Source organism: Phragmites australis, chromosome 6 (genome assembly GCF_958298935.1).
Source record: "Phragmites australis chromosome 6, lpPhrAust1.1, whole genome shotgun sequence".
Classification (NCBI taxonomy): Eukaryota; Viridiplantae; Streptophyta; class Magnoliopsida; order Poales; family Poaceae; genus Phragmites; species Phragmites australis.
The window spans coordinates 23,998,467-24,069,329 of record NC_084926.1 but is presented as its reverse complement, the minus strand read 5'-3'; the positions used below and the strand labels follow the sequence as shown (position 1 = coordinate 24,069,329).

Genomic DNA, 70,863 nt, shown 5'->3' with positions numbered 1-70,863 from the left:
CCGATGGTTCGGCTTGCCGTGGTCCGGTTGGCCCATAACACAGCGGGTAGCTCATCGATCCAACCTTTCCCATGCTTTGCGAGCACATCGTAGGTCCAGGTCTTGAGCCCCTTCAGTATCTCAGAATTCGTGCACTTGACTTGTCCGTTGCTACGGGGATGAGCAACGAAGGCAAATCAAAGATTGATCCCGAGGTCCTCGCAGTATCCCCCGAATAGGGCACTTGTGAACTGGGTGCCATTGTCGATGATGACCTTGTTCGGGACACCGAAGCGACTTGTGATGCCGCGGATGAATTGGACTGTCGTGTTTTTGGTGATCTTGATCACTGAGACCACCTCCGGCCACTTGGTGAACTTGTCGATAGCGACATACAGGTACTCATAGCCCCCATTGCTCGGGGGAATGGACCCAAGATTTCCAGCCCCCAGACCGCGAAGGGCCAAGATAGGGGGATGGTACGAAGAGCCTGAGCTGGCTAGTGAATCTGCTTTGCATGAAACTGGCATGCCCTGCAGCGCCGAACCAGCTCGGAAGCGTCCAGGAGGGCTGTTGGCCAGTACAAACCTTACCAAAAGGCCTTCCCGACCAACGTGCGGAATGATGCATGGCCACTGCACTCACCCTCATGGATCTCAGTGAGGAGCTCACTGCCTTCTTCCCGGGTGATGCATTTCAGGAGGACACCATCCGTGCCGCGCCGGTAGAGATCCCCATCTACTAAGGCATAGCGTTTGGACTGTTGTGCAATCCTCTCTGCAGAGGCGTCGTCCTCGGGAAGGATGTTTTCTTTCAAGTACCCTCGGATCTTATCGATCCACGAGGGTTCCTGAGCACTACCGGCAAGTGCAGCGCACTCGTCGGGCGACGGCACCTTGACAGGATCTCCCACTGAAGGTGCGGCTTGGGTCCCCTCGACTAAGCTCAAGGGTTCCCCTTCATCTTGGTCGGCAGACAGGACGGATGGCCATGTGAGCCTTTCTTCAAAGGTTTCGGTTGGGACGAGCGCCCGAGCGGAAGCCAGGCGGGAGAGGTCATCGGCCACGGTGTTGTCGCGGCAGGGTATATGCCGCAGCTCCAGGCCTTCGAAGTGCCGCTCCAGCCTCCTGACTTCTGCCACGTACGCCGCCATCTACAGGTCCGCGCACTGGTATTCTTTGGATACTTGGTTGACTACCAGTTGGGAGTCACCTTTGACAAGCATCCGCCAGATCCCGAGACCCCCCGCTGCTCGGAGTCCAGCAATGAGGCCTTCGTATTCCGCCATGTTGTTTGTTGCTCGGAAATGCAGCTGCACGACATACTGGAGTACTTCACCTATCGGGGAGGTGAGCACCACTCCAGCCCCCACGCCCTTCAGCGTGAGGGAGTCGTCAAAGTGCATGACCCAGTACTCGGGTCCGTCTTGCCCAGGGTACGCGGACAATTCTTCGTTGTCGATCTCAGGGACCGGTGTCCACTCCGCCACAAAGTCAGACAGCATCTGGCTTTTGATCGCGTGGTGACTAATGAAGTGCAGATCGAATTCTGCGAGCTCGACCGCCCACTTGACGATACGCCTGGTACCTTCTTGGTTTCGCAGGATCGGACCAAGTGGGTATGTGGTCACCACCGAGACTTTGTGCACCTGGAAGTAGTGTCGCAGCTTCCTGGAAGCGATAAGCACTGCATAGAGCATCTTCTGTACTTGAGGGTATCTCGTCTTGGCATCCCGGAGGACTTCACTGATGAAGTACACCGGTCGCTGTATCCGGCGGCCCCCGAGCTCAACGCAGAGTTCGGAGCCTGCCGAGGTCCCGAGCTCAAGCCCCTGGTCGGGACTGGTCCCGCGTCCTGGAGGCTGCTCGGAGGCTGCCGGGAGCTCGGACCCAGCACTTTGCCCAGGGCACTCATCACGCTCCACCACAAGCACCATGCTCACGACCTGAGGAGTGGCCGATACGTAGAGCAATAGAGGTTCACCCTCGCTGGGGGCCACCAGTACGGGCGGCGACGTGAGGTACTTCTTTAAGTCCTGGAAGGCCTTCTCGGCCTCCAGCGGCCAGTCGAAGCGACCGGTCTTCTTTAGCAATTTGAAGAGTGGGAGCCCCCACTCCCCGAGCTTGGAGATGAAACGCCCCAAGGCTGCCATGCATCCAGCGAGACGCTGTACTTCTTTGAGCCGAGTTGGGGGACGCATCTACTCGATAGCCCGAATCTTCTCAGGATTGGCCTCGATTCCGTGACTGGAGACCAAGAAGCCGAGGAGTTTACCCGCGGGTACACCGAATACTCACTTCTCGGGGTTGAGCTTCAGGCGCGTGCTGTGGAGACTGTTGAACGTCTCAGCCAAGTCTTCTAGCAGGGTGGCCCGTTCTCAGGACTTGACCACGATGTCGTCGATATAAGCTTCAACGTTGCGACCAACATGCGTGTTAAGGGTAATGCGGATGGCCCGATGGAACGAAGATCCAGCGTTGCGCAAGCCAAAGCGCATAGACACATAGCAATAAGTCCCCACCGGGGAAATAAAAGATGTTTTTTCTTCATCTTGCTTAGCCATGCGAATTTGGTGATAGCCCGAATTTGCATCGAGAAAGCTCAAAAGATCGCACCCCGCAGTGGAATCAACAATCTGGTCTATGCGAGGTAGAGGGAAAGGATCTTTTGGGCATGCCTTATTAAGGTCATTGTAGTCGACGCACATCCTCAGCCTGCCATTGGCCTTGGGGACGACGACGGGGTTTGCCAGCTACTCTGGGTGGAGGACTTCTCAGACGAAGCTGGCGTCACGGAGTTTGTCGACTTGCTCCCGAATGAACTCCTGGCACTCAGGTGCCTGTCGGCGAACCTTCTGCCTCACGGGCTGTGCGTCTGGGCGCACGGCAAGGTGGTGCTCAATCACCTCCCTAGGGATCCCGGGCATATCCGATGGCTGCCATGCAAACACGTTGGTGTTAGCCCGGAGGAAGGCGAGGAGTGTGCTTTCCTATTTGGCGTCCAGGTCACCACTGATTCTGGTGACCTTGGACGAGTCTTCGCCCAGCGCGACCTCCTCCGTGGGGACGGAGGCATCGGCGGTGAGTCGTGACTTGGACGAAGGGGGTCCTGGACCCCCCGGGTGTTCTTCGACCTCGGCTCGGGTGAAGGCCAAGGCCAAGTACAGCTACTCGGCACAGGAGACGGTGCTGCCAATTTCGACGGGCATGGATATGGGGCCGGCCGGGCCCAACATCTTCACGGTGAGGTAGGCGTAGTGTGTTGCCACCATAAACCTAGCAAGCGCCGGGCACCCGAGGATCGCATTGTAGGGGAGAGGGACCTCTGCAATGTCGAAGACCACGTTCTCTGTCCGGAAGTTGTCCCGGCTCCCGAAGGTGACGGGTAACTCAACCTGCCCGAGGGGGAGGGTGTGCCCCGGCGTCACCCCATAGAAAGGGAGGGACGGCTTCAAACGCTTCGGACGCACCTGCAGCTTTTTGACCGCCTCTTGGGACAGGAGGTTCAGGCCTGCACCCCTGTCGATCAGCACTCGGCTGACCTTTACATTGCAGATGGTGGGGGATACCACCAGAGGCAGTCGCCCCACCCCCGCAGTGCTCGCGGGGTGGTCTACTTGACTAAAGGTAATCGGGGTCTCCGACCACTTGAGGGGCCTTATGGCCGCCGTGCTCGGGGTTGCCGAGCACACCTCACGCCGCATTGTTTTGACACAGCGGCGAGAGGAGGGCGTGCACTCACCCCCGTCGATGAAGGAAATGGTGTGCTCGGGCTCTTGAAACCCGAGCTCTTCGTTTTCGGGGGCACCTTTGTTGTCGTCACCCTTGCGACGCTCCTCGCGCTCCTTCTGGAGCCGCTCCGCGAGACCCTTCACCGACTGGCACTCAGTGAGGTCGTGCCAGTCGGTCTGGCGGATTTCGCACCATTTCCCTACCTCTAGCCTCGCGGGAGCGGGCTTTTTATCGACAGCCGCTCGGCGTGCCGGCCTGCGTGCGGCGCCTTCCGCCGACAGGATGACGGTAGCGTCGTGTTTTTCCTCTTCTTCTTTTCCCACTTATCGGAGTGGGAAGGACCTGTTTTGTCGGCTGCGGGTTGCTTGGGGCGCGAACCGTGCCACGCCCGAGCTTCTGCCGCCTTAGCGCACTTGTCGTCCACCGTGAAAAGCTCCGCGGTGGCCTCGACCTCGTGCGTGCCTAGCTTCTCGAGCATCCGCTCATCACGGACGCCCTGCTGGAAGGCGACGATGATAGCGTGGGGGTGATCCGCAGGATGGTATTACGGACCTGGCTGAAGCGATGTATGAACCGCCTCAGTGTCTCTCCCTCCCACTGCTTGACGGCATGGAGGTCACACTTCAGGCCGGGGCGCGCGAAAGTGCCCTGAAAGTTTTCTACAAATTGCTGGCACAGATCATCCCAGGAGTAAATAGAGCCTAGGGGTAAGTTCATGAGCCAAGAGCGGGTAGAGCCCCTCAGGGCCACATGAAAGTAATTTACCATCACCTTTTCGTTCCCGCCCGCAGCTTGGACGGCGGTGGTGTAGATCTAGAGGAACTCAACAAGGTCGATGGAACCGTCATACTTCTCCAGTAGTTCAGGCCAGAACTTTGTGGGCCAGTTGACCCGGCGAAGCTCACCGATGAACACTCGGCAACCCGTGCCGTACACCTCGGCTCCAGCTATGCTCCTGGGGGGTGAACGCCGGCGCGCCGGGGAACCCCGACGGTCGTGGGCCGGCATAGAGGAAGCTTGGTCTTCCATCACCTCAGCCTCGCGACGGGACTCTTGGCGGCGCTCAAGGGTGACACGCGCATCCTCGATGGCCCTCCGCTCATTAATGTGCAAGCGGAGGTCTTGAGCTCCCGTCGTGATCAGGGGGGCGGCACTTCGTTTGGAGCCCCCCTGGCTGGCTCTGCTGCCACCCGAAGATGCTCCGACTTATGTTGTACCGTGAAGGGAGGTGGTACGGAAACTCTGGGCAAATACTTGCCGATGAGCCGTGCCCACCAAGTCGGCTACCACCCGTAGCCAACGGCCCTCTGGCGTTTCTCCCACTGCTGGACAGGCGGGTGCCTAAGGAGTGCTTGCACCGTAAGTAAGGCACACCCAGGGCTGGCATCACCAAAGTTGAGTTTGCGTCGTATCGGCGCTCGGCGTTGTCCGGATGCCGATCTTGCGGCAGGGACGATCGCTGCTTGCTGCTTGCTACGGGCCCAGTGCCATTGTCCCCGACGCAAGGGGGTACCGTACGAGCCGGCTATCGACGCCGCTGGGGACCAGCCGGAGCCAGGGCCCCCTGGGCCACGTTTTCCATCTCCTCGTTCGAGACCGAATCAACGTGCTGACAACGATGTCCACCTGCCATTTTTTCTGCAAAAAACGAGGTGGATTCAAGGATACAACCACCCTACCTGGCATGCCAGCTATCAGTGGATGAACACCGCGAGCGGGGATCCTGAGGGACCTCCTTTGAGATTCGGCCGGGGGGCTGGTCCTGGAACTACCTCGTATGTGAGATTAATGCGAGTGGGACTTAGGCGGGATGGATCGTCGTCGGCTAGTAGAAATGAATGCACCAAGGTTTAGACAGGTTCAGGCCGCACAAAGGCGTAACACCCTACTCATGTGTGTCCAATATGTTATCACTTATTTTCTCCTTTTCTTTCCTATCTTTCTCTTGACCTCTCCTTACTACTTCGGATGTCTAGATCCCCCCTTACTACTTCGGATGTCTAGATCTCCCCTTATTACTTTGGATGTCTCTTTACAAAGTGCTCCCCCCTTTTATCTACCGAGGGGGAGGCCATTCAGGAAATGCCCAGAACGAAGGCACAAGTTCCCGTAAACAATAAATGAAAAGTGACTATCATTGGTCTACAGTTGATGTTACAGAGGGTTGAAAATACATCCCTCGGACAGTTCCATTGGTCTTCGCGTCCCAGCTTTAGCAGACGCAGGGGCGCCCACCGGCCAGCCTCTGAGTACTCTCTCATGCTCGTTTGGTCAGAGTAGATCTGACACGATCTGATGCAACAGGGCGACAAGAGATAAGCCTCAAGCCCATCAAAGATATCTTCAAGCCGTCTTTCTTCATGGGCCCCATGAGGGGACATGCGATGGGACCCGCCGCATTAATTGTGCCCACGCCTTCGTACCAGGCGGCGGTAGGAACTGGCGTATTTAGTACAGCAGGCGTGGGGAAGAGTGGTTGGATGTGACCGTCCACGCTCCCCATTAAATGCAGCATCGGGCCTCCCACCAACCGACACCTCATCGTGGAGTCCCTGCGGGGTCCACTGGCATGGAGCTTGCCGGGTGCTCGGGGCTCTCTGGGTGCTCGAGGACCAACTGTTCTGGGCCCCGAGCACCCACTCCCGGACCTCGCTTCTCTCGGGTCATCTGGGCTCTCTGGATGCTCGGGGACCACCTGTTCTTGACCCCGAGCACCAACTCCCGGACCATGCTTCTCTCGGGTCCTCGAGGAGGTTGGCCCTGAGGGAAGGCACCCTGTGGCACCTGCGCTGTCCTGGCCTCGGGACTCGGGAACCCTCGGATCCCATATCACCGACAGCAGTGCAACAGAAAGAGAAAGAGACAAAATCTTAACTCTTATATAGACATATGTAATTAGAGTGTTCCTAATTTTGAAGCTACTCTTAATTAGCAGTCTATATTGTACGTGTACCCAATGAGGTGAGGGTCCTTGCATATGTATAGGGAGAAAACACTCCCACCTCTACTCCATTAGAAATATAGTACTAATAAAGGATGTGTCTCAACATAGGTCACCTCAACACAATATAGGCATTTGAGATTTATTATGAATTATTACATGGGTCGGCTCTAATAATTCTAACAATCTCCCACCAAATCTCAAAGTTCCATAGAGAATTGCCTATTTTCCACTGTTGTTTGATATATCTATGTTTCAGTGGAGACTGTTAAATTAAACATCCACCTAGAACATCAAGCTACACTCATTCACAACTTAAACAATGAATTATGCCTTGAATTGTAAATTTTGTGTAAACAAGTTTCACTTAAAGTCATAACTGATACTTGGCTGCCAGTAGGCTACCCTGCAGGTGGAGCATTAATTCCTACCCATGGTCTCTTCATGAGTTCACTAGAGATCATCTAAATCTCATAAACTACGGCCAAGACTCAGACTCATATAGGTGTGTTCTTTCAAAAATGCCCTGTAGGTCAGCATTTTCGCTACTTAAAGCCAACAGAACACATTAAGGCAATAGACAACCTACCTTATAGATCTCTAAGAGTATTGCATCTTCACTCAAGTGGGTCAAACAACAAAGGTACTCTCCTCTAGTTAGACCAACAGTTTGTTTTTTTCCAGGTCCTAATTCACGATATCTCTGATCATATAAGTTGGATTACCACAATGGCATAACTCACATGGGTCTCATACTCATCTCCTTCGATACATTATCCATCACATTCTATTATAGTCCCTTTGTAAAGGGATCGGTCAGGTTCTTAGCTGTTTGGATATAATTCAAGCTTATCACTCCGGAGTTTCTCAATTTCCTGACAGACTTCAATCGTCTCTTTACGTGCCTTGAGGACTTGTCATTATCTTTAGAATTGTTTACTTTGATAATAACTGTATGATTATCACAATTCATAAGGATAGACGGTACCAGTTTCTCAACCACAGATAAGTCCATCAACAACTCACGCAGTTATTCTGCCTCAACAGTGGCTGTGTCTAATGCAGTGAGTTCTGCTTCCATAGTTGACCTCATCAAAATGGTCTGTTTGCAAGACCTCCATGAGACAGTAGCACCACATAGAGTGAATATATATCCACTTGTGGCGTAAATCTCATCAGTATCAGATATCCAGTTTGAAACACTATAACCCTCTAGTACCGATGGGTACCCAGAATAGTGAAGAACATAACTCATTGTACCTAGCAAATAGCGCATAACTCGCTCAAGCGCACGCCAATATTCATCGCCCAGGTTCGAAGTAAACCGACTCAATTTGCTCCAAGCAAATGAGATGGCAAGCCTTGTAGCACTAGCTAAGTACATGAGTGATCTAAAAATCAGAGAATATCTCAGTTGGTCCCTGCCACTTTTCTTATTCTTTCAAAGTATCACACTGGGATCATAAGGTATTGGAGAAGGCTTGTTATCCTGGTAGCCAAAGTGGCTCAAGACCTTCTCAACATAATGAGATTGTGTAGGAGTAATCTCATTCTATCCTTTTATTAACTTGATGTTTAAGATTATATCAGCCTCACCTAGATCTTTCATATCAAATCTTTGAGATAAAAAAGACTTGACCTCGTTAACCATGTCAAGGTTTGTTTCAAATACTAGTATGTTATCAATATACAAGCACAATATAATTCTCTCACCCCCACATGGCGATAGTACACACATTTATTTGTCTCATTAATCGAAAAACCTGCAGATGTTGAAGCTTTGTCGAACTTCTCATGTCATTGCTTAGGAACTTATTTAAGACTATACAAGGACTTCAACAACTTACACACCATGCCTTCTTGACCTTTTACTACAAACCTATCAGGTTATTCCATATAAATTTTCCCGTCCAACTCTCCATTAAGGAAAGCTGCCTTAACGTCCATCTGATGAGCGATAAGACCATGTGAGGTAGCCAAGAAAAGTAGCACTCGGATAGTAGTCAATATCGTAATAGGTGAATAAGTGTCAAAGAACTCTTTGTCTTCATTTTAGGTATAACCCTTGATCACAACCCGATCCTTGTACTTTTCAATAGTACCGTCAGACCTAAGATTTTTCTTGAACACCCACTTGCAACCCACAAGTTTGCAACCATATGGTCGTTCTGTGACCTTTGAACTCCCATTTGCGAGGATGAAATCCATTTTGCTCCAAACAACCTCCTTCTAGTAGTCTACATCTGGAGATGCAAACGCTTCTAAAATAGACTTGAGAGTGTCATCCACAAGGTACACAATGAAATCATCACCAAAAGACTTTGCAGTATTTTGTCTCTTACTCCTCCTAGGAGCATCACTGTCATCCTCCTCAGGATCTTGCTCATGTGTTTGTTTAATAAACTCAAGAGGTGGAGTAGGTTCAGAAATTATCTCAAAAAATGGTCTAGACATGTTATGTAAATCTTTCATAGGAAATATGTGCTAAAAAATATTGTATCACGAGACTCCATCATTGTATCGACATGCACGTCAGGTACCTCAAATTTAACCACTAAAAACCTATAAAAAATGTTCCGACGAGCATATCCCAGAAAAACACAATCCACTGTTTTAGGTTCAAACTTGCACTTTTTAATTATTGGTACATTGACTTTCGCCAAGCATTCCCAAGTGCGCAAATAAGAAAGTGATGATTTTCTCCCTTCCCATTCTTCATATGGGGCTTTCTCCTTATCCTTCAGAGGAACTTTATTCATGACATGACACGAAGTCAACAGGGCCTCCCCTCACCATGCCTTAGATAATCTCATAGTGTTTAACATGGTATTAACTAAGTCAGTCAATGTGCGGTTCTCCATTTCGGTAACCCTGTTTGATTAGGGTGAATAGGGAGGGATCCTCTCCTGAATAATCCTATGTTTCTCATAGAATAAGTTGAAATTACTAGAGAAATATTCCCCACCATGATCCGACCTAATTCTTTTGATCTTTCTCTCTAGTTGATTCTCAACTTTTGTCTTATAGATTTTAAAGTGATATAGAGCCTCATCTTTTGTTTTCAACAAATAAACATAGCAGTATCTAGTTGCATCATCAATCAAAGTCATAATTTCCACCCTTCATCAACACACCATTCATTTCACATATATCTGAATGTATGAGTTCTAGATGTGCCAAATTTCTCTCCTCGACTGCCTTGTGGGGCTTACGAGGTTGTTTTGGTTGCATACAACTATGGCACTTAGAGCTTTTGATCATGAAAAAATTTGAAATTAAACTCATGCTAGAAAGTCTAGTTATAGAACCAAAATTCAAATGACATAACCGCGAATACCAAACACTAGCATCATCATTAACATTGTCACAAATATAGTTCATAGACTTATTGCTAAAATTAGAAAGGAAAAAATGGAACAAGCCTTCGCACTCATATCCTTTACTAATAAATTATCCATGCTTTTACACTACTACTTTATTGGACTCGAACACCACCTTAAACCCGTCTCTACAGAGACGCCAGTCGCTAACTAGATTCTTATTCATTGTAGGGACATGCTGCATGTTTCTCAGCTGCACAATCTTTCCAGAAGTGAACTTCAGATCTACTATGCCAACATCACGAACAGAAGCATGTGACCCATTCCCCATTAGGATAGAAGAATCATAGACGTCCTGATAAGAAGAGAACATTAAGATATCAGCACACACATGAATATTGGCCCTTGTATCAATTCACCAATTAGTAGATTGAAATACTGAAAATACTAAAGGTAAATTTTCATACCCTGCAGCTCCGTTTCCAGCTTCACCAATGGTCACAACATTAGCAATCTTTGAGATATGCTTTTGTGGAGCCTTTCTTCCCTTGTAATCTGGACAATCCTTGGTGAAATGTCCAATCTCACCGCACACAAAGCAAGACAGTTTTGTTATGTTCATATTCTTTTTCTTGAAGGTGGTAGTTTTATTTGGTTTATTATCTTTCCCTTTGTTCTTGTTATGGAAGGGATTTTGTACCATATTGACACTAGTCTATCCCTCGCCTCCTTTTAGACTTACATCTTTAGCCCGAGTTTTCTCCTCAACATCAAGAGACGCGATCAAACTCTCAATAGTAATATCTTACCTCTTGTGCTTTAGAACAGTGGTAAAGTTTCTCCACGAAGGAGCTAACTTGACAATGATGCCTCCAGCCACAAACTTATCGGGTACATCAATTTTGAGGAGTTTGAGTTCCCTCATGATGCACTCAACCTCATGAAACTACTCGACTACAGAGTGATTTTTAACCATCTTGTAGTCATGATACTACTCCATAATATATAGTTCTCTTCCTGCATCTGATGCACCGAATTTAGCATTCAGCGTATCCTACAGCTCCTTCGCGCTTTATATGTATATGTATACATCACAAAGACGGTCACAACAAAATAATAATCTATCCTACAAAGAGTGTATTGGCATCCATTAATGCCTTTTCATGCTCAGCAGTAAGGATTCATTCTGGCTTGCCATTAGCCACCTAGTAGACATTTATAGCCGTCAGCCACAGAGTGATCTTGACTTGCCATCTCTTAAAGTGCACACCAGAAAACTTGTTTGGCCTCAACACAACGACAAATACAGCCATAGATAAACCTAAGTGCCTACAATAAGGTTTTTGGATTGTTGAAAAATAAGACATTTTTAGGTTTAATTTAATCCATAAATAATTATGAGGAACCGTCCAAATAGTATTCTAATTAATCATCAGGAGGATCATTATTCATAGTCACAACCTCCACGATTAATCAGAATACCATCTCAGTAGTCTCAGCACGTGTTTTGTGCCCAAGATCGGAACACATGGCTTTCCATAATAAAGAGCAAGTAATTAAATCATATTACAAGTTCTTAACCATTTGCAAGTTTAACAATTTATAACAAAGAGATCTAGGAGGATACTAAAACTGATCAACTCCTAACCAAAAGAGAAATTACGCAGCGGAAAAAAAAGCTAAAGATAGCAAAATATGGGTGAAGCCATATGCCCTTAGGCTTCACCCCAAAAGCGCGACCTCCTAATAGTTGCCTACTCATTCACCGCTAGCATCGGTGGGCGTGAAGTAGCTAAACACTGCATCTTCCTCACTTACAAAACCTATAGAGCAGATGAGTATGAAGGTTCTCATAAGACTTAATCTATATAGGGTACGTATAAATAATTTGACTATAAGGATTATGCATTAGGCCATTAGCAAAGAAAAAGGCCATAAGGTTGATTAAAACATATACGCCCGCAATCTAAACACATATGTGTGAGCATCTAAACATAACAACAAAATAAATATACCTTGCAATAACCAACTGTACATAAATGTAACTGGAATCATTATGAACATATATGTAACACGAACCATCTCCACCATGACCAATATATCCAACCACAATCCACACCTGTGACTCTACGATGGTGCGCATGGATAGAAGGCATGCTCATGACCGAGAGAGCGGCAGTTCGAACTGTTTTTACACCCTGCAGGGGGAAACTCCTTTACCCACACGACACGAGGACTATTCAACTTGTTCCACCCGCTAAAGTGCACACAAGGGGGTACTCATGACAACCTTTCCCAATAAGTCCCAACCATTTGGATCGTGCATCGCTCGGTGTGAGGATATCTAGAACTACTCTCAGAGCAAACTAGATACCCATACAAGCCCGCCCACTCACACCATCTATGCTCATGTCCAAATAATCACAGCTACAAAGGTATTTGGCTCGCCTTACCATTAAATCAGCATGTGGTGAATACGGTAAGTGTTAAAGTCAACGGCAGCCAACGGTCAATGCTTAAACGATGCAAAGCGGTCTACGGGTCCGGGTTCCTCTCCCAAACTGCCCTAAGGATTTCTCCTAAGCAGAAAATAGTCCTAACACCGCCCACATCTCGCCTCATACTCACCACTCATCCAACCATCTCAACATCAAAAATGTATTCGTAAACCATAAGTTAGCCATATTCTCGCAAACAACGGCATCAACGTTGCTTGACTTCTACCGAGGACCTATGCATTGCTAAGCATGTCGAACAACTCTTAAGCTAGACATCAACAACATTACCGAGACGACAAGGATGAGGATAATCAACAACTTAAGGTAGAGGATATGCAATTCAACATTGGTTCTACAAGAATAAGCCCAACACTTGACTCGCTAAACATGCGACACACATAAGCATAATTTATCAATTTTAGACTTCATTCAATTGAACAAAGGGTGCAATATGCTTAGAAGGTTGCCATGCTGCTCTGTCGGTTGCCTGATACTACCCGAACAGAACTCACAGAAGTGAGGTAGACCAATGTCATTTTCGCTTGCTTGAACTGTTGGATCGACGCTCTCTAAAACAAACATGGGTGCAATATATAAATAAATGAACAATGCAAAAAGGATGCAATATGCATGCTCAAGTAATAGTGGAGCGCTACGACTCAAAAACATCTACAAAGGATCACTAAAGGATTGGGGATTCAAAATTTGAAACCCCGGATAAGCTAACTTAGCCTCACCTTAGCTTTCACAGGCTGGCAGTCAGATCGACCTTGGGATGATGGTCAGACTAGTAGCCAGCAGAGAGTTTTAGCCTCTGGTGGTTTGACTGTAGGCATGGTGATGGTCAGACCGCTCACCAACGGTCAGACCAGTTCAAGTGGCCATCAGACTCCTATATAAGTTTTCAACTCGGATTCTCCGGTCCCCAACTGGCAGTCAGACCGGCCCTAGCGGCAGTCAGACCGCCAGACCTTGCCAACAGTGTCTTTGCGGGGTCGCCGGCGAGGATTCCGACGATACCTCCAACAACGAAAGGTACCAAAATGCTCTATGGGAATAGTAGAGTGTTTCTAAGGTGATTTGGACATCATCCACCGAGCTAAACTCAAATACCTCATGGATTGGATCTAGGCTAGATTGAACTTGGGCCTAAATGACACAAGGGTCAAATCGAGCTCGAAAACAACGGGGAAACGTTAGGGGATAGCTTACTTCAGCTTATAGAAGCTTCCTATTGGATTGGAATGCTTCAGGGAGGCTCCGATTCGCATATTAGCTCTTGGAGTGGTGGTGAATCTTGCGATCGATGAATGGGTCTCCGGTGAGAGAGAAGAGGGGGAAAACTTGAAGAAGTCCTCCGGGAAGCTCATGGGAGTTCCCACCTCCGATCTCTGACCTTCTAACGTGATGAGTAGAGCTCTCTTTCTCTCTCTAGGGTTGGGTGGGGAGAGGGAGAGTGAGAGAAAAGTGAGAGGGAGAGAGCAAAAGGAAGTGATTGATCCATTTAACTCGAGCCTCTGTGTGTTGGCAGTCAGACCGCGAGCTCAGGCGGTCAGACCGCGAGAAATCCACATGGCAGCTCATGTGGCGACGCACTTGGTGGTCAGACCGTGGGTGACAACGGTCAGACCGCGAGGGGGTTCTTTTGCTGAATTTTTCCTAAGTCTCCCCTCAACATCCTTCTTCTATTTTTTTTCTTCTCCAAGGCATGTAGGGATTCTTCAAAGTGCTCTAAACCATCTCTAAGGTGTTTGAGACTTATTTAACTGATTCTTGATAAATAAACATGTGCAAGCACATGCAGTGACGATTATGCATGCCTAATTACGTAATTAGCATTTTAGGATGTGACAATAATTCATGAGCGTAAACTGATAAACTAACATATTCATATTATCATAGCATAATCTAGATATTTGTATGAAAGCACTACATATGCCTAGATATACTATACTCAAAATTAGGAATTGTAGGAAATAAAGTACGAGTAACATACTTTTTACGTACTAGTTATGCGTTATGGATGTTGCTGAAGATGCTGGTTGCACCGTGTTGATGGCATGATCAATCCCGATGATGACGCGTCGAATTCGTTGACGATGGCAGCGTGCAGTGCCCAAGCAATCAGGAAGATGAGCCATGGAGAAAAACTTGAGCAGTCGCGTGGAGCGTTTCCCAAAAACCTTATTCGCCCTCTCAAGAGCGAGAGTTTCAGAGACCTACTCTCCCGATTGCCGGTGCACGCCGATGTCAGGATAGAGTAGACTACAACGATAGCACAACAGGAAGAGAAAGAGACAAAACCTTAACTCTTATATAGACCCATGTAATAAGAGCGTTCCCAATTTTAAGACTACTCTCAATTAACAATCTATATTGTACGTGTAACCAATAAGATAGGATCTTTACAAATATATAGGGAGAAAATCTCCTATATATACCTCTATTAGCGATATGATACCTACTAGAGAGTGAGTCTTAACTTAGATCACATCTTCGTAATATGACTTTTGAGATTTAGTAGAAATTATTATATGGATCGACTTCAATAATTTTAACAGTTGTCGATCCGTAGATGAGTAACGCTATAAATAGGCAACACGAATCTTGTTATGTTGCCTCACGAATTTTGCATAATTATTTTAGAAAAATCGCTTATCTATGAAGTGTGTAGAAGAGATGTTTGTCTTCGTTGCTGTTATTAATTCCACTCGAGAAGAATAATATATCAATAGCAGTTGTACTATAAAAAAGACACTTCATTATTAGAAGACATGCTACAAATTGAGAAAAACCGTGGACCGTCTCAAATCTAGTGTTAACATTATAATACCGTGCTATTACAATCTTTCTCTCCAACACACCTAAGTTTTAGCAACATTAAAGCGTTATTGTCGAACATGCGTTCGTTCACGCACCATACATCTAATTATGTATGTATGCGTCTCTCTTGCCTATTAATTTATTTTTGTGGTTTTCGTGAAAATACGTCTGTGTTTTCGATATCCATGCCCTGTCTATTATTAATACCGGAGTCCCTCATATAAGTTTCGATCCATCCATCTATCTTTATCTCCTTTTTATTTGACGGTAACACATATGGCTCTGTGCGTCCACCGCATAGCAACCTTAGGTTATAACGTTATCTCTCTCCTCTCTCCTCTCTCCCTCTCTACTCCTCTCTCTCTCTCTCGGCAAACCTGTTCGCCCGCCGTATACTACTATATTTTTTAGAGATTGTTAACCTCACAGTAATCCCATCCACCCCGGCCAAAACCTAAACCAAAGTGGGAGCAGCAAAATACTCCAAGGGAGAGGTTAAGGTAAGCGCATCGCATCCATCGTCGTACTTGCATGGTGGCATGGCATCCTACCTTTCTTCTTTTACAGATTGGGAAAAAGATTATATTTTTCGAGGATAGAGAGAGGAAGGGCCACCTCTGCCGTCTCTCTGTCTCCTTCGCCGCGCGGCCGCCGGGGCGGCGCAGACGAGCGTGACTGACGATGGCGATGGCTCGGTCGCGTGTGTGCAGGGGAGATGAGCGCGCAACCGGCGGCGGAGGAGGAGAAGGCCGTCGGGGGCGCGGCGGCTGCTGCGGGGAAGGGGAAGGAGAAGGCGGTGGAGGTATCGATTCCGCCGCCGGCGGCGACGGGCGCGAGCGGGACCGGCGGGAAGGGGAGGTTCGTGGCGTACCCGGCGCGGGCGTGGGAGCACGGGGACGTCGTGGCTGACGCCGCGCTCTTCAGGGCGGCGCTCGAGAAGCTGCACGCGCACATGAGGACAAGGCTCAAGTAAGCCTTCCAACTTCCAATCTGCACCCTCCCCCCCTTGCCGCCGGCGCCGATCCGGCCGCCGCGGCGCCAGCATTTTAATTTTTCTTCTGTACCTGACGCTGCGGTGCGGTTACAATTATTATCCTGGTTGCTGTAACCTTTATTTCTTGAATTCAATGCGCGACAATTGCGAGATAAGGATGGGGGGAGGGAGGAAAGAGAATTTTGTGGCGATCGTGACAACTGGTGATGCGAATGCCTGCGAGTTCGCATTCCGGGTACGATTGGTTTGACTAATCAACCCGTGTTTGTGTTCCCTTTACTAGTATCTACGTGTGACCCAAATCTGTTGTAGGTAGTTTGTTGCCCTTTTTTTCTTTTTTTATGTTTAAGTGGTTTGTTGCATACGGGGTTCTTGTTTTGTTCGAGGATGAAATACGATTCCTGTCCTTTCCGTAAGATTATACTAGTGGTTAGTGGCATAGGATCCATTGATCAGTCGGCTCTGTGTTTGAAACACGCTTATTTGCATTCTCCCTCTGTCTTCAAACTTGGATTTGGATCATGCTCCGTTCTCGGTTCAGAAATTTTTAGAGTTTGTTAACTAGAATCACCCTTTTGTAATGTAGATGTAAATAAAGTCTTAAATTTTACAAAGGGCCCGTATACATTTTTTTAATTTCTATTCCATGTCTTTGCTCAGCAAAAGAACTGATCAGTCTTCTGATTTCCTGCTGCTTGTTGGTTTGCAAGCTTCATGCAAGAGTATAACCATGTGAGATATATGGCCTTCCAGTTTTAATCTGCTCTCAAATGAATGGCCGTCCCAATCTGATAGATCCAGGGAAATAAAGGCAGTTCTCTTTTAGACTTTTGTTGTATTTGACTGCTGTTTCACACAACTAAATAGGGTAATCCATCTGTTGTCTTCCTGAAATCAACTGCATTGTCTAATCAAGATGAATAGATATAATCCTAATTCCTAAGAGCTATCTGGGAACAGCATATCAGCCCTCCATAATCCTTCTTGTTCAAAGCATTGAGGACCCATTTTTTTTTAAAAAAAAAAAGCATCGAGGATCAATTTTCCATCTATGTTGAAGAACTTGCCTAACTGATTTTATTAGATTATTAAACATCTTTTGTCACTGTTCACTTTAATTTGACATTTGGCTTAGTTTGAGTGAGTGTTCGAGCTTATCCTTGCAAACCGATGCACTTTTGACAGAGAAAATAGTTCAGCGGGGTTGTATAGAAAACTGACTGGCATGTTAGCAAATGATACTTGAATATACCACTTTTAATATTTATATGAGCTATTGTGTTGTTGCATCTGTAACTTGTTTTTCAGTTGCATTATTATTTGCTCTAATATTATTATTTGGCATTCCTCATGTGGTGCATTTCTAACATTTACCTTTTTTATAAGGGTGCCAATTATTGGTGGGAAAGATTTGGATCTTCATCAGCTGTATAAGGAGGTCACTTCACGAGGTGGCATTGAGAAGGCAAGAAATGGATATAATACACAATCATTATACATTGTTTAACAAAGTAGTTTGACTGATGATGTTATAAGTTAATTGTGCAATTACTGCAGTTGTATAGTTGTTACTTTTATTTAAGACACTTTAAGGATATCTTTATGTTATACTATTTGGTACTATATACAGTAAATACTAAAATGATCAGATGGGCCTAAATTAAGTTTTGATGAACCTACAAATCATTGTAATTATGAATGGGGCAAAGTTATTTATATTGTGAATCATGTTGTCTATCATTATGATCGTGGTAATATACTAAATTATTGACATTGATAACAAAATAGTTAAATGCCAATGCAGGTTTATTTTTGTTTTTAAACAAGGAGGCAAGCACAATTTTTTTCAAACAAAAACTAAGTTGGATGCATGGCTGTTCAAATACTGTGGTGTTTTCATTATCTCATTGTTGTCTTAATTTGCAAACATTCAAACTCAGACTGGCTGATAGATAACTGAATCCTTTTCTTTTCTCTCAGGTGAAAGCCGAGAATAGATGGAGAGAAGTAACTGCATCATTTGTTTTCCCCGCCACTGCGACGAATGCTTCTTTTATGTTGAAGAAATATTATATGTCACTCTTATACCATTTTGAACAGCTATATTTCTTTGGAGTGCAAGGCTGGCATCAACAAGAAACAGGTCTTTGTGATCTTTGGAATTTCATATTCTTGTGAGTTAGCTGGTGCAATCTTGCCATAACACATACATGTTGTCTTCGCAGGTTCTAGAACAAATTCCTCCACTGAAGTAAAAACTGAAGCCCAAGCTTCCTACAAAAGAAAAAGGGGCAGCAATGCATGTCCGTCAGGTCAGTTTGGACTAATTTGTTTTATGTAGCAACTTATGTATCAGACATGGAGGAGTACAAAGGTTAACTCAGTTTGAGTAATCTTGAATTATCAAGATACTGACCATCTAATACCTCCAAGATATTGCGATCCATCTAATTAAAGCTTGTGAGTTAGTGTCGTGCTAATTTTACCTGTAGATTAGTCTATAGCCCACTTGAAAATTTGGGTAAAATATGCTTTTCCATGTACTGTTGTACTGAACAGAAAATAATTATGGAGAACATTGTTATGACTAACATAGTTAACGAATAATGAATGGACTACTTTCTGCTGATTTGATACACTTGAAGAAAGTTGTCTACATTTATATCACTAACACCTTGCTCCTTCAAATATTTCAGATCCATCTTTGTCTTCAGATAATGTTGATGTAGATGTAATAATTGATGGCAAGTTTGAACATGGCTACATAGTAACTGTTATTATGGGGTCAAAATCCACTAAAGCAGTCCTCTATAATTGCACTGAAGAACCTGCTCAGCCAATTCCTGTACCTCCTGTTGCAAGTAACAACACTGATTTGAAGAGTGGACGTCGCCGCCGCCGACGTAGGAAGAAGCTAAGTACAACAGACCCCAGACATCCCAAACCAAACAGGAGTGGCTATAATTTCTTCTTCCAAGATCAGCACAGAATGCTTAAGCTGCAATATTCTGGACAGGACAGGCTGATCAGTAAAATGATTGGTGAACGATGGAACAATCTAAGCCCTGAAGAGAAAGCTGTAAGAGTAGACAAAATATTTAATACTTACTACACTGAATCAACAGCTATTGTTATGCTATATATGCCTTTTGCGACTCTTACTGGTATTTTAGGTATATCAAGAAAGAGGTGTACAGGATAAGGAGAGATACCGGACTCAGTTAGCTGCTTACAAAGAAGAAATGAGAACAGGCCAGCCTATCAGCAATGCTGTACCTATCCAGCAGAGACTTCCTCAGGCAGAAGTAACAATTGACGAAGTAGACTCGAAGGTGAATGAAGGCGATATGTTGCTGTCCAACCAAGGGTACAGCAGTAGTGATCATACTGGAGAAAAGGCTGTAGAAGATGAAGATCACAACACTGACACATCTCCTGAGATGAGCATGGAAACAACTGATTCTCCTGGACAGCCGGACCCTACTGCTGACAGAGACCGCTTTGAACTGCTGAGGGAATACCCCAAGGCTGACAAGAAACAGAACAATCCACCTGATTCATGATTGTCATGATTTGAATGGTACATATCTGAAGGTACAAAAGAGTGGAATTTCAATTGCTACCAAGCTCCCGGATTAGCCAGACGCCTTCTTTGCAGTATCTGATTGCTGTTTTCTGCTTCCTTTTATACGTTACCATTGTATTAGGAACATAGCCTATGCGCTAATGCTGTTTTCTGTTAGCAGTTGAAACACTCACTTTCCTTTGAACTTCGGAGGGGGCTATGGTAGATTGTTAAGGTTAACTTCCTAGTGTCCAGGCATGTGAGTGGATGGATTTTGGATGGAAATATTTTTTTAAAAAAATATATTCTTTTATTCAATGTTATCACAGTTCGTTGATTTCTAACTGGACATCGTTTTATTTTGAATCGAAATTTCTAATTAGCATCGATGTTGAGTTGTTGGTAATATCAGGGAAAATTCAAACTTCCAGCAACACCTGTTATTTCTACCACCAATTTGCTACTCGAGATCTTTCTCTTTTTTTTTTTGAGTAAGACAGCATGCTATTAATTAAACCGATCGCTAGAAAGGATGGCTCGAAGCAAAACTGGAGGCTCATTGCACCATATCGTTTCATTACATTGATTGACTAGTTTGATCACATGAGCTGTCTCATTACACCATCTACGAACATGGATGAAAGAGAGAGAAGTCTCAGAAACACCATTTTTAATATCTTGGACAACAGTTGCAACATGAGATGATCCGTCGCTGACGATTGGATTTTCTTGACAAGAGATGAACAATCCGAAGCTATTAACACTCGCGTTAAAGCCTTCTCATTGGCAAAGATTACAGCATAACGAAGTGCAACAGCTTCTGTCATCTCAGGATCACCAATTCTTTCCACTTTCTTGCAGCAAGGCATTAGGAAAGCACGGCAATTTCCCCTATTGGAAATGAGAAGTGTCCTATCAGCAAAAATATTTGTCCGGTGCTCTCCATGTTGAAGAGTTCGAAATTTGAACAAACTCGTGTCATACCCATTTTCTACTGTCTATGATGATCAATACGACTACCTCCATTCTTTTTTGCTTTAAGTTTCGAACATTGACATGGTCTTTGATGCATATCTTGAACCATTACTTTTTCTAAGTATTTGTTGTTGATTTTTTTAAAATATAGCCATTTGAAAGTATTTTCATAACAAATCTATTAATACCATTATTCATGTGACAACTTAATAATTTTGTGTATATTAGTGATATATTTTAAATTTGGCTGCACACGTCTCTATACGTCATTTATTTGAGAAGGGAGATAGTATAATGCTAGTGTTTTACAGGGAAACAACAACAGAATACTTAACATCACAATTGAAGCTAACATTTTTGTGGTCCTAAGAAAACGTGCTGCACAAGGGAAAAGAACTTGCACATGCATGAAGCTCATCAACAGGTATATTCTGGGTAAAGTATGTCTCCAGGGTAGTATATTAACTGAAAAAACGAAAAATAAGTTATGCTTTCCAGGATCAAAGCATGTTGATGTTTGAATTGCATTTGAAGCTCAAATGAATTGAATAAGCAGCATGATTTTAGACCATCTTCAACCATATTCCCTTCATTTTGTTCCCTTCTCAATTCCCTTCCCCGGTCTCATTCCCTTTATTTTCTCTCATCTCCAACAGCTTCCCTTCGAAAGAAATCGCGAAGGGAAAGAAGAGAGAATTCCGTCCTGAAGGGAATGACTCTGAGAATCCTGTCGTGATGGTAACCGTGAAGGGAAACCGTTAGAGCGCTGAAGGGAACGAAAATCCCTTCACGACGGGAATATGACCCCTGAAGGTAAGCAGGGTTACTGAAGACATAATGCATGCACGAGAAAATTGCATGACTACTTTCTCCTACACAGCATAATCAATTGAGTATTCTACACCAATTTCACTCCTCTCAGTTGATCAAAGACATCTTTTTATTTTGACCTTAATGCACATGCCTTTACATCTTTTTCTTTTCGGCTCTGGTGCTGGAACCTCCAACAGCAGAGCATTCTCTTTCGGCACTGCATTTTCGGCGCGGCGGGCACCCGAGGGCAGGGCCTAAGCGGGCATCGCGCGACCGTGGTAGGCAACCAGCCGCGCACACACATCCGATTGCAAGCAAGGTTGCGCGACCGACCACGGCGACGTTACAATCAGCTGTGCAACTTTCTCATTAAGCCACTGACGACAAAATGAAGGCGAAGAAGCCTTATTGTTTCAGGTGCAAAACCAAGGCCATTCCTCTGACCGATGCAACGCAATGTTGTACTGTATCATACGTAATAAGCACAACGACCACATGCAGACAAAGCGTCCCTTGGTCAGGCGCCCTAAACCAAGCGCGACTCTTTGTGGCTTCGGTGGCAATAAGCTTGGGTTCTTCAAGTCCCCAAGTTTGACTACAAAGGAGTCGAACCCCATTCAAAACCAACAACAATTATCACTGTGTCCGGAGGACATCTTTCAGCTGAGATGATTCAGGATGAACTACGACGGGTATCTATCTGCACTGGCTGGAACCGAGGAAAAAAAATTTGGCGAATTTTTGGTGAAAAATCCGAAATTTCATTTCTATTGTGTTCGATAAAAAACTGTACCAGCCAAAAAAATTCAGCCAAATTTGATGTCCCTCCCTTGATCGGTCGAAATTACCGCCCTCCACCCTCCTTTACCCCATCTAAACCCTAAATCAGTCACATTCATTCCCCACCTGCCCACTACGAGGAACATCAAGATCAGGAGTTAAGCACACTGAGCAGCAGCAATGAGAAGACAAGTGTCCTTATCATCTTTAACCTATATTTTAAATGTTTTATTTTACAAATTGCATACAGTATCTATCAATATTATGGGTAGTCACTTATGTAAGAGTTGGTTCTAGTTTTTCCTATCATCCCTTGGAACCTAGATGGTTTATAGTTAGGTATCTACTATGGGTAGAAGTGCTTAGCCATGCTTTTAGGATATTAGGAAGTGTCATAAACTTGACTAATGAACATATGCAATGATGATGATTAATTTGTTAATAGTTTAGCAACATAGAACCTTAGGCATAGAACAAAGTAGTTATGGTGGTTATTGTGGTTCTGTTGTTGGTTTAGTTTTGCTCAAGTAACCTAAGTAAGGACTGGTTCGTGGATCGACAACCTAAGAAGTAACATACCAACCACGAGACTGATATGGGTAAAACGTGACATACTAGATAGGGTTCTATCCAATGTGTGTCTGTCAGCACAAAAGGGCTTCTAGGTTGGAAGGTTCTTCTGTAATCCCTAACGGTGAAACCTAGTCGGCAGGTGCATACTGGATTAGGCTCTGGTTAGTGGTATATGTCCTAGGTGGCACACCATTGGCGTGTGTTAAGTGTTTGCGCGACACAGCAACATGGAATTCATTGACTTGTGGGGAAAGCTAGATAACCTCTGCAGAGTGTAAAATCTGATATATCAGTCGTGCTCACGATCATGAGAGATTTGGATCCTCACATGATTAGTTGGTTTTGGATATGGTCATGGAATGGTCATGGTTATGGTATGGTAGTAGTGGTGGTACTAGATGGTTATAGTTTGCAAGGTGGGGTAACTTTTGGTAATAGTTATTGGGTCGTTTGGGTTACATTTACTTAGTAATTATTTAATGCTTTTTCAGTTACATTACAGTCTTTTACTCGTATTTATGCAAATATACCATGTGTTAGCCTATTCTATTTGAAAGCCTGCATGTCATTACTTTTACCAGCACTTACTGAGTATTCTATGTACTCACCCTTACTATCTCCCACAATACATATGCTGCTCAGTAGAGGACTTCAAAGATTTTCAAGATGATGACCTAGTGTTCTAAGAGCGTGTCTTCCGGTCAGTGCCTATGGAGTTGCTTGGTCACCGATGCTTTCGCTCCACTACTGTTGTTTAGCTGCTATAGTTTAGCTAATATAGTTGTTTAGGTGAAGTCTTTAATGTAAGATTTAATCGGTTGTAAATTAAAGTATTATTTTTGTTACTTCACCTGTGTTATTCTTATGTATGTTAAATTTCCTAGGCATGCATTATTCATATTTGATTTTGTTGGTTAAAATCAGGTGTGTGCACACTTTTCTGTCATTTATTTATTTATGTGATGCATTCTTGGTTTATTTAGAGAGTGTCGTGCTGGCGGTTCGAGTGAGCGCAGGCAACGCCGAACATCCGGAGTTTTGTAAGTGCTGCATAGGTAGCGTCAGGTAAGCGTCGGAGCAGCAAGGCAAACATCTAAGCATACTCTATCTACTACTTTGGATCATATGAGTCTAAATGGATAAATTATGCTCTATGTATGTTATGCATGTTGAGTTAGTTGATGTCGAGAAACCAGGTAATACCTAATTGTTGCATTTATCCCTATCTTGTATTGATGATCTCTATCCTTGTAGCCTAGGTATAATCATGAAAATGTCTTACTTAAAATTGATACGAGATGCTTAGTAATACATAGGTCTTCGGTAGAAGTCGAGCGGTGGAATATTCCATCATTCGCGAGCTATATGTTTAATTATTGTTCACAGTGATAATAATAATGATACTAGGATGGATGAGTTATGAGGATGATGCGAGATGTGAGCGGTGCTAGGGGTAGGTCGGGAGAGGAACCCGGATGTCATAGACCACTTACATTGTTTAAGCATCGTACGTCAGTGCCATTGGCTTTAGTACTTCCCGTACTAACCATATGTCAATCTAATGGTAAGATAAACTGATTATCGCACACCGCGCTGACACTTGCCTTGCGGCCCTATGACGCGTAAGAAAAAAAGGAAAAAAGAAGCAAGGTGGTAGGGAGCCGGAGGTGTCTAGGACACGTTCGCGGTAACCCCGGTGCCATAGGGGCATATGCAAGTGGGTAGTTCCGGTATGAGATAGGTTGTCTCGGGCGCTAAGAGGATGGATCCGAGTCGTGTGGGTAAAGTTGTACCCCCTACAAGGTGTAAAATCAATTTTAATTGTCACTCTCTCGGTTATGAGTATGTTTCTGTCCATCTGCATCAGTCGTAGAATCACGAATGTGAGATGATGTGATATGGTATGTGGAAAATGGATTGAGATGTTCGGTGATGAATTACTATTGGTTCCAGTTACATATATGTTCATGTTGATGGATACATAATAAAAAGGAATATTTGGTTAAGTGTAGATACTCACATATTGTGTTTGTAGGAACAAGAATGGCAATTAGAGGGGGTGAATAGGTGCCTTAACAAATTTCTTTCGAAATAGATGGTCTTTTCTGATTTCTCACCCAACGCACCTCAAAATGCTCAAGCGAAAGCAAAAGAATTAGAGAGACAAAGCAAGAAGACAAGTTCCATAGCAACATGACTCCACAGATGGAATATAAACCATAGGTTCCATTCATGATCATTCCATGTGTCTTTGTGCACAAAAACTCGTAACTTTCAAAGAAACTACAGAAGATGGACACCGGACAAGGTTATCCTCCAAGATAATAGTATAGTGGCAAGGGGACTCAAGACCCACTCAAATACATAAGTATGTGAGTGTTTAAGCCACTAGCATCAAGAAAAATAACCCTGCAAAGGTGAAAAACTGCAGCTCAAAGAAAAGATCACCAAGTAAAGAATCTCTCCAAGTTGATGATCTAGAGGCAAGGGTACTCAAGACCCATGAGCATACACTCGTATGTGAGATTTTATGCTTCTAGCAACAAGAAGAATGACCTCACAAGGTGCTAAAATTTTAGCCCAAAAACCAAAACGAAAATCAAAACCAAAAACCGAAAACTTGCAAACTTGCAAGGGAACCAATAGAGGAAAACTAGAAAAAGGGAAATTCAAGCATATGCAAAAATATAAACTTCATTACTCAAAGAGGTCAGCCCTATTTTAGGCGAATTACAAAGATTTATCTCTCAAAACTCTCACCTATTACATAGGCTAAGCACTCATCCTTATCTCCTCTATAATCCTAGCTCTAAGGCTCTGAAATAGGCGGCACAAGGGGGCTCAAGTGGCTGGTTCAAAGCTCTCTCTAGCCCTACCCCTCTATTTATAGGCATAGAAAAGTTGGCCCTTAAGTTTCCTAACTTTTTCCTAAAATACCCCTCTCTTGTAGTACACTCTTACCTACCATCAAGGGTATTTTGGTCCATTTTTTCTCCATCCATCGGATGGCTGCAGTGCCTTCACGACTGAGTTTTGCTTCAACGCAAACTTCGCGATGGTGCCACATACTCCTCCAGTCCTCCCACGGTTTTGAGGACAAACCGCGAAACCGCATGCACGCTTCTCAAAGCATGACTCACCGCCTTGCTTACACCATAAGCAAGTGCTTCGATGTTGACAGGTGTACTCGTCATGCGATCCTGACCGCCGGCAAGTATCTCCCGCTCCCGATCCTTCGGGTCGCCTTGTCACTTGCACCGGCATTTCCTTCACTTGACTTTGTCAGCACGCTATCTCCATCCGTCTCCAATGCTTTGCTTGACCTCCACGTGTTCAGCTAGAATCACTCTTGACTCCGTCCGGCCTCCTTGATCGTCCGGCACCAAGCACTCTGCTTGGCCCCGATCATCCCGCCGTCGACCACCAAGTTGCATCCATCACCTGCACTCCATGAGACAAGCAAACACATATCTCCATCTCCAATTCCAATTCCAATTAGTCCATAATCAATATGCTCAAATAAAATCTCTAATTAATTCAAAAAACATCAAAGCTCATGCAAAATTGAAGATCATCAAACCAAATAAATGACAATGTCAATCACTCATCACAAGAAAACCAATGAACATTTCAACTTAGTTTCTCAGTGTCAAAGTTGCTTTCGCATATGAATTCACTTAACCTTATTGCCAATCCTTGCAAATATTCAAATACAAAATTCTTGGAGTCGGGTTATTTATATGTACCCATTATGGATTAAGTGTTGTGAGTACCTTTGTACTCACATTGCTCTTTTAGGTGCTACTGACAAGGAGAAGGTAGTATTTGGCTACTTCACGTCCGCCGATGTAGGTGGCAAAAATGAGTAGTGCTAGCTACTTGAGTTGCAGTGCTTTGGGATGGCACATCAGGGCAAATGGTGCTACCCATTTTTTATTATTCATAGATGTTAATTCTTCCGTTGCGTAGTTTGTAGTTTTGATTAGGAGATGAAATGTTCTCATCCTCCTAGTTCTTCTTTGTTGTAAATTGTAATAATTTAAAAACTTGTAATATATTTTTAATTGCTCACTCTTTCTTAAGCTTTGTTATGATAACCTATGTTGAAAAGGTGTGTGTTCTGATCTTGAGCACAAAACACAAGTTAGGACTATCATGATGGTATTCTGTTTAACCGTTGTAGCCATGATTGTGTAAATGATCTACGTAATGATTAATTAAAATACATGGATGGTTTCCCACAGCAAGTTGCTCACTGGCCCATGACATAGGTGTGCCGCATACGTCGTCCTTCCTTCCAACAACCAGAGGGATCCATCTCAAAAGAAGGGTTGGTCTACCGAACACTCAATTATTTTGGTGGCCGACGGCTATGGGTCATCTTCAGCCTATCGTGACCTGCACGGCTACGCCACCATCCTACCGTTTGATGCTCTGGTGAGGCCCTATCTTGTAGTGTCAGTCGTGTCGCCTCAACCCTGTTTGCAGCCATCGTCATCGTCATCCCCTGCCCTGACCCTAGTTCACTGACCATCCTCCCTCGCCCTGGCTGACAACACACACGCCACCCCACCAACACCGTCAGTTGACCTGTCGTAGCGGCCACATCCCTCAAAGCTTGCTGTCAACGGGTGAACCCACCTTCCGAACCAAAACCACAACCCTAACTCGCCAGAGAGGAGGAAGAAGCTCCCTCGAACACAGATCGCGTGAGACGTGGAGGAGCAAAAATCGAGTGTGGAAGCTCCCTGAAACCTCGATCGGTGTTACCATTTCCAAGAAAAAAAATAACCATCGGGTTTGCTATAGGTACAATAGGCAATCAAATCTTTTTTTATTTTAGTCATACATCTCACCGTTGGATGGGATTGAATCAATGCACCACCACCTACATCTCCTTCTCCAATGAGCCTTGTCAGGGTTCATCGAGTGCCATATTTTACAGGACAAAGGAGCACCTATTATATAGCATGATGGTGAGTGGCTGAAGCAACAAAGTGGCGATGGCACCGTCGACCACTGATTTGGATGAGGGTAATGGGAGGTATTAGAGGTAGCCAAGAGTGATGGGAACGAGAGAAGTCAAAAGGCTACTGGAGGTGGAGCTTATGTCATCAGATACGAGGAAGGAGAGCCGAGTGCTAGCTCGGATGGTAAAGATGATGTCGAAGTGCGCCTGAGCCTATCCGTGTTCGAGTGAAGCCTTGATATGGGCGTTTGCTAGGTTTTTTCTTAGTAGTTATAGCATCTAGGATTAGTTCAGATTAGGTTAAGGTATGTTTAGTAGTACTGCAGGTTCCCGCGTAGTAGAGGTCTTATGCCTCCTTTATCCTAATTTGCGTATAGACGTGCACGCGTAGCGTAAGTGTAAGGTGCATATATGTATGTTTTCATTATATAAAAAAAGATACGTGGAAGAACGACAAAAAGGAAAGGCGAGCGACTGGCACTAGAACATTTGATTCAGAGCAGACTGATGGGCTGGGATGGCAGAAAAATCATTCGCCACCTAGAATCCCTAATACAGAAAACAAACAGCGTAGTAATAAACGATTCATATGATAGACTATCCAAAAATATGTAATATTAAAGACAAAATATCCATGGTTTGGACTTGTCGATGTGTTTTACTACTCACATATCTAGGATATATATCTAGGAAAGGAACTCATGTCCCTATCTCCGTACAATGATGGTGGATCGGGCCTCGTGATACGTCAGGATCGGCTAGGATCTCAGCCCGATCTACGTGTGTTTTCACCCCGGTATGGAATTTTCCAACCCGGCCTACAAATGCATTTGGATGAGCAGTGGAACTGTATTTTTCCGACCCAATCCACTTTGTTCCAAGGGAATAGTTATCCCCACGACCTCCTCATCAACCTGCCAACGACCGCCTCCTCCTTCGACGTCCTCTCCCTTGCTTGGACGCGTCGCCTCGACTCCTTCCTCTTCTGCCTCGAGGAGTTCCGCGCCTCCTATTGGGCTTCAGGGCCACCGTCGTGCGCCCACCGCTCAACTGCCTCGTCATCGACTTCTTCGATTGCGTCATCGTGGTGTTTGACCTCTGCAACGCCATCCGCGATGGACTCAGCCTCGTCCGCCAGTGGCGTGAACACCTCGTCATTGCTGCGGTGCTGCCGCCGTCGTCCACTCCTCGCCCGACCACGCCGCTCGGGGAGGCCCAGATCTGCCATCCTCATGCTCGACGAGACGGCGTACCGGTGGCGATTGAGTGGCCTGGCCATGGGCGGCGGCATGGACGGTCAGCTCGCTGGTGTAGCAAATGCAGCATCGACGCATGAAACTTGTTCGATTAAATGTGTCAACCGTGAGAATTCAAGATTTTGTTGTTTTTCTCCTGTTGTTGGTGCACCAATCTCTGCAACACAGAAATTCTTCAACCTTCTCATGTCCGATTCCCAAACGTTAACATGCGGCGCATAATCCACACTGGAAAATCGCACCCGTACACCCAAACGAAGCCTAATAAGGGAATTTTCCACTGGTCGATTGGGAACCAGTCCACATTATCATCGCTAATGGAGAGATATGGTTTGGTTAATATCGATATGATGAAAACTGGGCCACGAGTGATATTGTTTGGATGGCTCCAAGCTCGACTAAAATCTCGAAAAATGTAGTTGAATGATATTAAAAACTTCTTAGTGGTTTTTTTAAAAAAGTGTCAAACTGGCACATGGATCCTATAACACAAATTAACGTTCGTGATTTTGAAAGTGAGTAATTGTGGCTTGTGAAATATTGTCGAGCTTTATGCACCTTTCTGTTCAACCCAAACGTTTAGCTCCCACGATCTTATGGTGGGACGTACTTAAAAGTAAGCATCAATTATGTTTTTAATTTGTGAAAATTGTAGTCAGGTCTCTTGCTTCGGATTGCATATTGAGTTTTATGCACTCAGTTCATCCAAAAGTTAAAAACTAATGATGAAAAATATATATGCATTATTATACTGATAAACCACACTACCATGCATGCGCGCTCAGACCCGACACGTCCTCGTAGCCAGGACGGATCCACCGGTGGGCGGAGAGGACTCGAGCTCCTACCCGGACGCACCTGGGAGTTCCAAACCCTCTTTAATTTTTGGACATAGAGGAGGAGTAGGAGGAAGAAAAAAGTGAGAACCCACTATTCGTAGCTCTTTGCCGTTCTCCACGCATGGTTGAGCTAAATTTGGCAAGCTGCAGGCGAGAGCAGCTAGCGGTGGGGATTGATCTCCGCGGCCGCCCGTCGTTACGGCCGGCCAACCCAGCTAGGCTACCTGCAGCAAGCTCGTCCATGCATGGACATCTGTCTCGCCACTGCCGCTTTGCTTTTCATAGGAGATGTGGTTGGTGAGCCCCTATTTCCTGAGAGGAGGGTCTCCGTCCTTTTCCTCCCCTTGACACCACGCACAGCCGGAGGTCAGAGACCCTCCTCCCGCCGCTCCGACGCCGTCCTCCCTCCTCCGAACGCCGCGGCTGCCGTGCGCCGGTCGACGGCGGCAGCTGCTACGTTCACATTTTCAATAGCTTATCTATACGCTGCACATTCATCGGAGGAGGATACACACATATATATACTGTAGTAGATTTAAGTAGGCAAGGATCGAACGGACACATGATGGACAACGTCGATGACCGTCGGGTGATGATGAACCAGCTGCGCGTCGAGGTCTACTCCTCGTCATCGGACAGGGACAGGGAGAAGGATGACGTACAGGAGGTGGTCGCCGAGAGGGAGGCATCCCCGCCGGCGTGGAGCCACCGCCCGGTCGCCGCCGGCCTTAGCAACAACAGGCGGCGGCTGCTGTCGAAGCAGTTGTCCATGAAGGAGACCACCAGGGAGGCCAAGTGGGAGAAGCGCCGGCGGCAGATACTGCGGCGGAGCAGCATGGTGTCCGTCGCAACGGAGGAGGAGCGAAACAGAGAAGGCAAGAGCCCCGTCGACAGACAGGTGAGGTCGTCGGAGCGCGCGCGGTGCCTGACCGACGAAGACCTAGACGAGCTGCGGGGTTCCTTCGAGCTTGGGTTCGGGTTCGACGAGGAGACCGGCGGCGCCGACCTCCGCGACACCCTCCCCGCCCTCGACTTCTACTTCGCCGTGAACCGGCAGCTCTCCGACCCCAAGCTGAGGACACTGGCGGCGAGCCCCACGTCGACACTGTCGGCGGTGTCGTCGTCGTCCACGCTACCCGATATGCCGAGCCCTCGCAGCCCGCATGCCGGCCCAGCCGCCGCCTCCGGCGCCGATGAATGGAAGATCTTCACTCCAGGTAAACCATGCGCAGTGCCATTCATCAATGAGAGCAGAGCGCCATGGAATGATTGATCATCCTTTCAACTTTGATGCAGGCGACAACCCTCAGCTGATCAAGACAAGGCTGAGGCACTGGGCGCAGGTGGTGGCTTGCTCCGTCAAGCATGGCTCCTGACTCCTGAGAGAAGCTGCCATTGATCAATCCTGAATTCCATGTCGTTGCATTATGTATAGGTGCCGGTGCGTGGCAAAAATGAGAAGCAGGCTTGCTTGTCCTCAACAAACCAACCAAATGTAATCTATGCTCGGTCGTCATGTCGCTCGTTGTCTACAATTCCTCGTGTACAGAGAGAGGAGGCTTAGAGCGTAATATGAATGCATTGTACACCGATTCTACCATGTTCCATCTTCCCTTGTCGATTTGTCTCCCTCGGTTGGTGTCTTCGAGCAAGCAGTGGCCTCTTCAGGCAATCCTTTGGCAACCCTCTGAATAGGGATGACAAGTGCGCGTGGGCCGTTCGATCGACAATCAACGCGGAGACATGCATTCTGATAATCATGCGTTTGACAGAAACCTTTGATTGCCAGATCCAAAAGCTAACACAGTGCAACTGCAACAAGTACTGCAAACGACTGGGCGTGGCTGAAAATGCAAGTTCATGGTAACAACAGATGCAGAAATGTTCAAATTGTGCTTCGCAAACCTCAAATCGAGAAAGGCATATCATGGTGGTACATACTAGAGGTAACAGGATCCGATTTTAACTGATATGAGCAACAGAGAATTTCAGGCAAAATAATGAGTTCAACGTAACCCACCTTCAGCAACAGAGATTTGCAATGTTACGGAGAAAGTAGTCTATAATTTCCCAGGACAAGATCATTGGAAAGCAGTAGTAATGCATAACCCTTCGACTTCTTAGCAAAACAAAGATAAAAAAATGGAAACGATAAGGAAATTTGGCAAACGACTCAGCTTCAGTATTTTAAAGGAAATGCCTTTCCTTTTTACAGAAGACTGGCGTACATATATAGTGAAATGCTGGGCACCAGTGAAACGTATTCTGGTCACCTTACCAGAGTGCCCTGTAGGCTGTAGCACAACTCTCCATTTTGTTCATATGTTTGTGCCGCAGAAGCATCAACCTATCCATGAACTTTAGATGAAAGCCCAAATCATACAAATAGTCTCTAAACAATCTGAAAGAACCTTTTCACTGTCTCTATAGCTTTCTGCATAAACTGCAGACGTGTTAAAACTAAAATATTGATGAGAACACATTAATCTTGCATCAAGTCTGATTCATAGCTACAGATTGGCCAGAAATGAAAAGAGAAATGAACAGCAATTGACTGGCATCCATGTCATGTAACATGTTTACGATAGTAACATAGTAATGTCACAACCAATTCAGCTTCAATACCGAATGTATGGAGCCTGCATGTATATATCGTGAGCTGACTTTTCGCATGTCATAACAGATTCAACAAGAATCTAACTAAGGTGAAATCCATTCTAATTAAACCTAATACAAATAAGGGCTCAATCTTCAATAACTCAAACTGTGTGTGCAATTTCAAAATAACGATGTAGTTAAGACAGGTAGCATGCAGCTAACAATATATCCTTCATGAACAACAATATGGCTATGTAAAAACCTCAATATGTCGTTTAACCATTTTAATCCCTCCTGACTTTTCACCCAACTGCTTGATTTCAAAATTTTCTCATAGATGAATAAAAATATAATCAGTTCACGTGATCGTGTAATTCTCAGTTCTCTATCTGTTATAAAATACATGAATGACTATTTAACAAAGGTAGCGATGGTTTCCAAAAGGACCAATTGAATATAGTTTAAAAATTGTAATAACTCCAGCTGAAGGGTAAAATCAAACAGTAATTTTTCAATCACCGTAAAACAAAATCCAGTCAACAAAAGCATGCATGATACACCATGTGTTAACAATCTACATAGGAAGACAGTTTTGCTGCATATATATCAACATCAGAGCTATTGTTCCCTTGCGACTGTTCACAAACAGATCAATGTGCAAATACCATGACAGATGGCCAAATTTTGTCTGGCAAAATCAAGCAGATCATGTGGTATGCAAAAATTAACCAAAGAAATTCGAAATTTCGAGTAAGCGACATCTGAAACCAATAGAAATAACAAAACACTTCATTGATTTTGCACCAGAAAACAACAATTTCTACAGCTTCCTCAGATATCTCGGTTCAGTACCAGTGCATAAGAAGTATAGTTTCCAAACAACATAATGTAACTACCACAACATTAGCATATATTTACCCTTATGTTTCAGAAAAAAACATTGAAAAGAGTTCAAAATATCAATGCAGATACATATGATTCAGAATGGTGTTGTTTACGAACCTATTGACACTTATGTTCAGCGACAGCTGTAGAATGCAGTATTGACAGTATCTGCAGAGTTCATTGATGAAGCTTGGTTTACTTGTGTCTGCAGCATAACTGGTGGCTTCTTATCTGGCACCAATGTCAACGGTGCAGTCCCATCAAGCATCCTGACTACCCTTCGCATACCAGGCCGCTTCCGACAGTCTGGATGCACACAAGACAGACCCACAAGCAGAACCCGTCTCATCTCCTCTCCAACAAATCGTCCCTGAAGCCGCTGGTCTGCTGCATCAACAAGCCTCCGACGACCCCAGAGAACCCATACCCAGTCAATAACAGAGACTCCCCTTTCTGTAGGCCTCCGGCCAGTGGCCACCTCTAGAGCAAGCACACCAAAGCTGTAAACATCAGACCTCTCTGTTGCAACACCTGAATGCACATACTCTGGAGCAAGGTACCCCAGCGTGCCTGCTGGCTGTGTTGTCAGTGGCAACCCACCATGGCTCACCAGGCGTGCAAGCCCAAAATCACCAAGCCGGGCATTGAACTCCCCGTCGAGCAGCACATTTGATGACTTGACATCACGATGCAGAATCCGGCGATCACACTCATCATGCAGATATTCAAGTGCGGATGCAACACCAAGCACTGCCCTGAACCGTGCCTCCCAGGGAAGTGTTGCTCCACCCGGTGTGTGCAGTGCAGAGTCAAGATTTCCATTGGGCATGAACTCATAAACAAGCACGAGCTCATCCTTACTGCAGCACCACCCAGCAAGCCGCACAAGATTGGGGTGATGCGGGCAATTAAGCATGGCAGCAAGCTCACTCACAAATGCCTTCGTGCACGGCCAAATAGCCTGGAACCGTTTGACAGCAACCCTTGACCCGGACAGAAGCACTCCCTCATACACAGTGGCACCAGAGCCCCCAACGCCTATCACATTGCCACTGTCAAAGTTCTTCGTTGCTGCCCGCACCACCTCCATAGACATTGTCCCATAAGGCTTGTCCTCGCTCGGCACCACAGGTTCTTTACTTGTGTGGCGAATTGGCCTGGAGAGCCAAACAACAGAACCGACGATGACAAGAACCAGCAACACAACGCCACCAAGGACTCCGCCGAGCACCTTGTAGAATAGGTGGCGGCGGCTGTGGTGGTTTCCTGTAAACGGCAGTGGTTTGTTGGGCGGCACCGGGGGCTCGGACGGTGGCGAAGCCTGGGATGAGTTGGCGAAGCCGAAAGTGCGGAAGGTCCAGCGTTCGATAACATGAAGCGCAGCGCCGTTGCCATTGGACGCCGAGAAGCCGGCGTACATGTACGTGCGCAGGAGGCCAGAGAGGTCGACGTCAGCAGAGAGGGCCGGCTTCTCGGGGCGGCGGAAGGACGAATACGAGAGCCACACGCTGAGGCGGCGGCGCGGCGCGAGGTACTCCACCCAGGCGGTGATGGGCACGCCGGCCTTGAGGTCGACGCCGGGGCTCGCGGACGCGACGGAGAAGATGGATCCCGCGTCGAGCGCGACGTGGTTGCCGTTCGGGTCGCGCAGGGCCACATCGCGGTGGGTGTCGAGCTCGATGGCGACGGTGGAGACGCCGCGGAGGTCGGCCTCACCCTCGTCGGAGGCGGAGGAGGAGGGGAACAGGCCAAGGAACCCGTTGGAGGCTCCGAGGAAGGTGCGAGAGGAGGTGAGGAGGAAGGCGAGGCCGTCGCCGTAGGTGGGCGCGGGCGTGATGCGGAAGGTGAAGCGGGTGGAGAAGGAGGCGGGCGCGGCGGAGGGTAGGAGGAGGCGGATGGGCTCCGAGAAGAGCGCGCGGCCGGCGCCGATGCCGTCGCGGGACGGGGTGGTGAGCGCGACAGCGGCCGCGCCCGGGAGGAGGGACGCGGAGCCCAGGAGCGTGAGGTTGCTCGCCCACGAGATGCGGACGTAGGAGGAGGGTGGGGTGGTGATGGACGCGGTGGGGCGGTGCTTGGCCAGCGCCGCGGCGCGCGGGAGGCTGACGGCGAGGAGGAGGAAAAAGAAGAAGGGGACGGAGGAGCGTAGTGGAGGCATGGCGACGCGTTGGTGATCACATTGGATTTGGGGAGGCGGAGCTCAAGAAATCAAGAATGGCGGTGGGATTTGGGCGAGGGGAGGGAAGAGAAGGGGAAACTGCAAATGGGGGACAGCGAGAAGGGTTTAGGCCTTGGGGATTTGTCAGAATGACATGCGGGGCCCAATCATAGGTCTTGTTTCAAATGCAGCTTTGCACGAATTCTGCATGATTTTTTAAGGAAAAAAAGAGAGAAGGAAATGCTAATTTCCAGATGCTGGAAAACAGAACTCCCTCGAGGTGACACATTAGGCCATCTGTTCGGCATACAACGTGCGAAACTTCGTCTTCAACTTAGGATGTTTCTTCTCTCATGTCCCTCTCATGTTGTTCGCTCATGCATCCCCGGCCACTCATGTGCTAGCCTAGTATCATTATCACCCTCGCCTGACCTGCATCCCCGGCCACTCATGTGCTAGCCTAGTATCATTATCACCCTCGCCTGACCCTCTTCATCTAGTTGTTCTCCGTCACCTATGGATAGCCGTCATGCCTCCCATAACCTCCAATTTAAACTCGTCGATGGAGAAATCCCAATAGAAATCGAACCTATGCCGCTAAACCTTCTCCCGCAATCTTCCTTTTAAACCTATAGATGGAAAAATCCTATCGAGAATCGAACCTATGTCGCTAAACCTTGTCAGCTTCCTTCAATTTAGCATTGTCGCGATTGAACTATAGGAAGCGTGGGGAAATATTGCTTATCCTCGACAGTGCAATATCGACTGATGTCTTTGTTCTGGAGATTCGTCATGAGCAAGTTGTATACTAATAAAACTTTGGTTACAAATGTGACTCTCAAATGTTATAGACTTGTTAAAGGAAAGTTAAGGCAAACTAGGGTTTAGTTACAGAGTATCTCTAAGAAAATTTTAGCACATGTAACTTTTCTTCTCCATCCATCATGGATCTCCGCTTTCAGTGCCTTCTCCATGGTGCCTAACTTGTTCATCAGGTTACCATATTCGGCCGTTGCCTACTTGCATTTTTGCCATTGCACTGTGTCTCACCAACGCTGCCACTTGGCTCGCCACTCTTTGCTTGACTTCCGACTTCACTTTTGATCTTCTCGAGACACTTCTATCATTTTAATCTTGCGGTGAATTGAGGACCGCGGTCTGATACAATTCTACTTGGGACACAATGAAGCTTGAGGATATTGTCCACATACAACTGTGCTAGCTTGTCTCCTCCATAAGTTATTCTTACTGGTATAAAATGAGCTACCTTGGTCAGACGGTCTACTATGACCCATATGAAATCATGTCCTCTCTGAGTACGGGGTAATCCCACAACAAAGTCCATTCCGATTTCATCCCACTTCCAAACTGGGATAGGGAGTGATTGCAATAATCCTGCTGGTTTCTGATGTTCTGCCTTAACTCTCTGGCATATGTCACAGTATGCGGCAAATCTAGCTATGTCCTTCTTCATTCCTGACCACCAGTATTTCTCATTTAAGTATAGGAACATCTTTGTCGACCCGGGGTGGATCGAATAGGCAGAGTTATGGGCTTCGTCCATAATGAGTTTCCTAAACTCTTCTTTCTTAGGAACACAGATCATATCCATGTACCATAAAGTTCCTTGGTCATCCACTGGGAATTCATGTGCCTTGCCTTCTCCAGTTTGGACCTTGATCTTCTGTAGCTCTTCATCTTCTTCTTGAGCTTTTCAGAGTTGGCCTTCTAAGGTAGGTTGGATCATCAAGGTATTGACACAACCTTCATTAACTATTTGGAGGTTTAGTCGTTGAATTTCCTCAAGTAGCTATGGCCTCTGTTTCTGAATTTTTAGGTTGTAGCAATGAGCCTTCTTGCTAAGGGCATCTGCTACGACATTGGCCTTGCCCAGATGATACTGGATTTCTAGATTATAGTCCTTAATCAATTCTAACTATCTTTTTTGTCTTAGGTTTAAGTTTGGTTGGGTGAAAATATACTTTAGACTCTTGTGATCCGTGAATATCTCACACTTATTTCCAATTAAATAGTATCACCGGAGCTTAAGGGCATGCACTACGGCTGCTAGTTCCAAATCATGGGTCGGATAATTCTTCTCATGCTCTTTCAGCTGTCTGGATGCGTAGGCAACTATCTTACCATCTTGCATTAGGACATATCCTAATCCTTGCCTAGAGGCATCACAGAATACCGTGAAGTCCTTGTGAATATCTGGCAAGGTTAGCATTGGGGCTATGATTAATCTATCCTTTAGCTCTTGAAAGCTCTTCTCACAAGCCTTGGTCCACTGGAAGGGTTTTTCCTTTGGGTCAGTTCAATCATAGGTTTTGCTATTTTTGAGAATCCTTCTATGAACCTCCGATAGTATCCTGTCAATCCAAGAAAACTTCTGTTTTGTGTTACGTTAGTCGGCGGTTTCCAATCCACGACTGCTTTAACTTTACTAGGATCCATGGCTACTCCTCCTTTCGTTATGACGTGTCCAAGAAAAGCAACTTTCTTTAGCCAAAATTCACACTTGTTAAATTTGGCATAAAGCTCATGGGCTCTTAACCTTTCCAAGGCTATTCTTATGTGTTGTTCGTTCTCTTTAGCACTCTGAGAGTAGATGAGTATATCGTCAATGAAGACTACGACAAACTTATCTAACTCCTCCATAAATACCTTATTCATTAAACTCATAAAGTAAGCAGGAGCATTGGTTAATCCAAAGGACATTACTGTGAACTCGTATTGTCCATACCGGGTTACAAAGGTTGTTTTAGGTATGTCACTTTCTCGAACCTTCAGCTGGTAATACCCTGATCTCAAGTCAATCTTAGAGAAGAACTTGGCTCCTTGAAGTTGATCGAAGTGGTCATCGATCCTGGGCAGTGGGTATTTATTCTTTATTGTTACTTCATTTATGGCTCGGTAGTCTACACACATCCTAAGACCGCATCTTTCTTCTTCACAAACAAGACAGGCGATCTCCATGGGGATGAGCTAGGTCTTATATATCCTTTCTCTTGTAACTCTCCTAGCTGCTTCTTTACGGAAACCAAATTCAAAGATTAACTCACCAAAATCGAAACTTGATCTATACTCGGTATTCCACTCGAAACAGATTGTACAAGCTCTAGTAAAAATAATGTAGAGAAAGATTTATTGGTCAGATTGCTCTCATTTTTGGTCAGCAGAAACTATATTCAAATACGAAACTAAACCTACAAGTATCGAGTAAATCGGATACGTGGATCAAAAGTTATTCTGGTTGAATCAGACTGTGTTAATCAGAATCGAGTAGATCAAAACCTAGTCGAGTTGACAAAAAGCTACTCGAGAACAAACCAAATCCACTTAAAATTTTCTCAGATAAAACACTAGATATTCTAACATGGTTTTGGATGGATTAAACCAAGATGAAACTTCATAGAAATATGAAATTAATTGAAAACCAAAACTGAGGATGCAGAATATAGAACAGAGAGAGAATTCCGAATCAGCAACTCATCAACTTACGAAACTTGATTTTCATTGCATAGATGAGTTTACAAGATGCCACTCCAAAGCATCCAATAAGTATTTGCACGAAATCCCAAAATATCTCTCTCTCAAGTTTCTCTATCCTATTCTACGCTCTCTATTTATAGGGTAGCCATATGCACAGACGTGACCGAGTCGAACTACAACTCCCTATCGTATTCAATCTAGTCTCTATTCTCTTCTAATCACAAGAGGACAAGCAACTTATACTAATTAAGCTATTTAGCCAACAACTCTTACGTAATCATACATGCACATCTCCCATGCATACATGCATATACATAACCAACTCAGAGTTCGTCTCTGACACTAACTCTTGTCTTAAGTCCAACCACCACATGACTCCCTCGTGCCTGCTCTGACTTGAACACGAATTAGTCTTCACATCCTCTCACGATCAGATCACCTCCTGCGTCCATCGCGAAGCCTTGTCTCCATATGCATTGTTCTCTCAACTCAAACGTCCCGCATGACATTCTCGATCACCACGACCTCAGTTCATCCTGAACCTAGCCGTCGAATCTCAGTTCCTCCCTGAACTTAGTTTGTCAATCCGTCATCGACCACATTCGCCTTCGAGTAACACCTGCACATGAATCGAATAACAATCGAGTATAAGCACAAGTCCTTCCTGACTTGACTCAAGATCAGTTCACACAACACACAACACCACGCAAACTCTAAGTAAACCAACACGCTAACATAAGCATACCCAACTAATGATAGTGCATCAAACCAATTATGCTATCCAAGTATATCTTAGAAACTCATGAACATCAATCAAATGTCATTATGTTAAAGCACTTTGCAGTGCCAATTCCATCAATCAAACCAATTTTTCATCACATGATCTCATAGAAATGATAGGAAAGAACTTGGCCTCTACAATCCATTTGTTGAAAGACTCGCACATGATATTGTCAACTGAATCATAGTTTGACCCTAACCTGAATCAGGACCTACTCCAGTGGTGAGGATTAGTGTTTATCAAGGCTTATGCTCCTCTTGTTTCTTGTGCTAGTTTTGCTCTTGCCAGATTGAACAGAGTTGTGCATGGAGCCTTGGCACACCTACTGAATTTCTTTGGCCACTCTTTGCTTTTGAATGTCTTCCTCCAGTTAGGATAGATGTCTCTTGCACAGTTCCTACACTTAGCTTCTAGAGCCTACTTTTTCATAGCTGCCAGAAGTCCCTGCAATCATGTTTAGAGAAGAAGGGTTAGCACATAAGGGATACCACAGAAGAAGGGTTGACACTGCTCATATATCTTACCTTTTGTTGGTCAAAAATGAAAACCTAGCCACTTCCATCATTAACTTTTATGTCCTTGCACAGTAAGTCAAAGAACCAATCCCATGTCAGAATGGTCCCATTCTCTACTACTACCCAGGCAAGTGGATACATCTGATTGTTTGCATCCCTACCCAGAGCACACAAGAGCTCTCCATTTGTTTCACCTATGAAGAAACAACCATCCAACACAACCACTTCCCTACATCTAGCCATAAATCCTTTCTTACAAGCATCAAGGAAAATGTACACCCTTTCAAACATAGGTTGCACTGGATGATTATCAACTATAACTATAATTGTGCTACTTGGGGTACTCCTCAACAGCTCAAGCTGGTAGTCAAACAACCTCTGATACTGACCCTTATGAGCATTTAACATCCTTTGGATGACCATAGATTTTGCTCTCTTCAATTTGGCAAGACAGACATCAGCAAACATATCTTTTTGCACATTGGTCTTCATGCTCTGCAGGCTCCAAGTTGGGTTGGCTCTTATCATCTTTTCATACTTCTTAGCAATTCTTGGTGCAGTCACCAACCTGTTGTCCCTTCTAGGTGGACATTGGTACACATCAGTAAAGCTTGCTATGTGCTAGCTACTTGTTGTGGAGTTATTGGAAAGTAGACATACCTAGGGACAATTCACCTAGTCACATTTAGCTCTAACCCTGTCACCCTCACGATGAACTTGATCACCCTCCTCTTAGCCAAAGAATATTTGATTATTGCCTTCTTGAACTGCTTCTTCCCATTGAATTTTATCCCAAGGAAAACTTTGGAACTGGATCCTTTTTATTGAACCTTGGATGCTTGCTATCCTTTCTGACCAGTTCTGCATCACTTCCTCCCACCTCCTCTATTGAAAACTCATCATCACTAGTATCATCATATGGTGTAGCATTACCATTATCTTCAAGATCTATGACCTTGGAGTCACCTGTCTGAGTTTCAGGGCCCTCAACAAACACATCATCCAACCGTATCACTTGACCTGACTTCAATTTCTTCTTGAATTCCTTGATTTCTTTTTCAAAATTCCCCTTGCTTCTTCATCATCCTCTGATGTGCAGCTATCTCCATGCAAGTAATCACTATCAGACTCATCCACTCCAATTAGTTGAACTGGATCCTGCACAATTACCTTGCCCTTGGTGTATGTCCCCTTGCTACTACTCACTTTTCTAGGGCTCCTATAGAATTCCTTCCCTGAAAACAGCCTAACTTGTTTCATACCTTCCTCCACAGGAGTATCCCTTTTCTTGCTAGGGCTGTAGAATTCTTTCAATAACTGGATTTGCTTCTCTACTTTCTCTCTAAGTTCCCTGCATGTTACCACCTCTGTCATTGCACCAGCTCCCAAGTCGAAATCTTCATCATCAGCTTCGATATCTAAATCTTCATCATCACCTTCGATGTCTGCAGCCATATCATCCTCATAGTCACTATCCTCATAATCTGATTGTTGTACTACACCTGGGGCCTCAATGTATATGTATGCAACACATCCCTCATCAGTGCAATTTGACATGTGCAGGCATGTCTTGTCATCCCACAAAACTTGAAGTCCAGTGGCAAGATCCTTCCAAGGGAATAGCTAGTGCAACAAGAAGCCATCTAAAACCATGCAATGGTCCTTCAAGTGTCCAACCACTTCTAGCAGTGACACTTTGTGCCTTTCATTGTAAGATATTCCCTCATTTCCACCACAATAATGCAACTTCTTACCATTATGTATGAACTCCCCGTTGAAATAAAATCTCACATTAAGTGTCCCAAGAACATCCATATTGTTGCTATGGTTGCAAATCAAAAGAAAAAGTAGTAAACAACGGCTCTACTCCTAATAAACAATTGCAAAAGGTCAGCGTCTAGTTCACAATGCTCACTAAACCGCGAACTCGCTGGGTCCCTAACCATAAACAATTGCAGCTATCGAATCCCTAAGCATAAACAATTGCAATCCATCCTAATTGGTGCTTAAACTACCTATCTACCTCGCTGCATCACATAAAGGCTCAATGTTTTACTCTTCCTAACCCTAGAACTACACATATGAACCAGAGCAAATCAGGGGTGTAATGCACTAACCTCGTACGCCCTTCAGGTGTACTCTAGCATCAGTTCTCCGGCCCTGTCCCTGGGGCATCGACGAAGATGTCATTGCATTGTCGCTTCCTTTGCCTCTCGGACCGCTGCAGATCTAGAGCTTCAGATGGGTAATGGGAAAATTCTAGGGGGGGGGGGGGGGGAGAGAGAGAGAGAGAGAGAGAGAGAGAGAAGCCGAGTCACGGGCTTTTTAGGACCTAGGTGCTGAGTTGGCAAGTGTGCCACACTGGATGGATGACGTATTCCAAAACCGGAGTGGAATTGCTGCGAGGGTGTCATTCGTTCGGTTTCGCTAGTGCGGGTTATAGGATATCTGGTATTCTAGGTTGGGGGGCTTGTACTTTCGTGCCAATTGGAGGTTAAAAAATAGACTTATTTTTAATTTATATAAACCTTGCAATTCAAGTAGGTAACCAATGATCCCAGCGTTCAAAGATATGTTCATCGGTTTCTTTATTTCTCTCCCCGGTGATATGCACATACACATCGTTGATCGATCGTACTATCGTAGTATCAACAACATGTCAACATCATTGCAGAAAGTTTTAAAAAAATAGGGTGCAACAAAGATAATACCGAATGAGAGTGACGATGGTTCACGTAATCCCATAGCCTATGCAATAATGCAAAGGTGATCACGTGAGATTCTTCCGGTTTATTTATTTAAAATGTAACCCGGCCGGATCTTGGTGTGCTTCGTTTACGTTCTAAATGCGCAGATCAGAGTACTAACAGTAGCTCGTTTGCAGTAAGGGTTTGTGAGTACATGCATGTGCCGTGTTGGAAATTTGTGCTGAGTAACATTATTACTAGAAAGGACAAAAGAGTGTGGATGGGAAGAAGCAGCAAAAAGCACAACCGGCTGTCAAGATGCGGCGCGCCAATCCCGAGGAGCAGGTTGGCTGGCCCACCGGCGCAGCCGAGGCTCCGGGTTCCGATCACAGGATCCATCCATCACGTGCCCTCCTCACATGAATGCATGAGAGCCTCGTCCGTAATCTATACCCAGTCTGCACGATGATCTCGGCTCTCAAGGCTGGTGTTGATGCCCAAATGAATCTGAATCCCTGAAATGCTGGTATGCGTCAGCTGCCTGCAAGGTTTCTCACGTACTCCCGGTCAAAGATACGTTTGCGGCACATGATCAATCGCTTGAAGCATTTCGAAGAAAGCGAGCACCACCAATCTACACGTACGGCGAAATTCAGAACAAATCCTGAGCCCAACTTTTAGATATATATATACACACACATACTGCATTTATATAATGTATTTATCCTCAATTCTAATTACTGTTATATCAACCTAGTTACAATTAAAAAATAATAGAGTTACGATTCATAAGATGAGGAGTTATAACTGGATGTAAATAAAAAAAATGAGTTATAATTACGTTATAGATGAACGTAACTTCTAATAAATTGCTTGCTTAATGATGTACAAATTAAGAAACATGATTGTAATCGTAGTACAATCTAAAATGTAACTCCAGTCCTTTTATATATATATATATATATATATATATATATATATATATATATATATATATTGTAAATTATTATAGCTCGTTAGCTTCTCGTGTTGCAATTATATACTTCTGAACGTGCAGTTTTAACTGGCCTAATTAGTGGATTGTAATTGATAGTTTTTGAGCTGTAAGTGAGGGTGTGCATACTGATAAACTATAGTACACCTAGACGTCCAATAGACTCATCGTATATATACACACATACATATGTATGTGTACTAGTTGATGGCGTGCAAACTACTGTTCAGATGAAATTCAGTAAATTTACAAAATGTATGTTTTGCAAAATGGGTCAATCTCTTGGCCTGGAAAAGTTAAAAAAAGAATGGGGTTCCAAAAGATTTACTATATGTTTAAGTACTGAAAGAGTATTTTGACCAACAGTTCTGGAAGTGCTTGGCAGTTAGAGTTAACTACTGCGGACCGCAGAATCCATGCACTGAGCTACTATAGGATTTATTATGCTCTCAAAAAAAAAAAAAGCTACTATTGTATTTGTACGTCAACAGCTCGGTTGAATCTTTGGACCAGAAAGAAGTTTACTCCTCTGGACCTGTATTTCCGACCAGATCCAAGCTTAGGCGCGGCGGTTGCACATGGCAAACACATCGGCGAGGTCTAGATTAATCACATTACATGTGAACCTGCATATGACCGGCACTCCATTACTCCACTAATACCCAACCTTCATCCAGTTAATTATACCCAACCTTCATCCAGTTAATTATACCCACTTCACTTAACCACACCTATATCTAACTGCCACTGGCAATTATGCCCGGTTTGCAGACCACACTCCCAAATCTCATCTCATCTCCTCCCAAGAAACATAGCTCCACCATTCCCTACTTACGATCCACAGAACACAGTCCACACTGCATCGATCTCAGTGAATCGGTTGTTGGATCACAGCACACACGTACGTAACCTACAATGGCCAGACTACTACGGTCGTTACAATGTACTGGTCTCGTGCCGGCCCTCCTCCTCGTGCTCCTTCTGAGCTCCTCGACGATGGTGCGTGGCAGCGGGACGCCGGAGAGCCACAGCAGCTTCGCCCCGAGCCGGAAGCTGCTGGTGTCCGTGCCACGGGTGTCGCCGGAGACGCCGTCGAGGGCGCGGCAGGACATGGTCGTCGGCCGCCGGCGGACGACGACGCCGTTCAGGCGCGCAGGGGGCAGCCTCGGCCGTAGGATCCCCAGGTCCCACGAAAACCCGTCGCACAACTAGCTGGCAGCAGGAACACATCTTTCTTTCTCTGCAGGCTGGAACTCTCAACGAGCTCCTGATCAGTTACTTAGCACGTAGTACTAGTATCTTTTTTGGTCTGCCCGAGTGCCCGGTGGTTATTGGTGAATCGTACGAGTGGCAAATCATAAGTTTTCCCTTTGCGCATCTCGTTTGCTTGAAAAGGCGAGAAATTGTGTGGTTTTATGATTGGTGTGTTTGATTGCTCTTCTTCTGCCGAGTTGATCTGATCTCATTGCGACTTCAGTGTAGGGCCGGCCGACAGACCCTCGGAATGACGAACGAGGAGGGCGGTGAGATGCATCCATGCATGATCCATCCGGCCGGCGCTGGAGAGGAGATAGTTAGCGACCAGAAGCCGCTGGCCCGGTGTAGTTGGCAGAGATGTAGCTAGCTAGATTAGCTTTCAGGTCGACGTCGTACATCCCGAGTTCCCGACTGTACGTTGACTAGTTTGTGTATGAATGGTATGTGTGTAAATCCAAGTTCATCTGACACAATCTTGACTTGAAAAGTTTAGGAACTACTATCAGTAGTGTCAGGATCAGTTGCTACGTTTAATCTTCTTCTTTTTCCCTGTTTAGAGAGGTTCACTCTTTTTGCTTCTTTTCGTTTTTGCAGTACTGACAAAATATGCTCCCACTTTATCTAGCCCTGGTTTCTTGCCTACGTGTGTGTATGTTGACAGAGTTGCAGTCCTCGTGCGTTTGCGTACAACTTGCAGTAATTTCTCTTCTGAATCTGTGATTTCCACTCCCTGATCCAGCTTAAGCCAGACGAATAACCAACTGGTAGTGGTGATTAGCCTTCTGCATTATCTACTTTGTGAACAAGCATTGCGATGATTGCAGACAAATCTGTGAATAATTATAGCTTCGCTTCGTAGTACTGCACAGAATTGTAACTGCAGGGGCATAGGCCCGCAGTGTGAAGTTCAGAACGGTCGTTCTGCAAGCGTACAATTTAACACGCGTCCGTTCTACGCATACATCACAATACAGCAACAGGATAAGATCCCATCAGTCTCAGCAGAAGACATGTAACCGACATGGCTACATCCAATACAAGAACTGCGATGATCGTAGACAGATTTGTGAACAGATATATGATAGGTTGATTCAGCGCAGTAGAAAGAATCAGGGCCATCGTAGTATACAAATCAGAACAGTCACTCTGCAATCGCGTACATGAATGAATACGCGTCCATTAAACCATCAGGCTAAGATCCTAAACCAGTTCTCGACATCAGTAGTTACTACTCTTGTTAAGGTAGTCATTGTAATACCCTCTGGATCACGAGAAGTGGGCAAAGGTGGTGTTCATGAGGTACTCGGCGATGATCCGGTTGGCCCGCTCCGTGGGGTGCACGGCGTCCCAGAACACGTACCAGCCGGCGTCCGCGCACGTCCGCGCGTCCCACGCGCGGCACGTGTACCCCATCTCGTACGTCCCCGAGCCGCAGCACCCCACGTCCGCCCTCGCGAACCCTGCAACAACAACCATGTGGTCAGCCCACGAGAAGGCAACCCAACCCAAACGACCGCGCCACGTACCGTAGCGCGACGGATTCCGCACGATGCCCTCGAAGAAGTCGTACACCGCCGCCACGCGGATCTCGGCGCCGGGCAGCTCGGCGCCCAGTTCGCTCACCATTTCCTCGAGCGCCGCGTTGAAGCCCCGCGCCGCAGCGTTGTACTCCTCGGCGCAGCGGCCGAGGAGGTGCGCGCGCTCCAGGGGCAGGCACCCCATGGCGCCCAGCCCCGTGAGCCCGATCTTGCGCGCGCCGAGCCCGTACAGCTCGGCCAGGAAGCTCCGGGCCAGGCCCACCAAGTAGTCCGTGTACTCGTCCACGGTGAACTCCAGGAACCGCGTCGTGGTGAGCGCGAAGTAGTTCTCGATGAAGTCGTTGGTGCCGATGCTGACGGCGTACACGGCGTCGGAGACTACCGTGCGGGCCTCGGCCGCGCCGAGGTGGTCTGCTAGCCGGGCCTTGTACTCCCGGAACATGTCCACTTGCTTCCGCAGGGGGATCACTCCCTGGAACACGGTGAGATTAAACAGGGTACATCGGTTGATACTACTTTCGTTCAAACAAACTTTAAAACTTAGACAAGTCCGCTCTATGCTAAAATGGGGTGCAGAAAATCAAATTATATATATTCTCTGTCAAACTCAAATAGCACATGATAGCTTTCAATTCGACACAAACAATTGACTTCAGTACGTAGCTGGCAATCGACAATGTGAACTGTTGCATTAACTCGGCTCGCTGTTGCTCATCAACAAGGTTTCACAAGTCGGGTACGGGGATGTTGCTTGCCTCCTGTCGAAAGCGCAGCGGGAATCTTGCAGAAAAGTGCAACATGATTTATTGGTTGGCAAGCTGATGAACTTGTCGCAGTAAATTCCCGTGGACCAAAGGATGTTAAAAGGAAGTATTATAAATGAATCTGGAATGCACCAGAAGCTAACTGTAGTAACTGAACAATATGGTTCTACTAGACTACTACTATGAATTTGCGTCATAAATTATCAGTATATTTTACTCCGATTAGCAGTGTAAGCAGAAACATTCAAATTGGTTATATGAAACTTATGTGAGTTCTTTCGCGAATAATAATTTCATTGTATTGGTATGCATGTATTTTTTTAAGGTTACGGATGCATCTTGTAACAAATGTGGGAGTGAATTTCTAGTTCATGCTATTTTTTTAGACTATATCGGTGTCCAAATTTCACTTTATTTCTTTATTTCTCGCAAGCAGAGCAAGCATGTATTCTAAGATTTGGAACTTTAGAGATTGTCAAATCAACTTCAGGTCTGCGGACCTAACAAAACACTTTGCTAGTATCGTTGAAAATTAGTTTCCAATAATATATACGTAAATTGATTTTGTACCTTTGAGAGTAGGGATTAATCAGGAAAAGAGACAAAACGATATATACAGGTTCGGGTCTCTGATTGGGGTAATACCCTACGTTCTGTGGGGGTGTTACTTCATTGTATTGATGATCTCGAGTATAAGTAAGGTGGCTAAGATAATTACAAGGAGTTGATTAGATCTAATCTATACTAGGGCTCAAGTCGTCGAGTAACTCCCCTGTTATTACCTTTCATGTTGCTCGTAATTCCTTGTTCGTGTCTCCTCTCCTCCAGCCTTTCCATCTTATATAGGGGTGATGTGACTCCTATCCAACCGTAGTCGATAGGGAGTTATTTTCCTTAATTTCTAAGTAGATATATCTATTTTGAATACATGTCGTATTGGTTTGGGTAACCAATCTAATCCCTCTCAATATGTACTTCCTTGATTCTGGGTGTATCAGGTACCGCTAATTCGGTTCCGTGATATCTGGAGCTGCTGAATATGCTTAGTATATACCTTGTCAGTATATGATGTACTCCTTATGCGCATATACCCTATAGTTAGATATTCGACAGTAGCTCCCTAACTCTACTCTGGATGAGAGGTTTCTATAAGCGTCTACTCAAGTACTGCCAAGTTTAAGCTTGGTCTAGTAAAGTAGATCAGGCTCATGGTCAAAAGAATCGAGTATGGATGAATCCTTTCTCGAGTATCGAGTGGAAGCTTAGTCGGGTTGAGTACCCTGTGGCTAATCGCACTTGAGACTCGAAGAAAAAGATTTAAATAACTTAACTGATCGACACCTGACTCTGAGTAGAGTTAAAAAAACCTTTCGAAATTTAAAACAGCGGGTATGGGCACATTTAATGCAGGCAGAAGGGTGTGCAGAGATTCACACATCGTCATCATTCCTTTTTTCACGCCGATCAAGGCATTGCAAATGTGGGAGTGGTTGAAACAGTAGTAACTTTTCGGTTTTTTACCCGTAAGACCCAGACTTGCAGTAACCATTCTTCGTCCTTTGCCATCAGTCTTCTTGCACAAGCTTCTCAACTTTCTCTGCTTCGGCATGCACCACCACCAGAAAAAAGTTTAGATCCATGGATCCCAACCCTTCCTCAATGATTCCGACTTCCTCCTCGCCGAAGAAGCAGTCGGACGTAGCAGCTACCGACGCCTCACCTGATTAGTATGACAAGGTGTGGTTCATGATCGTGGCCTGGACACCCTCGGCGATGCAAGAGTCTCGACTAGCGGAACTCGAAGCAGAAGGAGTGGTGCCATTGCGCAGCCTGGTCGAATGGAGGACGACATCGGGTGAGAGATTCCCTTCCTACAAGATCGAACACGAGTTCGTAGTTTTTGAGTCTTTCTTCCATTGCGGATTTAACATCCCTCCTTCCAAGTTTCTTCTCAATATGCTCAATCGATACCAGATTGAACTCCACCACCTAAACCCCAACTCTATCACCATGTTGAGTGTTTTTTTTTTAATCTTTGTGAGGCTTTTCTTGGCATCGAGCCAAGTTTCAATCTTTTTTTAGTATTTTTATAAATTGAAGAGGATTACTAAGAATAAATATGTTAGGGGATGTGGTTTCCAGTTGAGGAGTGGAATGAGAAACTCCTATATCTTGGTTCCCCTAACCTCCTCTTGGTCGAAGGATTGGAAGAAACTTTGGTTTTACGTCTCCAATCCCGACCTGATCGATTTTCCTTTAGTATATAGAGGCTTTTTTCCAGTCCAAAATCTTTCTTAGACGCAAGAGCATCAAGAGTCCAACCACACCACCTACTTCGCCAACAAGATTGGCTTGTTGAGGCATTTTGGCCTTACTGGGTGGCATATGGCCAGAGACTTCATTAGTAAGAGGTTAAGTCCCCTGAAGGCGCGAACGTGCCTGGCCTGGGAGTATAGTGGGGATGAGGATGCTTCTAGGGATGCAGTCGTATGTAAGGTTTAGTTAGCACTTTGCCCTTTTCATTTAGCTATGATATTCGAACTTTGTCAAGTAAACCTTTCTTTTCTTTTTCAGTCCTGCCTACACAGGATGTCACCGCCCAGCTGAACAAGCTTATTTCTTTCGGCACACTGGAGTGTGACATTGCACCTTACTCCTTATCGAATCCTCAACCAGACGTAAGGATTTTCTTAATAGAACAGTAAGACTTGTTATTGTCTATTTCTTCTGACTTGTCTGTGTGACTGCATGCTCCAGTTTTTTGTCAAGAACACATCCTTTTGAGCGAGGTCTTTGATCTCGACAGCGCTACTTCCGCCGATGCCATCGACAAGGGGAAAGGATCAACCAACGAGGAGGTTGAGGGGTCTCTTGGATTGAAGAGATTGTCCTCGTCTTCTCATCTATTGTCGGATCTGAGCCCACTCAAGCGCAAGCGAAAGAGCCCTCGGGTATGCTGATTGAAGTTCTTATTATCTTCTTATTTCCTTCCAAATTATCAAGTAGATACTTGAATGCATTCGGGAATGCTCCTTTTGAGCGAAGGAGCCCTCGGGTATGCCTTTTGTTAGGGAACGGCAAGCGTACCAGCCCAATCGCCTCCTCGAGCAACTGCCGCTCTTGATGACCCGGCCGAAAAGGTAACTCTTCTCGAGCTATCGATTTCCTTTCGGTCATTCTATTAATAACGAGTTTCATGGATGGCTCTTTTTTTTAGGGGACATCTGGCACGTTCTTACAATCCCTAACTCGAGAGACCATCATGCCTGATGACTCGACTAGAGAGGTAATTTCAGTCAAATTAGTGCTCTTTAGTTGGTCATACTTTCACTTGATAATGCATTCTTATTATCTGGTTGCAGGTTACTGATGACTTGACTCTGCCTAGTCCATGTGTAACTCCCCCACCGGCTCCGCCTACCGGACCAAGAACAAAGAAGGTGACCACAAAAAAGCAAAAGTCAAGCATCATTTAACATTTTCCGATTTTAAAGAGGTTTGTCCCGGATTGTGATCTCAAGTGGTTGATTGGCAGTCCTTTCTTTTCCTCTTCTCTTATTCTTTTGATTGCAGACTATCGACTGAGGCGCAAACCAAGGCTGCCAGCACCTCGACCAGTCATCTAGGGATAACTTCCCCGGTTGATTCAGCCTCGGCTCTAATCAGAGATCCTACCTTGAGCATGCCCGAAGAAGACCCGCAGCTCAGGGGAAGTGAAACTCCAATATCAATTCTGACTGATGATCCATGGGCGGCAATAAAAGCTCTTCTCCAAGCTATAAGCGCTCAGGTAGCCGCCGAGGCCAACCACCACAAGAAGCTCGAGGCCAAGAGGGAGAAAATTGAACGTAAGTCTGTTCTTGATCACAAGTGTGTGATTTGATTATTGGGTGACTAGCAAAGAATTATTGTTTCGTTTACCTTTTTTAGGCCTTGAGTCCTCCTGCAATAGCAAGGAATAGCTTCTTCTTGATGCAACGAAGAAGATTAACACGATGTCAAGTTTTGGGAGAGACTTAGGAACCAAGTGAACACCACTCGAGTTGAAAAGAAGTCAATGATGGCTGAGTGGGATGCTGTTGTCCTAGCTCTTCAAGAGCTGAAGGAGCAGACCCTCGACCTCATATCACAAGCAACCTCTGCAAGTACTGCCACATTGCTAGGTATTCTAAAGAGCTATAACCCACGCTCGATACCTCATTTGTGACAGTCGAGTTTAATTGTACCAGCGAGGAGGCCGCAAAACTTGTTGAAAGCGTTCAGCTGGTGGTTCCCACCTTTGTCGAGTTGTTAAGGCTTAGTCTATCTAATGATGATAGTGAGGAGAGTCCCTTGGACTGATGGTTTGTTCTGCTCTAACATTTGTAGTACATATTTTACGATCTGAGCATGCACTCAAGAACACTACACTTTGCTAGTCTATTCTGCTTTTATTTGCTATTCCCTTGTCGATGAAATAGGATTAGCATAGTGGATGCAATAACTGATAGATACAAGTTGTCATCGTTCTTAAGACCATACTATTACGCATCACCTGAAATTGTAACCAGATAAGCCATTAGATGCGTGGCCCTCGAGTACTCGAGAAGACCATAATAGTGAGGAAAAGATTAATGCAAAGCTAGAAAAAGAAAGAGCATATCAATTTTTTTGTTAACTTTTATCAATTTGCGCATTCGATCAGCATACAAACATGAACTCGATAGAGAGCATACGTAAGGCAGACTAGGACTTTAGAACCCTTTTGGCCATTAGGCGTGAGATGTCTGATAATCTCTGTGCCATTATGCCTCTTGAGGTATAGTTATCTGTCATCTGCCCAACACATGCCTTCGTTGGTTCTATTTATCATGATCAACGCAGAGCCAGATAAAATTTTTGCAAAAGATAAAAAAAATGGTATTACAATGTAGCCCCCGACTCTACTTTCGAGGAAGAAAATTACTCAATCATAGAGTAGAAAAAGACATACCTATACCATTGATCGGAGAGTAGTGTTATAGCTCAGAACTCTGTACTCGACCGAATCTCGCTCTTGACCATGTGCTCGATGACTGAGTCAGTCGAAGAGTAAGGCTTGTTCTCGACTATGTACTCGATAACAGAGTCGGTCGAAGAGTGAGGCTCGTTCTCGACTGAATACTCGAGAATGGATGCCCCTGAGATTTATGGTTTTTACTGCAATATGATTATCGAGTGAACTTGATCCAGTGGGCAAGTGGGCATTAAAAGATCCTATTCCCATTTGTATTTGTTTTCACTGCAACATTGATCTGACACGTCATAATGGCCATGCATCCCTCTTTGCAGAGACGAGACTAGCCATAACGCCATCATGACTTCCACCAAACGTGCTACACGCCCGAGGCGACACCATCGTTTTGGATCTTGACGGCCATGTTTACACAGTACAACCTGTTTCCCCCACTATAAATAGAGGGAACTCGAAGCCGTTTGTCCGTCGTCTCCTCTGTTTCCTTTACCCATTGCCTCCTAGAACTCGTAGAGCTTGAAGCCATGGCCTCCACTCCATCTCCGCCTCTTGAGCCAACCCCAGAAATCCTTTCCCCTAGGCCTCTATCCATGACACCTCCTGAGATCATCATCATCACATCCTCCGACAACGAGGACTTGGGTAGCGGGCCTCAGAAGGAGAGAGAAGAAACATCCATCGTGGATTATCGCCGTCCCCTTACTCAGCGCATTTGCTGTTACATCAAAACCTATGCTTCGGCGTAGCGCTCTACACCGGAAAGGAATGAGGATGGTGGTGATACTGGATCATCGACCAAGCCTCCATTGAGGTCTTCGGCAATGGAGCCCCCGAGTCATCACCAGCGAAGGAGGCACGATCGCCTTCTCCATCGACAACAACCAGATCGCCTTCGTGCTAGGCTGAAGACCACTCGACATCACCGACGCTGGTCATCAGCTCTAGCAGGACTTTCGCCTCGGCCACTTTTCTTGGCCCTTATGCTGGTCGGCGGTTGATTCCCGGGGTGATCAGCTACCGCTCGAGGGAGGAGTATAGAAGGTTCCTCAACTCGTTTAGGGGCGAATGAGGCTCCATACGCTTCCAAACTTTCGGAGGTGGTGGATCTTCACTATTTGCTAGAGCTAGGCAGATCCTTTCATCTAATTTTGCACTAGCCACATGGATTAGAGGAAAAGGGAAAGATTATGTAATCAAGTAGCTAACCGAATTAAATGTAATTGATTTACCTGTAATCTACCTTTTCTATGAATAAAACTTTCAGAGTTGGTCGCTGTTCCATGAGTGCTCGAATATCTCACCGTTCAGAGTAGATAGCCGTACTGACCCAAGTCGAGTGACTTCGACTACTATGTAGGGTCCTTCCCACTTAGGTGATAACTTGTGGTGTCGGGCCTCTTTCTGCACCTTTCATAGGATGAGGTCCCCAGCAGCGAGTTCTCTAGGTTGAATTCTCTGGCTTCGATATCTACGTATTGCCTGCTGATACTTAGCTGCTCGAATAGATGCTTGATCTCGATGCTCCTCGAGTAAATTTATGTCATCCGTTCATAGCTACTCCTACCTTTCTTCGGAGTAACTTTCCACTCGAAGTGATCCAAACTGCAACTCAGTCGGGAGCATCGCTTCCGCTCCATAAACCAAGAAGAACGGTGTTTCACCAGTGGCACTATTGGTCAAAGTACAAATGACCCATAGTACTGAGGGAAGTTCTTTCACCCAGCGTTTCGAGTAGGCTTTTAGCCTGTCGATGACCCAATTTTTTATGCCCTGTAAGACTATTCCATTAGCACGTTCGACTTGTCCGTTACTCTGCGGGTGAGCTACTTAGGTGAAACAAGTTTTGATACCGAATTCTTCACAGAATGCAATAAAGGTCCTGCTTCTGAACTGGTTAATGTTATCCATAATTATCCGATGCGGAATGCCTAATCGAGTAATTATGCTCCTTATGAACTTCTTGGCCGCTTCTCCGGTTATCTTTTCTACAGGTTTGGCCTCTATCCACTTGGTGAACGTGTCAATAGCCACAAATAGGAACTTGTAACCGTCTTGGGCCCTTGGGAACGGTCCCAAGATATCCAAGCGCCAGATGGAGAAAGGCCAAGAAAAAGGAATTGTTTGCAGAGCTTCGGCTGGTCGAGTGGTCTGCCTTCAAAAAAATTGGTAGCTCTCGCACTTTTTGACCAGCTCGGAAGTATCCTGGAGGGCAGTCAGCCAATAGAATTCCTGGCGAAAGATTTTTCCAACCAAGGTGCGAGAAGACGCATGATTACAACACATGCCTCCATGGATATCGAGTAGTATTTTACTGCCCTCTTCCTGAGTGATGCACTTCATTAAGATTCCGTTACTCCCCTTTTACTAGAGCTTGCCATTTACCAAAATGTAGAGCTTGGATTTACGAGCAATTTTCTCTACATACGCATCATCATTAGGGATATCTCGACCCTCGAGATAGGCTTGGTATGGAGTCATCCAAGTCGGGTGGCATTCGAGTAGTGCAGCATCTGTGTCTATGGGTTCTGCCTCGCTGACCTAGCCAGACTGCTGGTCGGGTTGGGCAGCATCCATTCGTTGAACTATCAGGACAGATGGTTTAAGGATTTTCTCAACGAAGACTCCTATGGGTACTGGTGCTCGAGAAGAAGCGAGTCCAGCAAGTTCATCCACATCAGAGTTATAACTTCTTTTGATGTGCGTCACTTCTAGCCCTTCGAACTTTTTCTCAAGCTTTCGTACTTTGAGTAAATAAGCCACTATGTTGTCGTATAAGCACTGATACTCCTTTTGAGCTTGGTTCACGACTAACTGTGAGTCCCCTTTCACAAGAGGTTGTTTAATTCCAAGTGACACAACTATGTGGAGCCCATTTACCAGCCCTTCATATTCTGCAATATTGTTAGAGGCTTTAAAATTTAATTGAACAACGTACCTGAGTTCGTCGCCCATTGGAGATTTGAGTATAACGCCAGCCCCTGTGCCCTGGAGCATGAGCGATCCATCAAAGAAGAGCGTCCAGTGATCTTCGACCATGTTTGGCCTTGCTTCTTCAATGCTTGTCCATTCGGTGATGAAGTCCACTAACACTCCAGATTTCATGCTCGTGCGTGGCGTGTAGCTTACGTCAAACTCATTTAGTTCTATCACCTATTGCGCGATTCGTCCAGTAGCTTCCCAATTGCGTATTACATCCTTCAGCAGGTACGTGATCATGACGGTGATCCTGTGTGCTTGAAAGTAGTGCCATAATTTTTGGGAAGACATCAAGACTGCATATATCAGCTTTTGTACTTGCGGCTAACGTAGCTTAGCATCGTGTAGAACCTCACTTACGTAGTAAATAGGTTTCTGGATCTTGGCCTTTCTCTCAGGACATTCCCGTTTGACCACCAGTACTGTGCTTACAACTTGTGGGGTAGCTGCAATATACAAAAAGAGCTCCTCTTTTTCGTTAGGCGGTGTTAGGATTAATGGAGACGATAAGTACCTTTTTATGTCCTAGAAGGCGACTCCGCTTCTTTCGTCCACTCGAACCAATTTTGTTTGTTCAACATCTTGAAGAAAGGCATCCCTCGCTCGTCCAACTTGGAAATGAATTGACCAAGAGCAGCAATGCAACCTGTCAATTTCTAGACCTCTTTCAGTGTTCGAGGTGACTGCATCTGGTCGAGAGCCTCGATTTTGCGCGGGTTGGCCTCAATGCCTCGACTCGACACCAGGAAGCCGAGAAGCTTGCCGGATGTCACACCAAACGTGCACTTTTCGGGGTTGAGCATCATGCGATACTTCCTGAGGTTGTTGAACGCTTCCTTGAGATCGTCAACCAATGCGTTTCCGGTTTTCAATTTGACTACAACATCATCGATGTACGTTTCTACATTACGCTCAATTTGGGATTGCAGATAGTTTTGAATACACCTTTGATACGTAGCACCAGTATTTTTTAAACCGAAAGGCATCTTTACATAACAAAATACACCGAAATGAGTAGTAAAAGCAGTTTTCTCCTCATCCTCTAATCTCAGGCTAATTTGGTGATACCCTGAATAGGCATCTAGAAAACATAACAATTTGCAGCATGCCGTAGAGTCGATGATCTGGTCATTTCGGAAGAGGAAACGTATCCTTGGGGGAAGCCTTGTTAAGGTCGGTAAAGTCGACGCACATTCTCCATCTTCCATTGGCCCTCTTGACGAGGACAGGATTCACAAGCCATGTAGGATGACATACTTCTTGAATGAAGCCCACCTTTAGGAGCTTATCGACCTCCTCCTGGCTGGCCCTATTCCTGTCTTCCACAAATATCACTGCTTCTGCACCATAGATTTGGCATCAGGTTTAACAGCCAGTCTATGCTCGATCACCTCCCTAGGGACCCAGGCATATCGAACAGTTGCGATGTAAACACGTCTTGGTTTTTCTGGACAAAGGTGACGAGCGCGAGTTCCTATTTGGGGTCGAGGTTGGCCCCAACCTTAACCATCATGGATGGTTCAGACTGGTCAAGGGGCACTGTCTTGACGCAACCATAATTTTTTTTATTGCTCACACCATCGTGGGCCTTTCCCTTGGCGTCATCGGATTTGGTAGCACCAGCAAGACTTACGAGCCTAGAGTCTTTGGTCTCGACAACACCTTGCTGCCTTTGACGCTTAGAACTTGCATCCTTAGGGGCGATGGCCACTCGACTGAAGTGTTCGACCATATCCAGCCTTTGCTTATTGCATCTAACCACTACACACTGATCTCCTTTAACCGTAATGGATCTATTGGGACCCAGAATCTTAAGCGCTTGGTAGGCATAGTGAACCACCGCCATGAACTTGCCCAACATTGGGCGGCATAGGTTCACATTGTACGTCGTCTCGAAATCCACAACATCAAAGGTTAGCTTTTCTGTGCAGAAGTTGTCAGGCGTGCCAAAGATGGCCGGCAGCTCGATCTAGCCGAGAGGCATGGTCAATGAGTTAGGAGTTATAATGTGGAAAGGCACGACTACAGCTTTAAGCTCTAACCTCTGGATTCCCATCTTGTCCAAAGTTTTGGAGAAAATGAGGTTGAGTGAACTGCCTCCATCCACCAGAGTTCTGAAAACCTTGATGTTGAGTATGGTCAGCTGAACTACGACTGGGTATCGACCAGAATGTGGTACCGCGGCTGGATGGTCAGTTTGATCAAAGGTGATCAGTTGTTCCGACCACTTGAGATACCGAGTAGGCCCAGTCAGGGCCAAGTTAACTTCTCGCTCAACAGCCTTGTACTATCTCTTGGACTCATACGTGGCGGATCCTCTAAAGATGTGCGCCATGCTGTGGTGAGCCTCGTGGAACTAGGGCTCGTCACCCTCAACATTAGGCTTAACTTGCTTACTATCACGCTCAGCATTTGCCTTGATCTTCTCATCAAGTTTCTTCTTGAAGACAAAGCACTCGTCAAAAGTCATGCTGGTTGCTCCGATGGATAGGGCACCACTTTCCACCATCTCAACTGAGGCCTTTGTTGTCCCTAGTGTTGCACGATTTGCTCTTGTCGACTACGGCTATAGTCGTATCAGGACCCTTGCGCTTGTCACCGGGTTTGTTCTTTTTTCCTCTGTTCTTCGAGGACTCGGGTCTGTCCTTGCTAGGTTGGAGGTTTTTAGCACGTACTTGCGCTTTCGCTCATTTTGTGCACTTGTCGGCCAACTCGAAAAGCTCTTTGACTGTGCAGATCTTCCGAGTAGCCATCCTTCCATGCAAGTCTGTATCCTGAACACCTCGTTTGAAGGCAATAATTACCGATTCATCTGAGATGTCCGGGATCGTGTTACACTTGTCGCTGAACCTACGAATGAAATCTTGAAAATATTTGTTGTCACCTTAGCGCAGCTGGTGGAGGTCATTCTCCGTTTCTGGCCGCTCAAATGTGCCCTGGAAGTTGGCTATAAACTGAGCCTTGGGTTCTGCCCATGAACGAATTGAGTTGGGTGGCAAGTTTAGCAACCAAGACCTTGCGGGTCCATCAAGGGCGGTTAACAGATAATTGGCCATTACTCGATTATCACTGCTGGCTGCTTGAATTACAGTGGTGTAGATGTGCAACCACTCGTTAGGATTGATCTTCCTGTCGTATTTCTAGATTGGGCCCATTTTGAAGTGCTCGGGCCACCGAATCTACCGAAGTTCGCGTACGAAAGCCTCGCAACCCCCATCGAACTCTTCAGGAGGAGGTGATGGAGGACTACCATGCCTCTCTCTCCGAGCGGGGGAGTCATATCGACCATCTCGTCCTGTAGATTTGTGGTCGTAGTAGCGGCGATCGTCATCACGCAGTTCCTCATGGCGGTTTTTTATCGTCATACATAGATCACACTGGTTGTGAGGAATACGGTTCCTCAGATCTTCCTGATACCCGCGCATATGGATAGGAGAGCTACAGTTTGGCCCATAGTATCGTTTTTGTGCTCGACCACCTGAGCTTCCCGTCTAGGATTCCCTTACTTGAGAGTGTTCTCGCCCATGGCTCCTTGAGCCGAGACAGTTCCGATTAGGGGGTCTAGAGTTGCGGGGATTGTTTGCTCGAGTGACTTGGTTCTAAGCCGCATCGAGTAGGATCTTGACTTGATTGACCATATGATTCAGTGGATTTGCCGGATCCAATTCTGGAAGGGATCTGAGAATTAGATGAGCTCCTTGCATGTTTGCATCCGGAGTACTGAATATGTCGCTACCGAGACTCGGTTGCGGTCGAGCCGATGAAGCCTCACGATGATTGTTCGGAGGGAGCTTGTCCCTCGAGCCGTGGGCTGTCGCAGGCGTAGATACACACACTGGAAGTCGTCGGGAGAGGACAGGAGGCATCTGCCTTCCCCCGTTCCATCGGTGGAGGGCCGTGTCGGGTGCACGTATGGCTCCTGATGCAGATGTTTTGAGTGGTAACCCAACGCCAGTACTGTTAGCATTGATTGTTGTCGTTCTCCAAGGATTTCTGCGCCGTTCTTGACCATGGTATTTGGATCTACTACCATTTGGTCAACCGATGGGGGTCGTCGCCTCTAGCCATAAACACGAATCAATCTGTTCGGCTGCTCTGGCTAGCGTTAGAGTCATCGTCGCCAGCCTTGTCACTGTCGGTGTCCATGCAGTGAAGAACATTAGGCTCGTGGGATCCCACTCGAGGTGTCCCACCTCGCAGTACGCGTCCAATGGTATGGACTCGAGGGTATCGGTGTGGATCAGTCCACCTTGATCGTCCCAATGGAAAACCATAGTTCCGAAGATAATCACCGAGTCGACGGAAGGGGACTCGAAGACGTCCTCGGTCGACTTGAAGCAGTCGTAGAAGCCGGTGTCGGAAAATCCAACGCAAGAGTGAGTCTGAGACATGATTAATCCTACAAAACAGAAGAAGACCCCTACCTGACGCGCCAACTATCAAAGATTAGTTCCTGACAATATGCCCTACGTCCTGTGGGGGTGTTACTGCCTTGTATTGATGATCTTGAGTATAAGTAAGGTGACTAAGACTATTACAAGGAGTTAATTGGATCTAATCTATCCTAGGGCTCAAGTCGTCGAGTAACTCCTCTATTGTTGCCTTCTGTGTTGCTCGTAATTCCTTGTTCGTGTCTCTTCTCTCCCTCAGCCTTTCCGTCTTATATAGGGGTGAGATACCGACTTCTATCCAGCCGTAGTCGATAGAGAGTTGTTTTCTTTGATTTCTAAGTAGATATATCTGTTTTGAATACAGATCGTATTGGTTTGGGTAACTAATCTAATCCTTCTCGGTATGTACTTCCTTGATTCTCGGTGTACAAGGTACCGTTGATTCTGTTTCGCGATATCTGGAGCTACCGAATACGCTTCGTATATACCTTGTCAGTATATGATGTACTCCTTATACGCACCCGTTGTTAGATATTCGACAAGTACTCCCTTCAAATAAAAATACTTGACTTATTAGACATATCGCAGTCTTCAATACATATCTTTGATCATAATTTTTAATTAAAATATATTTATTTACTGAAGTTTGTAATATAATGAAATATTCTTGAAGACAAATCCACGCATATAATTTTCATGTTTTAATACTAAATATTTTAAAAGTTATTATTGATAGTGAAAATTTTAAAAGTCTGATCAGATCTTATCCAAAACATTATATATTTATAATTGGAGAGAGAACTACAAATCACCAATGACACATTTCACTATTTGTATCATGTCATATTGAATGGTTATCTTTATCTTTATCTTTTATTTTGCTAAAATTAAAAAAATGAGCACTAAAGGAAGGGCGTCTCCTTAGGATTTTATTAAAAGGATTTTATATCTTGAATCTAGGCCGATTCAGTGAGATCGTATTCAATTGATTGTTAGCACAGTAAAAGACTTGGCTTTACACCTGGGAGTAAATGACTAGCGCATGAAACTATGATTACCCTTAACAGACATCATCTTTTTACATTCACGTGGTATAGTGTCGACAGTATGCCAGTTTTTATAGTTTTTAGTCAAGTAAGAATTACAAAATTTCCTTCTTTTTCCTCCTTTATTTTCTTTTTCTTCTTTTCTTCTCCTCTTCTTCTCTTCTTTTTCATGACCAAAAATTGAGAGTCCTTTTTCAATAACTAAAAATGCGCCCGGGTAGGGAGCTTCAGCGCGAGCCCACCCCCCATGCGCCCGCTGTTTTCAGTGGGTGGCAACTATGGGACCATGAATAGCACTTTCGTGTATTCTCCACGTACGGTAGGAAAGCATGTATGAGTTAAAATCATGCTGGAAAATACGTTGTACCAAAAATGAGAATGAAAATTCACGAAACATAATTCAGAGGTTATATATATATATGCACAGTACATGACGTGGTGACTGGTCATTGCTACATTGTTGTATGATGGCGTAGCCAGGTGCCCAGGTCAGGTGCAACGCATGCATCTTTGTACAGCGTAGCGAAAAGAACGTTGGACCACTACAGCGGTTGCTGATACCTGTCGAACTGTAAACTCTACTAGCAGAGATATAAATGATTATTTAATAGATAATTCTAAGTTATTCTAGGTTATTATTTAGTTTATCTTTTCTTAACTTAGTTAGATAGAGCAAATCTTTAGTTAATTTTTTTAATTTTAAATCGACTCAATAACTAAAAATATAACTTAAATCCTTAATGACCAGCTGCACAAAAATTCTGTTTCGCCGGCATGTGCAGTGCGCTGCTCGCGCCTCCACTGGCGGGCCCACTTTCGATTTTTGGAAAAAATCGAAAACTTTTTCTCAAAAACTTTTTGAGCAAACTTTTTTTAACTTTTACTCAAAACTTTTTCTCAAAATTTTCTCGTTAAATTTTTCGAAAAAATTATCTAGAAAACTTGGGACCGAGGAGAACGTATGCTACAGAAGCGCTCCAAACTTGCAAGATACGTGCAGCGTTAGATTATGATTTGTACGCCGATCATAAGTTCGATCGTAGTAACATGCATTCTAGACGCTAAATTTCGTGCGTAAATTGATGCCAAATTAATGACAGCACCAAAAAGAAGAACACACGATGTCTGCACCGGCGAAATCAAGGGATCCATCTATCAACCCAAATGCAGGACGGGAATTCATATTGAGAAAAAAAAAAAAGAGAGCTGGATTATGGAAGCACGGCACTACTTACGAAGACGCGCGAGGTGGCGACGTCGAGGCCGGAGCCGGCGGAGGCGAAGCAGACGCCTGTGGCGAAGTCCCGGATGCCGTAGCCCGGGTCGAGGTAGGCCGGCACGAAGGCGCGGCCGAGCCCGAGCGCCTCGGAGTAGAAGTCGGTGGCGACGCGGCCGTTGCTGAACCGCCCCGTGGCGCGCCCGCCCGGGAAGTCGCGCCCGTAGGGGGGGAAGTTGCTCCGCACCACCGTCTGCACGGCGTTGTTGTTACCGGCGTCCACCGTGGAGTCGCCGAACACGATCAGCGCCGTCACGCGCGCCCTCACCGCTGGCGCCGGTGCCAGAAGGAGCAGCGGCAGCAGAAGCAGGGCGACCGAGGAACGCACACGCGACGCCGCCGCCATGCACCTGTATCCAGCTTCTACCTCGCTGCTGCTGTGACTCGTGAATGTGAGCGCGCGGCAGCGTGACGTGAGAGTGTGAGACGCTTTAACTGGAGCCGTGACGTCAAAAAGCGGCCTGCCTGTACCGGGGGGGGGGGGGCAGTAAAGCGGGGGCGTGTTTGCATGCGGTTCTGTGCGGTGGTTAGGTGTACGTGCTGCCGCTGCAACTAGTTAAGGGCAGTAATCCGCTGAGTTCCAGGCTTCCAGCGCCGGCGTCTTCCTGTGCCCTGCCTGCTTACATACAGCGACAGCTATCTCAAGAGCGCAAATTGGATTTGGATATCGCGCAATGAGGAACCAGGTAATTGTGGGGTGACATAGTCATGGGCGCACGATTCCACGGTTCAAATTTAGTGTGCGTGAATGGTGGTGTGTTTTTTTTATTGAAAAATATTGTATCTCTCTACCCTTGCGTGCATAACGGATGCTTTAACGCGCCTTTTGGAATGATGTCTTATTGGACCATTCTGATCTGATCGTGGTATAATTAGTTCTTCTGGAAGAGAAAAGGCGAAGAAGGGCGAAAGATACTCCCCCAAGCGAAGCTCCGTGCACCAAACATGCGGTCGGGCGTTGCTCTGCTCGTTGTTGGAGAGAGATGCCCCCTCTCTTGTGATTGCGCAGCGAACGGCCACTTCAAGTGACCTCTTGTTCGTATAACAAACATCATTTATCGACGTAAAAGTGTTCCAGGATAGTACTACATGGTATTCAAGAGAACAGAGACTTCACTGCACAAGGAAGTGAGACCTATCTTGTACAGATGGTAAACCCCGCGAACTCGCAGCAGGAGTGGACAAATCAGCCACAGGGGCAAATGCCAGAATAAGCCAAAGAAAACATCAGCAGAAAATAATTGTATTTTTTTACAGTAAAATATTTGAATTCTCAGAGTAGTCTTGCCAGAGAGTATCTCAAATATGACGTCAAATATGCTTAGTGGAGGAGAAAAAAGGGCTAAATACAACAGACCTCCAGACCACTATTCACATAACGCTTAATCCGACAGTCATTTTCTTTGGCAACACAAATAGTCCATGCGGATGCAATCCACACCCGCCAATGTGCAATGGAGCAAATTCGGCAATTCAATTCACAGTTTGAAATATCTAGGTAAAATATAGAGCCAACTCCATCAAAGACTACAGAGTACCAAATCACCCTGACAAGAACTACGATTATCGAATTACCGTGGCAGTTCAAGTTTCGTGGATTGGAAGTTTCCCTGTACCAAACCTCAATAGAGCCAACTCCATCAAAGACTACAGAGTACCAAATCACCCTGACAAGAACTACGATTTTCGAATTACCGTGGCAGTTCAAGTTTCGTGGATTGGAAGTTTCCCTGTACCAAACCTCAAATATATATATATATATATATAAAGAATTCGATCTATGGGGGAAGGCAGCCTATGACATTACTTTTAAAGGTCGAGACAAGGCATCAAAGACCGGCCACCCAAGGACATCACTAAAAGCCGCCCAGACCACACTAAAAGCGACACACGACTCATGGTCTATGCCGGCTACGATGATGATGAAGTCGTACTGCAAGTTTCCTAATGGGAAATGACATGTATGCTCTATATTACACAGCTGATCACATTGGTTGGTCATGTTCCTAGCAGAAAATGGTCATTCATATGTCCATGTCAATCAAGGCATCTTCCTCTTCACCATCAGATGGCACACCAGTTAAGAAGTCATCTCCTGACAATTTGCTGTAGTAGAAAAGGAGCATGTCAATAATACAATTTCTTTCGTATGATTTAATTTAATGTTGTGTTCCTTGTCAGAACCATGCATAATGGAGCAAGCACCTACCTAGTACAATAACATCGAAAGCTCACTACTCGCTTTAGCTTCCTATTGTAGAAGAAGTAGTTGAATGACCATCTACAAGAAAGAATTGAGTAGCATATCCACATTAGAGTGTCCATTCAACTGGTTAAGTTTACCATCTAGTTCACATTTTAGTTAAGCTGAACATACATGGCCCCTTTCTCTAGAACTGGATCTCCATCCGAGTCTGGATTATAGCTGTAGATGTCACACTCCCTGATTTTGATAACCTGCAAAGTAAGGTGTAAACATACAACTTCTTGCAAACCAAACATTAAGTGAATGCTTACCTCATCAATAGCTTTAGTCATACTGTCCAGAAGAGAACTGCCCTCATTTGTTGCTGCCCATTGCTGAACAGAAGTCCAATTTCAAGTTGGCACATCAGATCAGAGAAAAAGCAAAACAAAGAGCCTCAGCATCGTTTAAAAATTAGCTATGTGACAACATGCCTAGATTAGTGATATACTTTTTTGAATTCGCAGTCTTACTACACAAGGCAATTTATATTTACAAAAATGCAAACCATACGAAATAAAAGGGAACCATAAAGCATTACCCCAGAAGCGTCAGATAAGTAGGTGTCTATCATCTGCTTGAAACTTTCCCACTCCTCTTCTTTGAAGAACAGGTGTGCCCGAACAGCACTGCTAAGTGAACAAATGTTGACAAAAGGATGTTAGATTTAATCTGAAGGTCATCCCATCACGAATATGTGGTATGACGGGCAGGAGAGCTTTAGAAAGTTGATTCATCAAATACCAAAGTGGCCAAGGGAAATGGAGAGAATTGAACTCTCAGCTCAAAGAGCAACGGTTATTAATCCGTCTGTCATACCATATGACAACACCCCCTTAGGCTGGTCGGAAAGGACAAAAGCGGGTTGCCATATCGCCAAAGAAAAGCTGACTATGACATTACCCAAATATCCTTCCTCCCAGATTGTATTAGAACATACTCGTTAAAAAGAAAAAAATACCTGAAATCATAATCCGGATACATATGACCAAGAGTGAGGACTAGATATATCAATGTTTTTCGGCTGGGTAAACACCAAAAACAGAAAGAAGTTAGGCTGAGTAAATAGAAAATGTGCACAATGAAGATAGCCTTCACATCCTTACCATGACCTGGAGGACAAATGCTCCACTGGTGAAGCTGGATCACTGTCAGAAGACTTGCCAAGGTAATCAAGAATCTGAACACACAACAGAAAAATTAGATAGGCATTACTACAATAGCATCCATACATTCAAGGTTGGCATGAAACGGCAACATTTGAGAAGAATGCATAAATAAACATCATATACACATTCTAGTAAGCTTTTAAAGGGGGAGAAAATATTAACCTCTCAAGTCTCAACACTCAATAGAATGATATGTTGTGATTCTGACAGATTGTACTAAGCACAACTACAATGGTGTCAAATGTGGTATTGCGTTTGTGACATTCAGTAATTTTTACATTCATAAATAAAAAAAGACCCAAACGGCCTACAATCAAAGTAGAAGATAAAGGCAACCATAGCAATGGTAAAAGGACATAAGACGGCAGCTTGAAGAAGGGTGACATTCAATAGTTAAGTTGAACATGAAGCATTTCATAACATTTCAGGTATGCAAGAGGATCTCAACAAAACTAATGCCCAATAACAAGTAACTGCACACATCAAAGGACATATCTAAACTAATTTCACATAAACCAACATGCTACTTCAGGCATTCATAACTCTGTATATCTTTTTACCTTTTTGACTGAAAACAGAACAAGAGTGGGAATACAGAATCCCAAGAATAGGCAAACCCAACGGTTCAAAGGACTGTCATCCAGCGAATCGAAAACATTGTTTCATTTTACCATGATCCAAGTGAGTAGTTAAATTTCCTAAACAAATCACAGTAGTGCACATGCATACTAATTCATGGCCTCGTTGAACGAAAAATGATTGCAATGATCATATAATTCATGGGTCGATGGAAAAGCATGTACCTCATGTTCAAGACTTATGGAAAGCCGACGGTCTGTCGCAGTGTGCTTGCCTGCAAATAACATAGCAGCTTGACCTTCATTGACATGAAGTAACATGCAGAATGAGAGTCGTGTGGTCGTGTGGAAGCATATTCTTACATGAGAAGGCTTCAAGGTTACCCCTAATTGTACAATCACCAAGGTTGAGTTGATCCAGGAACAAATTTATACTGGAAGAAGATTAACAAAACCACAAATTAGTCAACTAGGAAAAATTTTTGCATGCTACCAAGAGCGCATCAACAGCAACAGAAATACCATGTTTACCTGTCGAAGGGGGTGTACTCTAAAAACTTCATGCTGGGTGTCTTGTGAACTCATAAAAGAGTCGATCAGATCGGGTGTGCCTCAAGATGTGGGGTTCAAAGACCCAACTGCCAAAATTAGCATGCCCCAACAGTAATCAATACAGAAACAAGCAAACAAGATAATTAGAAAGAAAGGCAAGCCACATAATATATCAGAACGAGCACAATCAGCATGTTCTTTGGCAAGATTTGGATGAATCAGAGTATCCAGTTCCATCCCCTTCCACCAGGGGCGAACTCAGCGTGGGGAATGGGGGAGTTTTGGAAAATAAAATGATATCACCGCTCCACCCAGCGAACAAACTGGATGAATGGGACAATCCATCAATGATTTGGATTCGAGGGCTCACAGTCGAAGGAACGGAAAAGGAAAGTTTCTGCAGAAAAGAACGAACAATCGGTCCAAGAACCTGGGGTTTCCTTACCAACAAAAAGGAAGAAATCAGCCTCAAGTCCGGAACGGATCTCTACTCCAGGCAAGGCACCGTGCGGGGTGGGGGGACGATGATGACGCGTACGGGAGGAGAGAGGGATAGGTGCGGTAGCGGTGGAGATGACCGGATGAGGACGATGATGACGCGTACGGGAGGAGAGAGGGATAGGTGCGGTTAGCGGTGGAATATGCCGGCTGGATCTGGATCGAACGTATCCGCTGTGTCACGAGAACTGCAGGTGTTACGGTCGTACCTCGTACGGCTGAGCTACAGCCGGATGATGCAGAAAGGAGGGAAAGGATATGTGTCGATGGAAACAAGGTTCACCTTATCAAGCTCCGATGGTAATCGAAATTTCGTGATTATCGTGCTAATCGGTTAAAAATTTAAAAAAAATTAGATAAAATTTATTTAGTAAAATTTAAAATTTGAAAAAAAATCGCGATCAAATAAGAATCCTACTCAGAAAGTTAGTCGGGTCTAGTCGGAGCTAGTTATATGCATATGTTCTTATTCATGTTATATTTAGGAATTAAATTAAATTAAATCTAAAACACCATTTTTCTAGCAATCCAAAACCTTAATATAGGCACTTAGATTTAAGATAACTAGTTTTGCTAATGCACTGAGGTCAGACAAGGTTACCGATGTGCATTTCAATATATGTCAGGTTAAAGCTATTTTTTGGCTTACAGCTATGAACTGCTATTGAGTTGTGCCTGACAGGCTTGAAGGAATTCTTTCTTTGATGAGGAGAAGAAGTTTGAAGAAGTCAATATGCTCTTTGTAGGATGTATTCATAATGCTCTTGCCGATTGTCTCTGTGATATGTACATGAACATAACAGACGCAAAAGGAGTTGTGACACACACTAAATACAAAATTTGGTGTATCAGATGCAGACAGTGAACTGTATACTATGAAGTAGTATCATGACTACAATATGGTCGATTATTGGTCGGTAGTTGAGCAGGCTCATGAGATTCAGTGCATTGTAAAGGAACTTGAACTCCTAAAGTGTGCCTTACCCGACAAGTTTGTGGCTGGGGCATTATTGTCAAATTGCCTCTCTCGTGGAGAAATTTTGCCACTGCTCTAAAACACAAGAGGCATGAAATCTCTATCGAGAGTCTAATCACATCTCTTGATGTTAAGGAGGAAGCTTGGGCTAAGGATGTGCATAACAAAGAAGACGATGGACAATCGAGTGGAAATATGGTGCAATAGTCCTCTAATGGCAAGTTCAAAGGAAAAAATAACAAGGCTAAACAAACCACCAACTTCAAGAAGAAGAAGATGAACAAAGATAATAAATCTTGTTTCATGTGCGGCAATGCTGGCCATTAGGATAAAGTCTGCCAACACCGCAAGGGGAAAAAGGTTAATCAAGAGAAAAACACCAAGTATGTCCACGTGACCATTGGCAATACTGGAGATGGAGCTAGTTGGTATGATAATTTACCTATTGTTCTTTCAGTAAATCAGTCTACCAGTTGGTGGATTGATATTGTGACTAATCCGCACGTGTATGCTGATATTTTAATATTCTCTTCTTATTAGATCGTTTGGGATTCTTCCATCTTAATGGGGAATATGTGTCTCATGCTTTTGTTTATGGTGTTGACATGGTAGATCTAAAGTTTACTTTGGGAAAGATCGTGTAGTTGAGGAACGTGCATCATGTCTCTTTAATAAACAAGAATCTAGTTAGCGGTTTCCTTCTTTGTAGAGACGTGTTTAAGGTGGTATTAGAGTCTAATAAAGTAGTTGTGTTGAAGTATGGACTTTTTATTCGTAAAGACTATGAATGTGGAGGCTTGTTCCACTTTTCGCTTTCTGATTTCTATAATAAATCTATGAACTATATTTGTGGCAATATTAATGGAGATGAGGCTAATGTTTGACACTCATCATTATGTCACATAAATTTTGGTTATATGTCTCAGCTTTCCAACTTGAATTTAATTCTGAATTTTTCTATTGTCAAAGGTTCTAAATGCCAAAATTGTGTGTAATCTAAGTAACCTTGTAAGCCTTATAAGACAGCAGAGGAGAGAAATTTGGCACCATTAGAACTCATACATTCAGATTTGTGCAAAATAAATGGTGTGTTGACGAATAGTGGAAAAAGATATTTCATGACTTTAATTGATGATGCATCTAGATTTTGTTATGTGTATTTGTTAAAATATAAAGATGATGCTCTAGACCACTTTAAAATCTGTAAGGCAGAAGATGGAAATCAATTGGAAAGAAATATTAAGATCGTGGTGGAGAGTATTTCTCTAGTGATTTCGACTTATTCTGCAAGAAACATGGAATTATTCATGAGGCAACACCTCTATATTTGCCCCAATCAAATGGGGTAGCCAAAAGGAAGAACCACACCCGACTGACTTGGTTAATGCCATATTGGATGCTGCGGGACTATCTAAGGCATGATAGGGGGATGCCTTATTGACTTCGTGTCATGTTCTAAATAGAGTTCATACCAAGAATAAGGAGAAAATCTCATATAAAGAATGAGAAGGGAGAAAACCATCACTTTTTTATTTGCACACTTGGGGTTGTTTGGAAAAAATCAATGTACCAATAACTAAAAAGCACAAGCTGAGGCCTAAAACAGTGGATTATGTCTTTCTGAGATATGCTCATTGTAGTATTGCGTATAGGTTTTTAGTAATTAAATCTAAGGTACCCGATATGCTTATTAATACAATTATGGAGTCTAGAGATGCTACTTTCTTTGAGAATATTTTTCCTATAAAAGATATACATAACACATTTAGTCAAACCTCTGAGATAATTCTTGAACCTTCCACATCACTTGAGTATTCTGAACAAACACATGAGCTAATTTCGGAGAAGGATGACAGTGAAACTCCAAGAAGGAGTAAGAGACAAAGGACAATAAAATTCTTTGGTGATGATTTCACTGTGTATCTTGTGAATGATACTCCCAAATCTATTTCATAAGCACATGCATATCCAGATGCAAACTACCAGAAGGAGGCAGTTCCTAGAGAGATGGATTCCATTCTTGTCAACGGGACTTGGAAAGTCATAGATTGACCTTATGGTTATAAATCTATGTGTTGCAAATGGGGGTTTAAAAAGGAGATTAGGCTTGATGGTACTATTGAAAAGTATAATGCTCGGTTTGTGATCAAGGGTTATACACAAAAAGAAGACGAAGATTTCTTTGATACTTATTCACTTGTCGCTAGACAGGCCATGATAATAGTACTACTTTCCTTGGCTGCCTCACATGATCTTCTCGTGCATCAGATGGATGTTAAGACACCTTTCCTTAATGGAGAGTTGGATGAGGAAATCTATATGGATTAGCCTGATGGATTTGTATTAGAAGGTCAGGAGGACAAGGTATGTAAGTTGTTGAAATCTTTGTATGGTCTCAAACAAGCTCCCAAGCAATGGCATGAGATGTTTGATAGAAC

At 44.9% G+C, this 70,863-nt stretch overlaps 5 protein-coding genes across 9 annotated transcripts; 2 read left to right on the top strand and 3 right to left on the bottom strand.

The window, feature by feature from the left end:
- Positions 1-15,596: 15,596 nt before the first annotated feature.
- LOC133922155 (high mobility group B protein 9-like) lies at positions 15,597-20,174 on the top strand. Its single transcript, XM_062367358.1, has 7 exons — positions 15,597-15,792; positions 16,003-16,261; positions 17,673-17,751; positions 18,267-18,429; positions 18,512-18,598; positions 18,983-19,365; positions 19,460-20,174. Exons 2-7 carry the CDS (start codon positions 16,008-16,010, stop codon positions 19,847-19,849), a joined length of 1,356 nt encoding a protein of 451 aa, XP_062223342.1. The 5' UTR covers positions 15,597-15,792; positions 16,003-16,007; the 3' UTR covers positions 19,850-20,174.
- Positions 20,175-30,618: 10,444 nt separating this feature from the next.
- Positions 30,619-31,561, top strand: LOC133920558 (uncharacterized). Its single transcript, XM_062365166.1, has 2 exons — positions 30,619-31,273; positions 31,353-31,561. Exons 1-2 carry the CDS (start codon positions 30,619-30,621, stop codon positions 31,430-31,432), a joined length of 735 nt encoding a protein of 244 aa, XP_062221150.1. The 3' UTR covers positions 31,433-31,561.
- Positions 31,562-32,052: 491 nt separating this feature from the next.
- On the bottom strand, positions 32,053-35,904 carry LOC133922153 (L-type lectin-domain containing receptor kinase S.7-like). 3 transcript variants are annotated; one of them, XM_062367356.1, is made up of 2 exons: positions 33,657-35,904; positions 32,053-32,499 (listed from the first exon to the last, which is right to left on the bottom strand). In XM_062367356.1, the coding sequence occupies exon 1, from the start codon at positions 35,692-35,694 to the stop codon at positions 33,673-33,675; it is 2,022 nt and encodes a 673-aa protein (XP_062223340.1). In that variant the 5' UTR covers positions 35,695-35,904; the 3' UTR covers positions 32,053-32,499; positions 33,657-33,672. The 3 variants fall into 3 exon arrangements, with proteins under 3 accessions (XP_062223340.1, XP_062223339.1, XP_062223341.1); XM_062367355.1 differs by having other exon boundaries at positions 32,053-32,490; XM_062367357.1 differs by lacking the exon at positions 32,053-32,499 and adding an exon at positions 32,540-32,695.
- A 10,676-nt stretch (positions 35,905-46,580) lies between these two features.
- LOC133920557 (GDSL esterase/lipase At4g26790-like) lies at positions 46,581-62,798 on the bottom strand. The gene is made up of 3 exons (XM_062365165.1): positions 62,367-62,798; positions 46,950-47,433; positions 46,581-46,883 (listed from the first exon to the last, which is right to left on the bottom strand). Exons 1-3 carry the CDS (start codon positions 62,751-62,753, stop codon positions 46,690-46,692), a joined length of 1,065 nt encoding a protein of 354 aa, XP_062221149.1. The 5' UTR covers positions 62,754-62,798; the 3' UTR covers positions 46,581-46,689.
- An 830-nt stretch (positions 62,799-63,628) lies between these two features.
- Positions 63,629-67,588, bottom strand: LOC133922152 (uncharacterized). Of its 3 annotated transcripts, none has more exons than XM_062367352.1 (11): positions 67,397-67,588; positions 66,931-67,037; positions 66,763-66,833; positions 66,625-66,674; positions 65,759-65,832; positions 65,614-65,676; positions 65,194-65,284; positions 64,925-64,987; positions 64,785-64,864; positions 64,617-64,688; positions 63,629-64,513 (listed from the first exon to the last, which is right to left on the bottom strand). In XM_062367352.1, exons 2-11 carry the CDS (start codon positions 66,960-66,962, stop codon positions 64,432-64,434), a joined length of 678 nt encoding a protein of 225 aa, XP_062223336.1. In that variant the 5' UTR covers positions 66,963-67,037; positions 67,397-67,588; the 3' UTR covers positions 63,629-64,431. The 3 variants fall into 3 exon arrangements, with proteins under 3 accessions (XP_062223336.1, XP_062223338.1, XP_062223337.1); XM_062367354.1 differs by having other exon boundaries at positions 65,194-65,281; positions 67,397-67,583; XM_062367353.1 differs by lacking the exon at positions 67,397-67,588 and adding an exon at positions 67,322-67,395.
- Between the last annotated feature and the right edge of the window lie 3,275 nt (positions 67,589-70,863).

Bases quoted from the DNA above. Each gene is read 5' to 3' on its own strand.
- LOC133922155 (XM_062367358.1), top strand. From the start codon at position 16,008: ATGAGCGCGCAACCGGCGGCGGAGGAGGAGAAGGCCGTCGGGGGCGCG. The intron at 16,262-17,672 runs GTAAGCCTTCCA...CTTTTTTATAAG, and splicing joins CACATGAGGACAAGGCTCAA to GGTGCCAATTATTGGTGGGA. The intron at 18,599-18,982 runs GTCAGTTTGGAC...CAAATATTTCAG, and splicing joins CAGCAATGCATGTCCGTCAG to ATCCATCTTTGTCTTCAGAT.
- LOC133920558 (XM_062365166.1), top strand. From the start codon at position 30,619: ATGATGGACAACGTCGATGACCGTCGGGTGATGATGAACCAGCTGCGC. The intron at 31,274-31,352 runs GTAAACCATGCG...ACTTTGATGCAG, and splicing joins ATGGAAGATCTTCACTCCAG to GCGACAACCCTCAGCTGATC.
- LOC133922153 (XM_062367356.1), bottom strand. From the start codon at position 35,694: ATGCCTCCACTACGCTCCTCCGTCCCCTTCTTCTTTTTCCTCCTCCTC.
- LOC133920557 (XM_062365165.1), bottom strand. From the start codon at position 62,753: ATGGCGGCGGCGTCGCGTGTGCGTTCCTCGGTCGCCCTGCTTCTGCTG. The intron at 47,434-62,366 runs GTAAGTAGTGCC...ACCGTGTTCCAG, and splicing joins TCGCCACCTCGCGCGTCTTC to GGAGTGATCCCCCTGCGGAA. The intron at 46,884-46,949 runs GTACGTGGCGCG...TTGTTGTTGCAG, and splicing joins GCGGAATCCGTCGCGCTACG to GGTTCGCGAGGGCGGACGTG.
- LOC133922152 (XM_062367352.1), bottom strand. From the start codon at position 66,962: ATGAAGTTTTTAGAGTACACCCCCTTCGACAG. The intron at 65,833-66,624 runs GTACATGCTTTT...TTGTGTGTTCAG, and splicing joins CCATAAGTCTTGAACATGAG to ATTCTTGATTACCTTGGCAA. The intron at 64,689-64,784 runs GTATGTTCAGCT...TCTTTCTTGTAG, and splicing joins GTTCTAGAGAAAGGGGCCAT to ATGGTCATTCAACTACTTCT.